This window comes from Hyposmocoma kahamanoa, unplaced genomic scaffold, assembly GCF_003589595.1.
Source record: "Hyposmocoma kahamanoa isolate Upper Pololo Valley unplaced genomic scaffold, ASM358959v1 100021, whole genome shotgun sequence".
Lineage (NCBI taxonomy): Eukaryota > Metazoa > Arthropoda > Insecta > Lepidoptera > Cosmopterigidae > Hyposmocoma > Hyposmocoma kahamanoa.
The window spans coordinates 3,337,208-3,400,623 of record NW_020653200.1 but is presented as its reverse complement, the minus strand read 5'-3'; the positions used below and the strand labels follow the sequence as shown (position 1 = coordinate 3,400,623).

Below are 63,416 nucleotides of genomic sequence, written 5' to 3'. Positions count from 1 at the left end.
CACTTCGACTCTGCGCCAGTATGAGTTGAGTCTTTGAGGTGGAATATTTTCTTGAAATTTAGGACCACTTCTGATGTACGCTCTTTCCAACAAAAAAAAATATATTCACATATACCTACACTTCGACTCTGCGCCAGTATGAGTTGAGTATTTGAGGTGGAATATTTTCTTGAAATTTAGGACCACTTCTGATGTACCCTCTTTCCAACAAAAAAAAAAATATTTAAAATCGATTCACAAATCGTCATCGAAGTTATCGCGTAACATACAAAAAAAACATGCAGTCGCATTGAGAACCTTCTCCATTTTTGAAGTTGGCTAAAAATGAAAACTTTTGTTGTTGTCACATTAGGTATGATGAATTGTTGTTATGTATTAATATAATTCCCCAACAACAACAAGCAAAGATTTTGATTTGAAGTACATTTTAGAATGAACTATCAAAAACAACGAGAATATCTTGAAGTGCCATTTTGGCGAAAGTATATGATCATGTCGATTGACACGTAAATTACTTATCATTATCAGTATCCACTTTTTTGTAGTGTAACCCAAAACTTGTAAGTCGTAGCTAAAGTTAACAAAACGGCGATTCAGATTTTGCAAAGTTTACTTGATCAATACTTACTTTACCACTACAGTGTGAATACTAAAAATTTGCTCTGTGCGAAGTTTTTGCTTAATCATTTTGTTTTATAAATCCCAATATAGTGCGATGCGTTAGTCAATGTCAGTCAATTTACTTCACATAATCATGTAGTTTACATATTCCCCACTATTTTTATATTTTATTACTTATTTTATATAATTCAAGTATTTAGAAGTGATTAGTGCTTTTGAGAATAATACTTTATATACGGTATCCTTATTAGGACATAGCTTTCCTTAGTTTTATTTCCGGAAATTAGCTAAAAAATAAGTTTCCCTTATCATACATTCATGTTCAAAGGGTTTAAAGTTGCACGTTCTTATTTTGATTTTCCAATCACCAAACACTTTGCCACAAGTTACTATTAAGTAATCTATGCCACTACTGTACATAGCCTCGCTTTTTTAACTTTATACGTGACCACTATGTGATTAGGGTAAGGTTCAATTTACAACATAAAATTTTGACATTTTTTATCTTATATGTTTAGTTTTATAGAGAATTTACCTATTGGTTATATTTTAAAAACTGTTTTCTATAATATAAGGTATATATAATTACTTATATTAATCCAGACGAGTTTTATTAAAATCGGTTCAGTATATTTTAGTGTAAAGCAAGAGCAAACCAAACAAATACTTTTGGTGTTCTATTAATATAATAGTTTCCAATTCTATCACTTCTCGTCACATCATTAGGTATGCATATATGTATTGGAAATTTATTGTAAAATATGATAATGGCACAAACAAAAGATTTACCTATTCAAAACTAATGTTGATATTAACTTTTAGGTGTGGTAATTTGGACTCGTTGATGTCGTCTTGATGGTGGGTGTTCAGATTTTCGTAAGAGTTGCTGGGTTTCTCAGTATTGGTTTCCTGTGGCAATAACAATAGTGTGCTTGTAATACAGTCTTGCAATACTGATCTTTTGCTCAGTCATGATTTTGAAATATCTACCGGTTCAGGAAACATCCTGAAGTACCTTGATTTACGTAAAGCCTTTTACTTATGTAGTCAATTCGCGTTCGCTGGTCTACAATTCATAGTGATAATATTGGTAACTTGATAAGTTATTTGTTAATATAAATATATTATATTTTGTACTAGAATTAAGTTTTTTTTAATAAATAATAAGTGCGCATTTGACCTCCATCTCACCCGATGGAAAGTGAAGATGGGGTTGACGACGTAGCATGCACACTTAAATAATGCCTATTAATAATAATATGTTATTGGTTTTACAATATACTTGTATAATTATATACATACATACATTGAAAGGTCGTATATATGCAGAGTTATTTGTAAAATACTAACAATCTCCCAGGTCTGTATCACTAACAACAATTTTTATTCCATGACTTTTAATAAGTCATTAGATTTCTTTTGTACAAAAATGAAGTATTTCAATAGATCGCTCTAAAATTATTTTTATGAATGACAGCACGCAGAAGGCGTTGTTAGAAATGGCGGCCCACACACGATGTCAAGGTAATGAAGTTTTGCCTGCAAATTTTATAACATACTCATGACGGTCTTTATTATATGATTTTGATCTTGCCTGGAAACAGAAAGTTTATGAAGTCGATTCTTCTTCTTCTTCCTATCCTATCGATGGCATACACCTGCTGTAATCTTGCCATCATGGTGAAAGGTGCGGTAAAAGTTTATTTTTGGTAAATTTAGTATGTTTTGTAAAAAATATCCACTGAAAGATACCAAAAAACCTTTTTTGGATAATACTACTCGTATTCTCAGCTGTTAATTAATTGTTAGATTTGGCATGTTTGGAATTCTATTTCGTCTTTGTCACTAATAAAGGTTTTGTCACAAAAAAATTGTTTATTGTGTTTTCCTTAAGTTCCAGTAAGTTGTGTACCATTACGCGACTGGGTGTTTACCAATAAGTATAAATCAGTTTTTGTACAAAAATTAAAGTATTTAAAAATATCGCTACGATTGTGTTGTAGGAAAAGAAAATACCCACCGCCCACATGATTTTTATGAATGACAGCACGCGGAAGGTGTTAGAAACGTAAAAGTTTAGTATGTTTTGTAAAAAGTCCTGGAACAAAATTCGTTATTTATGGTATTACCTAGTAATATAGACCTGCCAGATGTTAGTATTTTACAAATAACGCTGTATACGTTGAATAGTTGATAAATGAAAACTATTCATACGACAATAATGATAATTTCATATCTTATTATATGAATAAAATATAGAAGAATAAAAACACCTATCTATGTACGGACGACGGCACACCAGACTACACATTTTCGTTCGAAAATCTCCTCCAGTGCAACGGAACCAGATACGTCAACGTGTGGCTTGATGTGCTGGCGTGGTACAAAGTCTCGTAAGTTTTTTGGTATCGGAGTGGAATATGCATTCAATAGCTTGGGAACGTATCTACTTCACTTTTTGTATAAATATAATTGTAATGTTCTGTACCTACTGCCTTAGTTTTACTTAATAAGTAAACAGATATTATACTTACCTTAGTTATATTATTATACAGATAAGACGCCACTGAAAAATGCCAGAAAGCCTTTTTCGGATACACTACTCGTATTCTCAGCTGTTAATTAATTGATAGATTTGTCATGTTTGAAATTCTATTTCGTGTTTGTCACTAATAAAGGTTTAGTCATAAAAAATGTTTACTGTATTTTCCTTAGTTCCAGTAAGTTTAGTACCGCGCGACAGGGTGTTTTGCAATATAAATTACTTTACAGATCCATGTTCACTTTATGTATGCATATCTATAGGTTGTGTTTTGCCATTCTTCTCGTTATCAATGAATTGGCGACAGGGGTTGTTAATTGTTCGACGTTCGGCCGAAGAATTTCTTCGGCTATTTTGCACGATTTAACCTCCACTGTAGCGGAGCATCTACCAATAATAATCAATCTACCTCCATTTTTCACACATACAGTTACTCAATTCGACTGTATGTTTTTTATGTTACGCGATATCTGCCTTTGTGAACCGATTTTGATGATTCTTTTTGTGTTGGAAAGACGATACCTCAGAAGTGGTCCCATTTAAATTTATAATAAATAAAATTAAAATATTCCGCCTCTAAGGGTGGCACACCAGTGACACATGAATTCGGAGTCGCGCACTTTCCGGTAACTGTAAAATAAAACTTGGCAAATGGATATAATTCCGCGAACTTTTGAGGTAAATTTTTTGTACTATGTATACTGAGATTATATTATTGTTAACATGGACTTCCACCAAGTGACGCCTGAATATTTTTTTTATTAGCCTGCTGTGTCCCACTGTGTATTAATTACTAAATAGGGATACAAGGATAGAACATCAAGTTCTTTGGTTTTGTTACACTACTGTGAAACAATTTTTTTTCGGATCATATTGCGTACCTATATTTGCTTTTTCAAACTGAAAGTTTCGGGCCCTTTATAGGCTCACGGCCCATTGGTCACGGCTGACTTGATAAGTGAGCTTAAGGATGGAGTGTTCCAGTTTTTCTTGTAGTCCGAAGAAGCTGGGACTAATTTTTTGTAATATCAAGTGACTGGACGAACAAGTTTGGTTTCGCGCTTGGTTGTAAGTGATACGCCTGTCCATAATGGTTGCAGAGCCACTCAGAGTTTTAAATCGCAAAGATCTGAGGGGCACTGCCACTGCGCCCGTCATCCTGAGACAAACGTTGACAAGTCCCACGCGCCTGTAATTTCACCTACATCCGTACCGTTCAAAATCGGAGGCAGTAATGCTAACATTACTGTTTGGCGGCAGATATAGGTAAGGTAAGAGTACATCCCTGGACTCTTTTACAAGGAGCTTTAGTGCTGCTAAATTCTAAAATTACTTGGATTTGTGAATCCACGGACCAAATAAATACTAATGTGAATCTTTAGCAGCAATATCTTCTCGTTTACGTGAAGAAGAGAATCGTGATGAAACGTGTGAAATGGAAGAATAACAAAAACTTGCTTTGTATACATATGATTTAATTTAACTACATTTTGACAAGAATTCAATTTTTTCCAGATTAAATCCGAATGGTTTCTTAAAGTACTTATACGTATAGGTATATATATTTATATATAACTTAAATATACGATGAATACACTGCTCCAAATTGGCTTCATAAAATATTAATTATTAGATACGTACCTAACACATAATATATCTAAAAATAATAATGTAATACTTAATAACAAACTGGCCTGTGACAGTCGGAGAAACATAACAATATGCTTATTTAAGAAAGTAGCATGTAAAGTAACGTATTTAGCGTGATCCCCGCTCTAAGGCAAAAAATAACTGTTATTTGTTGTTATGAGTAGTAACAAAATATACCGGAATTCCGGGCCAACCGCAATCCCCTTTAAAATAAATTATATCTTTAAGGGCGCTGAACAATGATGATTGGCGATTACTTCACGGACATGAGCCCAGCTCTTAGCGAGAAGCGAATATTTATAATAGACATCATAATAATTATAAATATATTATTGACAGGTATATTTATCAAAGTCATAACATTTACTAAAATATTATGAAATAGACATAAAGGTTAAATGTAAAGTTAGCGATAGTTAATAACTAATATATAATTATTTTCAAATAAGCAAAGATAATTTGTTTTATAATGGCACGAAGAGTCAGTCAATAACAATTGACAGAGAAAAGACGCGTGATTGGTTCACTATATACCGACAAGGAGTACATGGCATCAAGTCCATCTTGTATTCGTTGCTGATGGACCTGTCAACAGAATATTCTAATGAGAATCGTTCTCGTTCATACTTGGTCCGAATGTAGGTTGAAGATCAAAGATAACATATCCTTTTGTCCAATCTCTAATTTCTAATTTTGGATCTAAATTTGCATGAATATAGTTAACCACTCCCGTTTAGGGGAAACGCATAAATGTTTCAAAAAATAAATCACTACATATCATATCAGGTTAGACCCGAACATAGTAATATTTTTTATATATAAATAAATGATATATATATATATATATATATATATATATATATGATAATGATATATATACACATAGAGACAGGTAATTAGTTTTGATTAAAGTACGTAATACATCAATATATATAATTCTTATGTCTTGGTAGTTATATGTATTTTTGAGAGAGAGAGAGTGACTATGCTACAGCAAAATGTTTTAAAGTTTCATCGATTGTTATAGGTACCTACATTACCAATGGACCCCCCCGGATATTTTAAATGAAAATACTGAGAAGTAAAAACGGAACTGTTTCTCATATTGTGGAGCGCAAAACGTTTTTACCTTAAAATTATTTTGATGCTGACATGCTACTCTATGATATTTTTTGAGATGTGACGACTTTCAGCACCGCGCAGTTTAGATATTATATCATCACTTTGTGGTTTTTGTGTACACTTCGACACAAACGTGCTATCCACATAATATGTATACTTTTACGTTTGATCACTATTAACACCGTGTATTATTGGTGTACTACGCATATATTTTCTATTAGATGGACGTACATTTTTTCTGTATTACCATTAAATAACAATTTTGTATGGCATTGAAATGAAGCCTGGTCTTCTTTGAATAATGGCCTTTATGTATGAAGATACTGCGGCGCTTTGCGACTTCAAAAACTGAGCTAGCTATAAGTAATGCTGCTATGATTAATAAATACGCCGCCGCGATACCACTACCGTATGTTTGTTTAGGTAAGTCTCTCTGAGCCTAACTCATGGATTCCGCAGAATGCACGAAACGAAAGGTACTAAACAATCGAATTGTAGGCATATCAGTGTTCTGTATTTTTGATTAATAATCTCATCCGGACGTGCAAAGGATAGGTAGGTAAGTATACATCGGACTTGACAGGGTAAGCACCGTAGGTATAAATCTATCTATTACATGTACCTTCATACAATCATCGTTTTTTTCTAAGATGTTATAGTTATCTGTATTTAAATTTAAATATGCAATTATAAATATTGAGCCATTTAATAGACAGGACATTTTAAATAGATAATCAATAGATTTTTTTTCTATAAAATTGTACAGTTATAAATTGTGTAGAAGATATGTTTTTGTAAATTATAATTAGGGTTAAAATATTCATTAAATGCAGTTCAGTATATAACAGTACGTTACCTTAAAGTTTACCTAATAATTTTATGGCCAATTCGAATTTTGAGTAGAGGCCAGGTGCAAATTCACTGCTTATAATAATAGCTGCCGCCGTGATTAGTTGTCGCCTCTCCAAATTAGTCGTTGGTTCTTAGGCCGATAACATAAAGGTTTAATATATATTTACGATACAAGTAACACTTCTAAAATAACAAATGTGGATTACATGCTAATATCTTCTATCAAGGAATTATGCATAGACATTACACATATAGGATCATGCAATAACTATAATGTAATATTATGTACTACCCTAATTACCGGATACTGTTCCAGTTCGACCTGACACTTCGCTTGCATTGACGTTTAGTTTTAATTATGACAACTTTTCCCTGTACTTTACAATAAGGTACATAGGTTTGAAGAATTTTAGAGAATATTTTGTCCGTGTTACCTATGCCTTTCTAACTAGCTTCAGAAAACCAAGCGGAGACAAACATATCCACTTATTTCATATTCAAAGATTGTATAGACATCGCCAATACACGTCTGTTGTACAAAACAAAAGGAATGTCACAGGAAGAGACCATTGGAAGAGACAAAGTAATAAAGATGTAGTAATTATCTTCCATCTTTTTACAACACACGATTGACTTGTCTAGAATATTTCGACATTAGTAATTAATACTACACTAACTCGCATATGTCGTTTTTGCGTTTTTAATGCCAAATTATTCAGTAAATTTAAATTAAATTCAAAATAAAGAAAATTATACAGTATATAATATAATAAGTGTTAATCTTCTTCTTCTCAGCATGTCGATTCTGACGTTTATATTTGTGAGAACCAGTACCTAACGAGCGATACAGCATTAGCGAGCTTTACACAGACACTTTACCGCAAGTGATAGAGCGTGTAAAGACTCTGAAAGGAAAAGGGAAAGACCGCGCGGTTGCGCTTAACAGTCACGCGCTTTCGCGCATTTCAACACGCGCCAGTTTCACGCGGTCTATCCAGCGCTATTAGCCTTTACGGATTCTCTTTTTCTTGTAACACAAACGAACACGAGCCACCGCGCGCAAAGGAACGTTAGCTTAAAAAAATGAAACAAGTAATCGCGCACGATTGCGAGTGCAGGCTTTCCGGGCACAAACCTGTATGCTCCTGATCACACGCGATAGAGGGACTGTGTAAAGGGGGCTAATTGTCAGTGGCGTTGTACAGGTCCTTGCGTGTAGGGACAAAATATGTGCCATTGTTTGGGGAGAACACCACACTCACATGCGCTTCCGAGCTATAACCCCGCCTCTGCATGCTCTCCTTGCTTCGGGTGACTTGGGTCTTCAACCTATTTAGAGACTTCCAAGTTTGCCGAAGTAGATTATGCCTAAGCGGGAGGTGCTCCGGCAGCGGAATGAGTGATGACGTGTGGTAGCTCTTCTTCTAGAGACTTATTTGGACTTGGTTAGTTCCCCGTCCATATATGATGTAAGTATAATCTATGATGAATAACTTGTAGTTAAAATATTATTAATATATGTTTATAAATGAAAAATCTTGCAATTTGCGTAGTGTTAATTTCAAAATGACGACAAAGTAAAAATTGCATTTTTTGCAAGTAAATATGTTTTCGAAAAACCACACTTCTATTTAAAAGCCAAAAATGGCTTAGAAATCGAAAACGATTATCATCAAAAAAATCGAAAATGGGTTAGCTTATAATAGACTGTGTAATGATCGATTGCGCATCAGCGAGTTAGTTTTTGGGCTGCGGCTTCACCACCTCGCATTGACCGGGAGTGGCTGGAGTTGGATCCTCCGAGAAGAGAGGGTTCTTCACTTCCATGTCACCCGTCTAAAACAGAAAAACGCTAAATTATTGTAAAAATTATATATTTTCTTTTTGATATATAGTGACGGGACGAACAAGTCGTGCGCTGGTGATAAGTGACACGCCTTCCCATAGCAGTTGCTATCAAAATTATTGTTTATCAAAGCTTTAAATCGCAAGTATCTGAGGAGCACTGTCACCCTGAGACATAAGTTGACAAGTCCCATGTGCCTGCAATTTCACCAGCACCCTTACCCTTCAAAACCGGAAAGGATCAATTACTGCTTGGCGGCAGAAATAGGTAAGGTGGGAGTACCACCTGGACGAACTCTTTCACAAGGATATATTTCGTCTTTCTTTAATTACGACATCAAAATTATTATGATTGTATGATATGTATGATATGATGTATAGAATGTTATTAAATTACTTACAGTAGCGAAACCAGGGCATTCGTAGACGGTGTAATCACCTTCCTCGTTCTCTTCTTCAGACTCCGGATCAGATACTGAGCCGGTCCGTTGTTCAAGTCCGTTCCTGTTAAATGAAATAGTTTGAGTTGTGAATATAAAATTAAGTGTTCACTATGGTTTTTACAACTACTTTATGCTATATGAGAACGAGGACCAACTGCTGTCACCTTAGCTAGGAACTAGTGAGTACTAAATTGCTTTATTCTAAGTTAAAATTGTAAATTGTCGTATTGCTGCCACGTAGTCACTTTTAATTTCGCTGACGTAACGCATTTTAAGCCTCTCCAAGGATTTTAATGTCTTATTAACTATACAAATAAATATTAGACAACTAATAATAATATAATAAATAATTGTCCCGATCTCAAGCTAGGTAACTAAGGCGCATGTATTATGGAAATCGAAAACAACGACGCCGACGGTACTATACACGTGATAAACACTCAGAGATAATAATAGGAAAGTTTTCTACATTGGCTCGGCCGGGATCGAGATGCGCCACCATTGATGGTGGCCCAACCGGTGTGCAAGCAACTCGATCACGGAGGTCGTCGAACTGTTAACCCCTATTTATTATAATAAATAAATAGTTACGAAAATTGAATAAATTTCTTTAATTTAATTTTCTTTATATTGTAACTATTAATAATATTATTAATACAAAAATCGAACACACAGAAAAAATTCCTTGGGTCCGGCCCGATTCGAACCGACGTCTTCTGGCATACCGTGCCAAACGTTATACCAACTACGCCACTGAACGAACCAGCGGACCTCACAAATGTTTCTATGTGTTTGTTGTCGTGTCTTTGTATTTGCTTTTTCAACGACTTTTTTTATATAAAATATAGGTGCGCATTTGACCTCCATCTCACCTGATGGAAAGTGACGATGAGAAGGAAGGAGCATGCACACCTAAATAATGCCTATTTACTCTCGCCTTGACCCAAGTTATAACGCTCAGGGAACAAGTCTGCAGGCAGGGAATTCCACTCGATAGCCGTTCGCCATATAAAGATATTCCATTCCAAGGATATTTCAAAGATTCGCAGGAAGCGTTACGCTTCCACGAACGTTTGGAATATCCACAACATAGGGGTGGAACCCAAGCCTTTTTTTTGACGGGGGGGAAATCTTTATGGATACCCCTGAGCCCAGGGAGACTCAGGGGTTATGTGGGGACTCTCCCTTCAGACTGGAGGGCCTACCCCACTAAAACCCCCCCGGGTTTCTCTCTCGCCGGTTGAGTCGGCGCCGTGGGATCAGTGAACATTCACCACGACACCCCTAGTCCTCCGGTGATGGAAAGGGGAAGGCGGAATTAAATCGTGTAATTCAATCGCACACTCTCCGTGATATATCCTATAAAATACCGTTAAGCAGGTAACTTTACGGCGGTGTCTGCAGCTTCGCCTCCACTAATGCCTAGTCACCTATAAGCCTTTGGGCATGGTTGTCAATTGAATCCAAAGTGGCCAGTTCATATGTCGTAGAGCCATCCCAGAGGTGGCAGCAGTACTACATGCACGATCGGACTTGTGCTTGGTACAGCTGAAGCAACTGTCCCGATGTAAAGTAACGCCTCACCCTGGAAAGGATCCCAAGCTTCCTTGCTGCATTTTTGGCCATGGATTCAATGTATCTGCCGAAGTTCAAATTGGACGATAGGTCCATTCCAAGTAGCTGGAGACAATCGGCTATCGGTATGGATATATCACGAAAAGTTGGAGTCAACTCAAAGGGACTCCGTTTTGTGGAGAATAGACACGCCTGCGTTTTGGTAGCGTTAAATTTGACAAGATTGGCATTGCCCCAATCGAAGATTGCCTGGAGTGTCAAATCTAAACGACTTTTTAGCCGCAGCGCCATCTATGAGAAATCTTAAGTATTTCATCACCCAGTTAAATACATTTACAGCTACCAGCTCTGGCTAGAGATGTCGTTGTAGTTATTGTTTAGATAATGGTGTTAGAAAAGTATGATTCTGTGTTGCATGTTTGGAATAAGGAACTTAAACCTACGGTACTCTGTGATTCGAGTACTAATTAATCAATACGATTAAATCTATCAACTGTATTTTATTATCATATCCATTTTAGACTCTTGCCTCTCCCATGGCATAAAAGATCAGTTTAGAATTTTTGAATGGGAGAAGTGGTATGGTGGTGGTGTGGTCGTGTTATATGAAGCGCATTTATTTATTTATTGAGCATTGGCTACAGAGCTTACATCATACAAACTGGTAACATATAATTAAGAAACTCAAAACGTGATAATACTTAAAATAATAATTTATTTGTATAAAAACTGTAACTACAAAATCCTGCCTCTTTTTAGAAAATTGTATAATCTTTTGTGAGACATACCTTTCCATAGCAATTATTTGTTGTTTCTGATGTTGGTAGTGGTACATGTGGGCAGAGTGCGCGAGCTTGCGATCGCCGGAAGTGTCGATGGTAGGCCCAGTCACGCCATAAGCGGGATAGTCTACGTCGGCAGCTGCTTTTGCCTTTTTAGACAATCTAATAAGAAAACATAATTCATATTTTACAACAGCAGTAGAGTTCTACATGGAAAAAAAAACTGAAAAATGTTTTTTGAAGGTCATTTCTAGTCTAGAGAAATAGCTCTACGACAAGCGTTCATGCTACGTGTGCTACGTGATTTCACGCGTAGCTTATACTTATGCATGTCAGCCTGATTTATTACGAATTTAATTCCAGATGTTACATACGGTATTTTGTCTTTGAAATTTTTAAATCTACCTACGTTATTTTCAAAGCATCGAACCTCAGAAGGAACAATGAAATCTTTATAAATTGCCCACGTGTTCTGCGTGTCACACTCAGGCGTTCGTTTATCTGTCACAAACATTTTTCTCAGAATGTATTTGATATAGAAACTTGAATCTTTGCATAGTGGTACATGTTGTTGACCTACTTTTTACTTTAAGCTTAGCTCTAAAGGGGAAACGTTAGCAGCCTCCAAGGCACGACGACACAGGAAGCGGCTCTCGATATAATTTAACGAAAAAATGGTTATTTTATTAAATATAAAAACCATTTGCACTGTAATCAACACAAAAAATATTTTATCCAGACAAATTATGATGGTCCTTATTTTGTTTTGGTGAGTATAGACTATTTATACGAATTAAACCTTAAACGAATTATTTTTTAAATTTTATTTATTTACCTTACTACTAATAAGCACAAAAAACAGAATTACTAAAAATAATTATAAAACAATCTATGGTTACCTTTACTTTATAACTAAAAAAGGTGTACAGGTTATGTTTCAACATTAATTGCCCGTTATTGCGTTTAAAGAGTAAAAAAAGCGATTTCATACAAAAACGCAGTTACGCGGTTTTCTAATTCAGTCGACGAATATATTATGTATAACGTATAAGTATACTTTAAAGTTCTACAATCGAAATTGTATAGTATCCCCCTATATGTGAATTCGAATGTCTGAATTTTTTTTTTCGTAAATGAATATGTGATATAAATCCCATTTGTCATATGAAAAGGTCTTTGAAACTCATAAGTCTTACAAAATGAAGAAGTTATATGTACATACGTTTCATTGTAGTTACTTACGTGTACCATCCGAAAGCAAATCCCAAAATAGCCATGGATAGAGCTGCACCTACCGCTGCGACGAGAGCTACTCCATATAGAGAGTCTGCAGGATCCATATTTGAGTCACCTACTTGAATGACCAGAGGTCTAATTGTGACGTCGCCATCCTCATGCGAGCTGTCAACGAAGTAACAGGGTCGCAATAAACATGATTGTAAAAAAGATCCTATATCGACTCAAAGCAATTAGCATTTAGTCATCATTTAGTGCTCTTTTTATTCTAGACGACTCGAAAGTTTATTAGCAAACTTGAAGGAAGTTTAGTGCTGTAAGTCCAATATTTCAACTTATAGACGCGTTTTGGAAATATGAGCTTCAGCTATTCCAGTAAAGTTTCGCATGTGACAAAAATTGGCTAATATTTTGGTGTAATTATAGTTTTAGCTTGTTAAACGGATCGGGATTTATTTAAATTTCTATCAAAAATCGTTACTTGAAACGGCGCGTTTTGGAAAAAAGGCCGCGGACACGGCCGTGGGAACGCACTATTAGACTGTCCAAGCATAAAATTATTGAAATTTATTGAAAGGTCATTACAGTAAACTTCCTTCCGTGGATGTATCTAACAATGAAGTATAATGTGTTTCTAAATCCTATGCGAATATGATGAATATAATATATAATTAAGTTTATGAACTACAAGTATGAGTAATGCATTTTTTGGACAGTGCATTGCCGACGAGAGAGTGCTCACGTCTTTTAAGATTTGGTTTGAAAACATTTTAATTTTTTGTTTAGGTTCTTTGAAATGGGTACTAGTCCCGAGAGGTGAAAACTCGATGAACGTTTTGTGGCAACAAAAATAAATAATAATAATTTAATAATAAAGATACGGGACATCAATGTCGTAGATTGAGACGTTCGATTTCGAACTAGAAATTGGCGAAGACAAAAATTGTTCCTGAATGGCAAAGGGTTAGTTAGACATTTAAGGATAACAGGTGTATATTTAAAAAAGTTTCTTCGGGAGTCAAGGGCTCTAAGTGCTTCTTAATTAATTAATTTCACCTCTCCTCATCGAGTTGATTGCTTTTCAACCAGCGCAGTTTGGTAGGCACGGGCAGTAATGAGACGGGCATACGGTAGTCCTTATTTGCCCTGGAATTTATTAACTCTTTCTACAGTGTTATTACGCACTCTACAAGCGCAGTCTACTGACAAATGGGTTTTAGGCTTGTCAAATATTCATTCCATAATTCCTCGAAATAAAATTGGTACTCAGTAAGTTTCATTAAAAATTCTTGTTTTATAAGGAATTGTGGAAAAATATTAAAATAGACGGGTAGAAGAAACGGACACTTGTAAAGGCAAACGCATTTACACTATAAGTTTTTTCATACCAAAGTGATGGTATATTTGAGACCAAACTTAAGTGTTTAAGGACTATTAAAATGTTTTTGTATATCAATCGTAGGGCTTCGTTTACGGTAATATAAAAACACACGCAATATAACTTAACACTAAAGGACTTCGTTTTAATATTTAATACGATTTGTTCAAACGTCTTAAATTTTTAATTGCCGCAAATAAAACTCTTGGATTACTTATTAATATAAAATAAAAGTAGAAAACGAATGTGCAAAATCTTTTACGTCTCATACCACGTTTAGTAAAATTTACGATACGTAAATATATAATATTATGGTCGAATACAAAAAAGTAAATTTTGAAATGAGAATTGACCTAACGTTAATTCAATTTTATTAAAAAATTGCCAACACGACGTCACAAAGGCTTGCTGTTGTTGACAGAAGATTTTCACAGAGGCAGAAATTACTAGACACATAAACATATAATTTCTCCATGTTCACTGTCTCTTTTATTTATAATTTAAAAAAATCTATTAGATTATTGTCCGCTTTGTAGTGAACAACACCATAACGAGGTCGCTGATTGCCCCCGCTGAGTCAAAGATAAATTGCCATTAAGAACGATAGCTTCAGAGCACATTTAGCTTAAAACGAAAACGAATGTAAGGGAATCTAAGCAAGAATAAAAATAATGATTAGATGTGCATCAACCTAGCTATCAACGATCTGTCATAGAAGCTTCTTACATAGTACAAGCCCAGGAATTATTTATTATACTAATTCTAAATATACATAGGTATCCATACCCTATCATACAATGGTTTCCACTGAGGGGTGACCTCGATAAATGATCATATTACTAATTTTAGTTATAAAATAAAATGGAGTTGAATTAATTTTTAATTACTTTATATGTATGTAAGACTCACAGTCCAGCTTTCAGTTTGCCAATATCAGGTTCAACCAGATGTTTCTGCTTGCTCAACGTGGGATTTTGCCGAGTTTGTCGCGGAGGCTCGAAAATTAAAGAAGGTACTTTTGGTGCGGTGCCTTCGTGGTGCATCACAGGTATCATGGACATGCCTAAGCCAAAGTAATTTGAAGATTATTATACATATTATTTTTAGATAGTTACGACAAAATGGCACTTGCTTCCTATTACAATGATTACCTAATTAGGTATTTGGGACTTTTCAAGGCGAGAGTGAGTAGGCATATTTACGTGTGTATTCCACTCCATTGTCGATCTCATCGTCATTTCCCACCTATTTAGTTATGGAAGTCAAACCCATTAGTTTTAAAAACCCATGACTTACCTGAGGATTTACTATCATGATCAGTTTTGTCCTCAGCACTTTCAAAGAACTCCTTGTCCTCTGGTGTCAATGCAAACTTTTTCCAATTCTTATCGGTATATTTAGTGCCATTGTCCTCTTCATGTTTTACTGATTGAGCTTTCGAATCCCTCAGAGTTTGTTGCAATGTTGTTATCTCTGAATCCAAAAAATCAGGGCCGCCCGACATAGGCTCAGATTGTGGGAAATATCTAAATCCTGAGGCATGGGAATCCAAATTCAATGGTCTAGCACTATTCTGAATTTCAGGATTATACATATAATACTTATTAATGTTATCATCAATTATAATGTCGCGCAGAGATAACGGTTTTTCTGGAGGCGGATCTGGCCCGACCCATTTTAAAAAATATCCTTTGACTAGTTCTAACATATTTTCATCGTACATGTTGTCTATCTCCTGCATACAAAAAAAAAAAGATTTTATGACCGAAGTAAAATTGAAATGAACCACATTGTTATTATTATTGACACAAAGATCGAAAGAAAAATTCACATTCACTATCATAAAGAGAAATACTTTCGATTTGGCTGGAGTCAAACCATTATATGAATACAACTGTAGTAAAAACATCATGATTTTCAATAAAAGCAATGTGAACTACCTTTTTCTTTCGTTAGCTCATCAACATTACTATTAATCACTTTCTTAAATCTGACATCTTAGAACGTTAAATAACTTTTTAGCCGGTGCCCGCGACTTCGTCAGCTCAGGATAAGTATTTTGCGTAGCCTACTGTAATGCACTCATTTTTATAGTTTTAATGGTCCTCCTTACAAATTTTCATCCTCTATTTCACCTCCTTTAAGATTTATTTTTGTGACAAAAAGTAGCCTATGTCCTTCTCTTAGGTTCTCACCTATCTCTATACCAAAATTTATCATTATTAATTCAGCGGTTCAAGCATGAAAATGTAACAGAGTTACTTTAGCATGTATGACATTACTTTGGATAAGGTCTAGTTTTTAACCGACTTCAAAAAAGGAGGAGGTTCTCAATTCGACTGTATGTTCTTTTTTTAGTACGTATGTTACGCGATAACTCCGGTATTTGTGAACCAATTTTCATGATTCTTTTTTTGTTGGAAAGAAGGTGCCTTGATAGTGGTCCCATTCAATTTTGAAGAAAATCATCCACCTATAAGGGTGGCTGTTCACGCATAAAGATTCATTTTTATAAATAGCGCCTAAATTTTAGTGTAATGAGTAATTATTTTAATGGTTGATTTTGCTATTTTTTAATTCAAGGCGTTTTTCTCTCCCAATATACTTTGAGTAGTGAGAACCGATTTTTATTATCTCCTGTGTCAAGACTCGTATAGTGGCGAACTAGGGGATGAATCCGCGTTTGCGCACTTTCCGGTAACCGATTTCAATAAAACTTGGTAATTATATGTAATTCCACGTACTTTTGAGGTCGGTTTTTTTAGTACACTGTACTGAGATTATTATTAACATAGTATTATTGTCAACGATATATCTATGTATAGTAATATAATATAAAACTATTTGTTTTTTCAAACAAACCAACGTTTTGTGATCTTTACAGATCATATGGTCACGGTTAACTGGGTGGTAAAGTACAGTTCAATTCCAGTACACTAGAACTTTCTAAATGAGTGAAATGAATACAAAGCAAACAAAAAAAATATTGTCAAGTGGTCTGTCCCGGCGTGGTGTAGTCCCAAATTATTATTGACCAGCTTTTGATTGTACAGGGTTTGCAAAAATGAACTGTGATTTATTGTCCTTGTGCTGTTTTCGCAATTATGATAAGAATAACTTACCTATATAGAATAATACTGTACAACTAAATCGGCAAACGCTATACTAAAGCGGAAGTGGTTTATGATTAATACAATGAAGTATGGGAAAACCAGAAAATCAGAGGCACTGCCAAATTTGGAACATACATTATTAAAACTAACCATTTTTTCAACTTGTTATCTATTACACAAAAGCCTATTAATATTTGTAATGGTTTGCGTAAAACACAGCAGGCCTGTAGATAAATAAGCACTCGTTAAGGTTTGAGGTCGAAATCAGCCTCGACATGCTTTGCGTCATGAAAAACGGTAACAGGTTTCGATATAACCGGTGCAATTGTTGCTATAATTATTTTTTTCTTTTTTGTTTTACCAAACATCATACAACCATTCAGCGTTTACTACTTTATAGCTAAATCCTCTATATTTCGTACCTATTATAGTAAAATTAAAACATAAAAAAGTTGAAATTTATAAGCGATAAATAAACACATTATCTATTAATCTACATTTGAAATTTTATTAGGTTAATGACCAATCGCTAATTCGTTTTAAAATATTCGAGACTTTATATTTTTTTGCTGTTTTTTTTTACCATAATACTATGGCATTTCGATGCCTTACTTTCTCAAACTCGTATCTTATAAAGAGTGATTATTCAGGAGGTGATAAAACGTTCTATTTATTTTAAATTTCTTATCAAGGGGTTAATTTGGATGCATTACTCTAAGAATAGGTAAAAGCCAGTGTGTGAATATGAAGTAAATGTGATGTCAAATCAGCCGTCAACATTTGTATATACAACCCGTGTTTTGCATTTCAGTAACTTTGTGTTTTAAGATACGAGTTTGAGAAAGTAAGGCGACGATTTGCATTTATAAAGCAACATTATGAATTGTTTAAGAAGCACGTTGACTAAGAAGTAGTAAAAATGACATGGAATTGTCGTTTAAGTACAGTTGATTTGTAAAGGTGGGTATCCATTAGGTTCGCTCACCAACTCTACTACGCGCGTCTATAACCGCTCAAAAGGAGTCGTTAAGCGAATCACTACAAAAAACTAAGTTCTCCATCGCATCGACTTGCGCTCCGCGCATCTGCGATTGCTCCGCAGTTTTCATTTGAACGTTGAGCGAACACGAATGTTGTTTTGCTCGCGTCCACGAACATTCTGCGCTTCGCTTTGAGTTCGTGCAAAAACTGCCAACGCGCGGAGAGTGTAACGTTGCCTGCGAAATGAACCACTAATGGAGTAGTTGTAGGTGCGCGAACCTGCATACGCACCTTAAGAAATACAATATCTAAGTATTTTTACTTACACCGTTCATTAAATCCCTTGTAAAGTCGCCTCTATATCCGTATTTGTAGGGTGCAGTAAGCAGGCGCAACATGAAACGCTGTGCGTTCTCCTTCAACTCTTTCACAGGATATAATCCATCTCGATAACGGCGATCCCTAGGTACTCGGTCGTCATTGAACCCTGGTTTTAAAACACTTAATTGTTATTTTTCAGTTGAGTAGCATTTGTCTACATGAAAACAGGGACAGGTAAAGCTGTGACCTTATTCCCACTAGTCGTACTGACAATTCTACTGATATAACCAGTTGAATAACCAGCTTCAAATTGTTATATATTAGTGTACGTGGTTTCTTACACCCAATTAGTTAAAAAAATCCAAGTGGTTCTACATTAAAACACTGTTATGATATTAGTACAATGATTTTTATGCAAATGTAAAGACAATAGCCAGCAGTATGACAGCTTAAAAGTATTTATTTAATATATTCTACCACACAGACTTCCGTGTTTTACCATAATTATTGGTACAGTAGTTTGGAGCTTTGATTCAAACAGTTCTACCGGCAGAGCAATCAGTAGAAAAATCAGTAAAATTTATAGGAATAGAGGCTATAACAGACTCATTAAAAGTTAATACTTGTTTCGAAATTTCATAAAGTACCAACGAAGATATAGACATACTCGTATATATAGTACGAATAATAAATATATATATATATATATAATATTCTTGTAAACTAGAGTTGAGACCGGCGGTAAAATTTAAACACTATTGTCTTTGACACTTGTAAAATGCTTGTAAATAAGCAAAAGAATAATTTTATGATTATTTTTCTTTAAATCATTGACATTCGCCATTTGTAAACAAGCACAATTTATTAATGTATGGTATCAAAGGGTCGCGGAATCGATAAAGCCAAGTAAGACAATTGAAGACAGTTTTCTTATTAGCGGCTTCCTGTCCGATAGATGATTTCCTGCAATTTGAATCATAGAGTGCGAATTGTTCCTAGATTCAAGTGGTGCATATGCAGTTGTTCAATCAGTGTAAATCATAAATAGCAGGGTAACTAACTATCTCCTTTTGGTGCGATATTTGCATAGGTAATTACGACACGAATATAATATACTTATGTTGGTGTCTTGAGGATAATAGATGAAATATGATATGCTAGATACGAGACAACAATGTTTATTTATTTACTCTTACCAACAGCTTCAAACGCTGAATGAAAACAGGTTTAGAAACATACAGCCTTTTGCAGATTTGTTTCAAAATTCAGTTCATTGTGTCCTTAAATTTATTATCGTTCTTGTTTTAGCTTTAGGTCCCTAACAGTGATTAAGTATTTATTCTAATAAGTATTTCCTCTTGTTTGTCTATATTTTCGTATAAATTAAACTCCCAACCCTCTACTTTTAGCCTCAGCATCACTAACCGTAAATGCTGGAAGTGGCTCTATCGTCTATCATCACATATATTACCTACATGTATCCAGGTGCGGACGGATTGTACGATCAATAGCGATGAAATTCTAACAAATAGATGAAACAGGATTCGCTATGCATACGCATTTGCTATCCAATGTCCCAGTACCCCATTTTCGCTGTTTCTATTCGGATTTGGCCTTAGTTTGAAGTTGAGAAGGTAAGTTAATGTTCATGTGAAACATTTTCGACGTGTGTTGTACTTTGAAAGGATTATTCTATGCAATAGCGAACAAAATTACCAAACAAAAATTCGTTTTTTGTAATAACTTAAAATCAGTCAATTGTAACAGACAGTCCTCGGTCTGCCTCATACACGGAGCCAGGCCGAGGACATGTTCATTAAACATGAACTGCAAATGGGTAGTTATTTGCCTGGTTACATCAGATTTGAACATTTTATAAGAAACATTTCGCTAATTTGCAGTGCACTCTAAACTTGAATCGTGACAAAGTAAAAAATATATTCAAATTGTTTCGCAATACCTATTAATAATTATTTAGCTTTTTCAGGGAGACACCACAAGGGTGAATCGTGAGAAATATCGGTATATGCAGTCAACCAGATAGATACTTATTCGATAGCAGCGCGTAACAGGTGTCGGTGTGATTGCTGATCCTGTCGATAAGGCGAACAATAACGCCTTTGTCTTTTAATAAGGTACATTGCAGCAGACGCGTCGCACTTCATGAAATAACCATAGTAATGAACTGACTAGATAATAAAATTCGCTTTGACGAGGGAGGAAACGCGTTATCTATAGTTGACGATAAGTAGACAAGTGTGAGAATGGTTCAACGTTGTTCAACTTAATTGAAAAATGAATGAAGAACTTACCAGGGGGGCGAGCGATGGTGCACGCTGCTGCAGCGGCGAGGAGCAGCGCGATCAGCGTGTGCATCCTGTGGCGATTCGTCCACAGTACGCGTGTTTTGTTTTTACTGCCCGCACTGAAAGCGCGCCTCTGTCGCCGCCGCCGTCATCGGGCGCATCGTTACGCGTCGATCGATACCCCGCCCACATCTAAATTTACTGCTCCGGCACAGAAGGGTCTATATTCACGCCGATGAACTCTATCGCTCACTAAAGTAGTATTAGAATTGTACTTAAGTCAGTTCAAATGAGTTTCAGGATAATGCACTCAGTTGTCATACTTTCAATTATCATTCTTGGAACATAGCAATAAGGATCGTTTTCAGTAATAGTTATCAGTTTTACTTAACGATGGTAGTGTGGTAGTACATGAAATATTTGTCGATGGTTTAAATGAAATCAGAGACTTGTGGGATGCACTTTATAATTTACATCGATTTGAGTAGGTACATTCTGGATACATTCTACGACATTACGAATTTAGTAATATTTTTATAAGAATTGACATTCTATTGTTTAAGTAGATCAATGTTTGTCATTCTTTACTTGTTTAGGGGAAGAACGTATTTGCATTAAAAGTTTAAATAGGTACTAGATTCGGGGTTATATACAAATGGGTGAAATTGGGTCCCCGTAGCTGATACCCAACACGCTGTAAGCGTACTCACTGTAGTCCTACAGCATCGAGTATAGGTATAACCAGAAATATATACTCGATGTCCTACATTCACGAAGAAAAGTGGTGCCTATAAAATTAACAAATGAAATAAAGTGAACAAAATCCATGCGTCTGCTTCCACTTTTCAGATCGTTTATATCCCTTTTTCAGAATTATGGAAAATTTTCCGCATTTACTTAAAAAGTTATCGATGTATTAAATGAAACAGAAAAAAACATTTTAATTCAATTTTTTTAATAATGATGACATGAACATTTTTAAAGTAATTTAAAAACGACAAAGTCGTTAAAAATAGAATCAAATATCTAATAATCTTCAAATTAATGTTGTCAGTTAATATTGTTATTGAACAATATAAACTGATACCATTAATCGAAACTGACACTGGCCCTTAGGCCGCCATTAAGGAAATAGAATAGAATAGAATAGAATAGAATAGAATAGAACATTAATTTATCTGACGTCTGTCACAGCGCCGACGATAAATGGACTAAAATAGCTAGAAATGATCTTATTAACTGCCTCCTTGGTCGAACGGTTACCATGCCGGACTGCCACGCAGAGGTCTCAGGGTCGATTACCCGTGCCGGGAGAAATATTTGAATGGCCTACATTTATTTCTCTCGTGAGTTTGGGTTTCATTTGTGGTTGTCTATGTGTGTGTCCATAGCACCCGCGACACAAGGTCTCCCCAGTGCGGGTCTATGTTGAGAGTGTGCGTTATTATTATTATAAAATACTAGAGCAATTATTAACAAGTTATTTGTTATCCGATTCCAATTTCCCCAACATTCCGTTTGACTAAAATAACGAATAGAATATTATGTTTATGTTTATAAACCGATATCCTTTTGCGGTGTTTTGTTTTACCTCAGACTTAATTTAATGCGTTTCACACAAAGCGCACTACTTACCACGCATGCAAGCAAGCATGCACGCTTTGTACTATACATGTAGATATACCTAATAGGCAGGTAAGCTCTTGTCTTTACCGTAGCACAATCAGACAGTCCCGTTGATGGTGCTGTAGTATTTTTTTGCCATTGTCCCATAGCTATGTTTACCTTTGTTCGTTTCGTAATTCGCAATGTTAATAAGTCTTTTTGATTATGCTCGGAATATTTTATGAAAACAAAATGGCGCCAAGTAAGAAAACGTGGAATGAACGTGACAATGTGAGGTTTTAAAAGTGTTTTCATCTTTCTCTTCCACTTTTCGAATAAAATTTAAATAATTTATGCACTAAGTTGATCAGGTCTTAAAATCCATTTATGGTCCAATTTTTCTCCAACTTTGTTTTTTCCCTACCATGATTTTATACTTCAGCCGTTAAGTTGTAGCAGATACGACTGTCACTCGTTTTAAATTGTGGCGTCATTTTAGAAATTGAATTAACTCGTGAAAATTTTCGTAGTATGATTTTGTACGACTTTAAGTGTAATTCTAATTTAACACCTCAGCGCAGCTTCGCTCGGCTTCAAACTGCTTTTGGCGATGAAGCATCATGCAAGACGACTATTTATAGTTGGTTTGCGGAATTCAAACGCGGCCGTGTGAATCTCAGTGATCAATTTCGTGCTGGTTGCCCGTCCACTGCTGTGAACAACAACAACAACAGAAACATCGATGCTGTGCGCCGTATTATCAAAACAGACAGGCATGTGACATACCATGAGTACAATCATGAATACAATCAATACTATACAAACATTTGGGTGTGAAAAAGCTGTGCTCTCGGTGGATCCTACACAATTTGAGCTTACCAGATTCAACGAAGGGGCGTCAAATTTGGTGTGGTACATAGGAACAGGTGACGAAACATGGATTTACAGATACGATCCCAAAACAAAGCAGCTATCGAGCGTATGGGTCTTTCGAGTTGAGTCGAAACCAATCAAAGTGGCGCGCGTGCAAAGTGCCTCTAAGAGGATGATTGCTTCTTTTTTAATAAAACTGGACACGTGGCTACTGTTGCTTTGGAGAATCGTTGTACCGTGAATAGTTATTGTTACACGACCATTTGTTTGCCGGAAGTTATTGACAAACTCCGCAAAAATAATCGTAAACGCCGTTATTTATTTCCAAAAATTAAGAACCAGTTACGCGGTCAACGGTTTTCATCACCTGAAGAGGCTGTCGAATAGTATGAAAAATATGTTTCAGAGATTGTCACAGAGGAGTGGCATAAGTGCTTTCAAAATTGGTGAATTCGTATGAAAAAGTGCATTAACACTAACAGAAAATATTTTGAGAAACAAATTCATTTCTGACCACAGACAATGTCTGTGTTTCCGACCATTTACAGTATTTTTTTCTTATTCATTCCCGAAACTTATAGTGCGCCTCACGTATCATGCAAGGAGAATAATGCTACGTGGACACTGATGAACTCGTAAGATGTGAACCAAAATCCGAGTGGACTCCTATATACGAACTAACTCGTACGAGCGAACTCGGTCCAAAAGCACACGTATATAGTAAATGCCCTGGCTCAAACCAATTTTTACAACGTGTAAAAGAATTTTGAAACACAAACTGGCAGTAACTCTACTTCAAAATAAATAAGATTTCAATGAGGCACTATTTACTCAACTTCGTTCTCGGTTATTTTGTTATACGTCATGCGTAATGTAATATACGGTATACTATTTCTTTCAATACTTACAAAAAATATTATACAATTACAAAAAGGAGTGCTGCATTACTTTTAGACGCATTTAACCGTTATCAAAATAATATAATTGAATCATTGAATTGAATGATCTTTTTATACGGTGTAAGATCAATGCTTAATATCATAGTGAATGCTTAATATATTTAAAAAAACTCTCTTTTCGCACCTGTGCCATAGCCCTTAACAAAAAAACGTAATGTCAAATTTGTCAATGTTGCCTATCGAGCACGCATAGCGTAGCCCGTTTCAGATTTCTTGAACATAAGATCAAAGAGTACCTTGTTGTATACTGTAACGTAAGATTTTGAGGCTCGCTTTCGTCTGGCTTTTTCTCACGAGTTCTAAAAATAATCTACATGATATAAAACGAGTTTCTGCTTAGTTTAAGTTACCTTTTATTTTACAATCATTTAAGGTTTATTCACAATGCAACGTTCAATTTATAATCGTACAGATTGACTTTTAAATTAATTAACCACTTATATGGTAGCTGAATTTTGTAATGGCTGTGTAAATAATGTTAATAATGAGGTGTGAAAACAAGATTTTGATAATGACAATGTGTATTAACAATTACTGAGCTTTTGAATCGTGAATGTAATGGTATACAGAACAATGAGGTTCCATAGGAGGTGTGGTGACAGAGTCACTTTGTTAAACGACAATTCCACTGCCGTGCGTAATTTTGTTGAATTTAATCATGGCTTAATATTGAGCGCGGAACCTCTCAAAGATGATGTTATGTTTGAAGTGTGTATTGATAGGAAGGTATGTAAAACTCTTGGGTATTTTTTCTCAAAAGTGCGAAACAATTCTATGAATATTTTCTTTTTTTTTTATACTTTATAATGTGCGCTATATGACCGAAAAATGTACATTTAAAATATGATAAATAAAAAAGAATTAAATAATGTTCTTTTGGCTTTCTTGGTGATATAAAAGTGCTTCTTCTATAGGTAAATGTTTGGAATGGATCCCTTGAAATTGGAGTCACAACATTGGATCCGGAATATATGGAACTACCGGCAACTGCCACCAAGCTACGGAACACTGCTTGGGTAAGCAAGAAAATGTTTATGTTGTCATTTTATTATGTAAAACGGCTGATTGGAAGTTTTGATTGGTGAAATGTTTTGTTGTATAATTTTTGTAATGTTACATTTAACATGCTTAATTGCACAGTACAATTATTTGTCTGTGTAATTTCAATCTGTATTGCCTTTAGTATCCCTTCTAGAAGCTCACAAGTTTACCTCTGTCTTAGAGCTTGAACTCCCAGCACGATCAAGATGTACTCCCTGTGGTCTACAATTTTCATACGCTCTACATTATGCCATCCACTGACTAAAATGCGGCTAAGTGACAAAATAATTTTGTGAGATATCATAAAAAACCATAACCCAGTTTTAGATAATTGAAATGGTTTAATGTTCATATTTCAGCTAATGTTTCAGCTAAGCATCGTTAGGGTAAGGTCCGATACGTCGAAAGTTTTTGCTATTTAAAATGGATATTTGACCATTTGTTACTCAGCCGTTTTAGTTAATGGATGGCAGATATAAAATAAAATAAATAACACATTTATTCTAAAAAAAAATACATTTGGCTATAAACTCAAAGCCCATCAAACTGCAGTTTATTGACAGAGACACACTCTCATCATAAGCAATAAATATATAAATAATATATATATATATATATATATATATATATGCCCATATTGCCTATCGTAAAATACATAAACACTCACATATTTATAACGTCATAAAATACAGTCACATATTTATGTGAGTGTATTTTATGACGTATAAATATATCACAATCAATGGTACAAAGCTTAGTCATCTGAGACTTGTGATGACAATTTCATAAATTATTTTCGTCAACATTCAGATCATTATATATGACTGGTATTAAATAATTTGTAGGTGACCAAAGTAATTTACAGTTCTAGGTACAACCTTTATTGTTAATAGATCTCGTGGTATAAGAATATTCAGCACAATTCTTAAACTCATCCCTTCTGTTTTCCTCCAAAACTAATTATAGTTTGAATTTTTCTTGTACTGGCAATACAAATATATATATATAATAATTTCACATAGTTTTTCTCACATTTTTCTTTTACACTTACATTATATACATTTGTGGGTGACTGTGTCCTTTATCTACTGCTTGTGACCCTTTAATTGGTGTTGTTTACGCTTCATGAAGCTGAGGTGCCTGTTGCAGCAGGGTTGCTGTGATAACAGTTACAAAAGTGGACAATTTCCCATTTAATGTACACAGGTTTGTCAATTGTTGATAGGGCAAAGTAATCTTTGCTTGAAATAGCTTTTACTTATCTAGATATCAAACCAACACTAGTTGATTAAAAGTAAGCGAGGTCATAAACTTTAATTCTCTCATTGTGGCAAATTACAAAATATAATCAGGGTGTGATTATATTTTGTAATTTGTTACAATGGAAGAATGGCACAAGTGGAGTTATATCAAAAACATTTATTGCTCTATTAGATACAGAAAAATATAACCCACATTCTCTCCAATACTTGTAACTCTATCGACTAATATTGTAGATACATGAATCAGAGAGGATGTGGGTTGTGGACGTGTGGATTTTTCTGTATCTAATGGAGCAATAAACATGTTTGACATAAGTCCACTTATGTCATTCTTCCATGAGGAGTGCGTATGTTCTTATGATTATTACTGTAAAAGATTTTGTTCATGTTTTCTTTTGTTTCTTTTTAGATAATGTCAGGAAGTTCAGTTGTAAAAGATGGGTCAACTTTAGTCAATTCATATGGTCCAGAGCTTGATACATTACGAGAAGGCGAGTGTTTAGGTGTTATGCGAACCAGTAAGGTAAGTAAAAAAAAAATTCGACCTAAACATATCATGTATTATATTGAAATGTTTCATCATGACTTGACTTATTCTCATGTAATATGTATTTCTTTTCAGGGTGAATTAGTATTCTACATAAATGGTAGATGTCTTGGGATAGCAGCTCGAGATTTACCTCCAAGACTGTTTGCTGTTATAGATCTGTATGGTCAATGTGTACAGGTTTCTATTATGCATTGTAGCAGCAGTGGCATGAGACCAATTATGGAGGGCAGCTTAGATCAGGTGTGTTGAAATGAAACTACAATAATGAACATTTCTTAAAGACTAATGCTCGTATTCCAGAACTCTACTCAATGCTCAAGTCAGGATTGAGCAGATTTGAATAGGATTTCAAGCACTGGAAATTCGAGGCCTTGAGTATGATTTTCAGTGCTCACTGCAATACTCAAGTCCTAACTTAAGTATTGAGAGTTCTGGAATACGACCCCAAGGGTTGTATTCTAGAACTGTACTCAATGCTCAAGTCAGGATTTGAGCAGACTTGAGAATGATTTCAAGCACTGGAGATACTACCCTAATGGCAAGAACTTGAGTATGATTTTCAGTGCTCACTGCAATGCTCAAGTTCTGACTTGAGTATTGAGTAGAGTTCTGGAATACGACCCTTAAAACTTTTGTAGATAAACACATATTTAGTGTCAATATCAAAATAGAATTAAAAGAAAATACATGCTTTAATAACTAGTTGGTCTAGGTCTATTTTGAAAAATACTATTACAACTACTAATGAACTTTCATGTGCTCTGTTGAAAGTAGAAAATTGTTACTGAGCTATAGTGACAGAAATTTAAGTTAAAACTATAGTGAAACAAAAACTTTGTACTAAAGGTTATTACACAACTTCTGCGTACTTGGATGACAAAAATCCGCGGTAGTAAGCCATTTAGCTCATGGCGATAGTCTCGATCTCTGATGTTTGAAAACAAAAAATATATTGTAAATTTTGAATGTGTTTTTTATGTGATTTACAAATGTTATTTACAAAGAGCAACCCCTATAGTTTCTTGCTCATTCTTTTCAGGGGAATCTGAGTTTAATCAACGTGATGGTTTGAAGTGTAAGCGTACTTATGAAATAAAGATTATTTTGATTTCTAAATTCTGACATGTTATAGAATTGCCTCGTGAACACACTGTTATTTTGATTATTGTCTTTTGATACAACTGCATGAGGTTGTTTTTGTAATTGATCTACTAAACTCTTTGTAGATTGAGGAAGACCCAAATAATGATGACACACTGATATCCAGCGACATTGAAGGCGCTGGTATGCCACCTGAGAGTAACCCCTATCCCAAAGAGACAAGAGAGGTTTACATTCCTATGTCCTCAGATGCTGCTTGTGCTCTCGGTAATAGTCACTTTTATTTAGTGGAACATCTATTATAAAGTTAAAAATGTCACTTGAACTAAATAAAATTTATCTTATTTTATTTATTATTGCAGTGGCTCAAGATCGTTTGCGGTTTCACCCACGATGTGGCATATTAGTTAAGCTGTCAGCAAATAACAAGTAATAATATTATAAGGGTTTCATATACCTAAATTAAATAGAAGATTATTTTACAAGGGAGTAAAATAGTGTATTTACTGCACATGCGATGTATTGAACTTAAAAAACAGAATCGAAAAAAGTATTTTTTTCTGAGTGTTCAATCTTTGTATTAAGTAATAATTATAACAAACTAGTGGAGTAATTTCACAAAATAGAATGGAATATCAATTCAATAAAAATTTAATTAATACAGTGAATAGCGACATCTCTCGCCAGGACTGGTAGCTGTAAAGGTACTAACTGGGTGATAAATCTTTCATAGATTTCTCATAGATGGCGCTACGACTAAAAAGTCGTTGAAAAACCAAATACAAAGACACGACTCAAGCACATAGAAAAACTCGTGAGGACCGTTGGTTCGTTCCGTGGCTTAGTTGGTATAGCGTCTGCCACGGTATGCAAGAAGACGTCGGTTCGAATCCGACCGGATCGAAGGAATTTTTTCTGAGTGTTCGATCTTTGTATTAATAATTATAACCAACTAGTGGAGTAATTTCACAAAATAGAATTGAATATCAATTCAATAAAAATTTAATTAAAAAACAGAATTCTGAATCAGTTCATAAAGAAGAATTCCGAGCTTAGTTTAGAATTCAATCTATGTCACCCAAGATCAAAACAATTTCCCTAATAAATTAAACATTACCTAGTAGGCAAAAATAAAGATTTTACTCTCTCACTGGAGATGGATAGTGTCTGAGGATGTGGCATGAAAAATAGGTTAAGATATTGTAGAAACATTGCGAAGACACTATACTCGCTATACTCGCGGGATCATCAAATGACATGTAATGTAGTTGATTAAATGCCGTATAATGTTATTTGTCAGGTCTGCAGAGAGAGCGAGGCCGTTAGATGATTACAACAACGGAGTGGTGATGACGCATCGCCCTTTGTACGACAACGAGCTATTTGAGATACGTATCGATAGACTGGTGGACAAATGGAGTGGCAGCATAGAGGTTTGCTTTGTCAGACGTGTTTGTGGTTCGCTTATTGCAAAGTAACAATCCAATAACATGAGACCCAGAGATTAAATTGCTATGAGCTATTTTGCTATTTATTCTTTTTGTCATGGTAATTCAAGAGTTTTTATGTGCATATAGTGCAATATCTGTGATTAATCACCACTAACTAGAGTGGTATTTCAGGTGGGAGTAACAACACATAACCCTGCAACAATCCGATTCCCTTCTACAATGACTAACATGGATTCGGGTACTATTATGATGTCTGGTTGTAAAGTGCTACTCAATGGACACGGGACTTGTATGGAGTATGGAAACTTTAATTTGGATGAGTTAAGGGTATGCTAAATTATTAGATTTAATTGTTACTTTGAATCGGTTATGTGTGGTTTTTCCACACTTTTATGTACCTTGTAAATACAAGCAGAAATCAAAAATAAAAGCTTTGCTTTTAGGAAGGTGACACTGTTGGATTAATGAGGAAAGGTAATGGGAAGTTACATTACTTTATCAATGGTGTGGATCAAGGTGTCGCCACTGACAAGGTGGATCAAACTGTGTGGGCTGTTGTGGATTTATATGGGATGACTGTTAAAGTAAGCTTTATTTATTTACATCGTTCTTACAGGAATAAATGTAAGTCGTTGAGAAAACCACACCGTTCAAGTCGTAAATTGATGGTTTTTACTTACTCAAGTTAAAATATGAATATAATTGATAGAACTAACACGCATACAATTATTTGTTATCAATATCATATTAGTATCAATAGTTTAAAAACTCTTGTATACAATAATCAATAGAGCCCCCATTAGTAACAATAGTTTAAAAACTCTTGTATACAATACTACATGCAGTGTTTTCACTCTCTTTTTTTTTTTGAAATTTGAAATTACTTCAGTGTTTACTAAGCGACTATAAATAGATATTCTTTTCAACTTAAGTAGCGGCAGAGCTCCCTGTGAAAGAGTTCGTCCAGGGAAGTACTGCCACCTTACCTATTTCTGCCGCCAAGCAGTAATGTCATCATTACTGTGTTCCGGTTTTGAAGGGTAAGATTACTGGTGGAAATACAGGCACATGGGATTTGTAAACTTATGTCTCAGGATGACGGGTGCAGTGGCAGTGCCCCTCAGATCATTGCGATTTAAAGCTTTGAGTAGCACTGCAACGGTTATGGACAGGCGTGTAGCGTACCACCAGGCGCACGTCTATTATTCGTCCTCGTCGTCACTTGACGTTATAAAATAACTATATTTACCTTTTTGAGGGTAAAATGTAACTGCATTTTGAATCTAAAATTGAATTAGTAGCAGCCGAGCTCCTTGTGAAAGAGCAAACATTGCCACCTTGTATATTTCTGCCGCCAAGCAGTAGGTTGTAATTACAGGCACATGAGCTTTGTCAACATATGTCTCAGCTTATGACGACCAATTGTTATGGAAAGACGTGTTTACAACCAGGCGTTAGACTTGTTCGTCCCGTCTTGCTACCGTTGAAAAATATATTAAAGTGTCTGACTCATTTTGGTTTCTGTAGCACTTATAATTACTTTTCACTTCTCATGCTCTTAAAGTTCGCATTTATGCTGTGTGTAGGCTGCATAAAATAGGATTTTATGCTCTAGTGCATAAAATAAAATCGTCGTTTAGGATCGAAGCCATCGCCTGAACCAACAGCCACGCAACAGCAACTTTATAAAATAAAGTTATGCTTTTATTTTTGTAATCCCTGTTGTATTACAAAATTTAAAAAGTAGGCAATTGTAGTTCTAATAAGTTATAAAAAATAGAAATGCATAAAAAATAAAAACTTGTAAAATATAATAGAGCATTATGTAGTCCGACCTGAGTCACGGGTAGAAAATAATCTTTTATTTGTAATATTGCTGTTTAATTTTCTCCCAATCGTAGTGATAAGCAGAGTGTATAACTCGTTCATAAAACCCGTTTTACCCTCGACTTAAGTATCCACCATATACTCGTCTTGGGGAAAATGACGCGTTTTATGCACTTGTTGTACAATCTACTATATACGCCTCCCATACAACCATTTAATGTAAAAAGTAGTGGTTGCATTCCTCTTTTGTAATGTATGACACCACTTTTTTTCTTTTGTTTGACTTAAAACGGTTTTTCCTTAAGGTTTCAATAGTGGATCCCTGTGAGGATATGGATAGCAACATCAACAACCTGCCATTGCCAGTAGAAACGCCTGATCTTCCTGCTCCAAGTGAGTTTTGTGTAATGCTCATCATTATTATTACACGAAGGGTCCTTGCATAGCTTGCGCGAGCCGATTTTGCTTTTCCATTGTTATTATATATTGTTTAATCCTCTTTTACAGGCCGGTTTAGACCTAGAATAGATGAGGATAGCCTTTTATTTCATACGCTGCGTGATTCGAATGTTATTATTATTAATGATGGTAAGACTGCTCATAGGCCTAAGTAAGTATCATTGTTTGTTTATTTTCTATATTTACAAACATACACACACCGGGATATATATATAGAAGTGAGAATATATATGTATATATCATATAAATATTAACGTTTGTTTTTAAATATTTATTTAAGTATTGGACATAAAGTAGCAATTAAATTAACACCTCTTAACATCGAGTACAGCTATACTCAATCTTTATTGGAAAAAAATAAATTAAAGAATTAAAAAAATATATGGCAAAGTAAAAACGGTCAGAAAAAAAAACTAAATTTACAAGAACGCAAAATGGAATGGAACTATTCAACAGACCTTTATTAGTAGGAAATCAAAACAAATAAATTAAAAAAGACAGTATATGTTTTTTTCAAATTAGAACTAAAATTAAAAAAGTAAATAACTAAAAACAAGCATTATTTTGACGTTTTTAATACGGAATGCCGCTAAATGTGCTGGTGTGTGTAATATATTTGTATACCGTCACGACAGTTACCCAATGGTGTACGAAGAACCTATAGACCTTTCGCCTGATGCACTCTTGACATGCATGCTTCTATCGCTTACTCCATTTGTATCAATGTCTTCCTACACACACATTCATCGTGGTTACTTTCGGCCGGGCCTTTTTTAATGTAGCCCTTAATCAGGCTGAGCGTGACCTTTAAATTTACTTTTACACTTTATAGTGCAAGTCCATATCTGATCTTCTTTTTCATCCACACGTGTTCTATAGGTATTGTGCTTTTACTTTGCTGTATTGTCCATTCCTTCCTTGTGATCCAACGAGATATTTTACACCACAACGTACTAAAAGATATACCGTATATTAATCATACTATCATGATTGTTCCGCTATATTCAACATTAACTACCTTAAGGTTGGGATCAGAATGCCTCGATGAATAGCCAGCCACACGCGCGTTACTGACTCCATTGACCGCCTACTGAGATACATATTACAAAAAATAATAATTTTGTTAGGCTATTTTACATACTTCAGAAATAGATAAAAGGTAGGTACAGTCAGTGTCAAAATGATATTGGAGTAGTTTAAAAATGTGTTATTCAGATAACATTTTCTAAAAATTTAACTCGTCTCAAAAATGTTAATAAGACGAATTTCAGTTTCAGTAAAAAGAGCATCTTAAATATTTTTCGTGTAAGGTGAATTCATAAAATAATTGTCATTTTCGTGTCCTTATCCCAATGTTGATTTTTAGTAAGTGTTCAGATAATTAAGATTATGAACGCAATCCTGATTTCGATGCTGCCTGTACATATCATGTGGATAAAAGATTTATTGTGGTAACAATTGGCTTTTGGTTGTCAATAAAAAACAATTGATAATCAGCTATTACAAACAACCACTGTTAGTTAGAAAACGATTCTCTTCACCTGTACCTGCATACAACACGGTAGAATTTGTTCTAGTGCTTTCGAATACTTCAACAACGGCATAGTGATGACGAACCGCACTCTAAGAACGAACGAGTTGTTCCAAGTGCGTCTAGATCTCGTCATTCCCAAGTGGGCCGGAAGCATTGAAATTGGGGTCACGCAGCACTCCTCCTCAGACATACAGTTTCCATTCAAAATGAGCAATGCGAAGTTAGTATACTTACTTTATTCCTTATTGTTCTGCGGCTAAAAAGCCTGCCCGATTTTTGAAATGTTTAATTGCAATGTTTGTTTATTGAATTTTTATAATGTTTTACTACCATGATGTTCATATATTTCTTGTGAAAGTACGTCACTAGTTTGTTATTATTATGATACGAAGACGGAACAAAACTGAGAAATTTCTTTGATCTGACTGAACAGAACCAGGGTTTACATGCCATGTAGTCAGTCACCGGAGGAGAAGCGGGAAAAATTGTTTCGCTAGTTCAAAATGTTTAGAATTTACTATTAAGTAACGATCTTACAAAAAATATACGAGACACCTAAGGATTTTGTTTAAATAATGTAGTAATTTGTTTTACGATACGATGTACGTTATCCGATCATATAAAATCCAGAAACCATTCTAAAAAAGTCTAATTTAAGAATAAAATATGTAACTTTGTATGGAGATATTTTTATACGGAGATATTTCTCTTTGAGTACTACATAGAGCCTGTTAAATTTATTAAATTCACATTTAGCCCAAAATTTCTCTATAAATCTTGCTTATTTAAAATATCTTATCATCAGGTCGGTCGAATTAAATTTGACGCGCGAACTTTAAGTAGCGTGATTTGGTTATTATGAATATGTATAGTGGGAATGTCAAATCTTAAAATGTTGTTTTCCCTTTTAGATCCGGCACTTGGGCAATGACCGGTGAAGACATAATCAGAGATGGGACGATAATCATCCCACAATATGTTAGAAATCTTAACAGACTTATGGTAAGACTGAAAATTACAATTTCATTGCTGAATTTGACGTAAAGTTTGCAGATGGTAGGTTGCTAAAAAATCTGGGAGATTTGTTCTGAATATAATAACGCACATATTTATGGCCCCGCACTAGGGAAATCCTGTGTTGCGGGTGCCGTGGATACACATATAGGGTCGTATTCCAGAACTCTACTCAATGCTCAAGTCAGGATTTGAGTATGATTTAAAGCACTGGAAATATGACCCTAATGGCAAGGACTTGAATATGATTTCTGGAATACGACCCATAGACAACTACAAATTACACCCAAACTCACGAGAGATGTAAACTTAGGCCACACAAATATTTCTCCCGGCCCGGGAATCGAACCCGGGAGCTCTGTGTGGCAGACCAGCAGTTCAGTAGGAGTAGAGCTCCTTGTGAAAGAGTTCGTCCAGTGAAGTACTGCCACCTTTCTTATTTCTGCCGCCAAGCAGTAATGTGAGCATTACTGCGTTCCGGTTTAAAGGGCTAAGGGTGCTGGTGAAATTAAAGGCACATGAGACTTGTCAACTTATGTCTCAGGGTGACGGGCGCAGTGCCCATAGGATCTTTGCGATTTAATGCTCTGAATGGCACTGCTACGTTAAGGATAGACGAGTCGCTTACCAACAGGAGCATGACTTGTTCGTCCCGCCACTCGACTGATAACACATTGGTGAGATTGCACTGATGACAATGATTTTTTTATATTTTTTAAATTATTTAGTTAGGTTAAACTCGACATCATTGTCATTTATATAGATTATCAGCATTCTATATTTATTCCTTCAAACATTTGGTACTAAGGATAAATTGTATCTCTATGTGAGCTCTTTTTATAAAGAGCTCAATACACTACTCATTGTATATTATATAATTATATCCACTGTCTAGACATGAGAGTATGTAATCTCAAAGAGTCGTCTAAGTATAAAACCTATTGATTCTGAACACTGTTTATCAAGAACTATACCTGAAATTATTGCCTCAATAGGTAATACTAGTTTCTGTCCGCCATCTCGTTCTTATTTAATAAAATTTCAAACAAACCTGTCAAGTAATTAATTCTTTATGCTACAATATATGAAATGATTGTTATAGTATATTTCACAGATATACATCTATAGTATTTTTTAATATAAGATACTTATCGTTTGCTCAAGTACATTGGCGTAATTGAGTAACAAATACGATATCAAACTGCAATAAACGTTAATTTCGTTTTGACTGGCAATAAAGTTTCGGTAATTGATTCTTTATTCTACAATCTTTGAACTATCATATAAAATTATGATTATAATATTTTTTTAATATAAAATTCTTATCGTTTGCTCATGTTATTGTTTTTTTTCTTTTAGCTTTATTATTGGTAATTAATTTTGATTGGCTTTCTATTGATATAAACAGACTATTGATATATATTTCACATGTGATATGATGTGGGTGTTATGATGACAGGAGGGCGACACTGTGGGCGTGATGCGCAAAGAAATGGGCATTCTACACTTCTTTGTGAACGGAGTTGATCAGGGGCCGGCCGCGTTCAACATTCCTGAACACGTTTTTGGAATTATTGGTGAGTAATAATTTCGTATCATGAATAAACATTTACATTAGTCACGAACGAGGGTGTATACGTGATTGTAGATAAATTATAATAAAATGTATATTAAATTTAAATTTTCAAGTAATTTACACGAATTTTGGAAAGTTATGGTCGATTTTAATGGCTGTTTTAGTACTGTGTGCGTTTGATATAGAGTATCTTATGATCTGTTCTGGGTAACGTACACATGTATATTATTTTCATAAACTTACTTCTTTCATAATCTTGCTTTTTACTTGGTAATTTAATTTATGTATCTGTCTGAATAATAAATCGGTTGCACAGATCTGTACGGGCGTGTAGCCCAAGCAACCATCGTGGATTCGTACTCTCCACCACCAGTGTACTCTCCGGAGTCGCCGCTATCTACTGAGTCCAACGCGACCATTTACCCGTGAGTCTGAAGATTATTGTGATTTTGAGATACTATTACGCGGATAATTGAGCATATGGGGTCCCAAGCTATTTAACTAACTTTCCTTAAGTTCCAAATAATAACATTTTTTCTATGCAAAGCAGTTGTTTGATTTAGATTACATAAATTAAAGGTGTGCCTCGATCCAAAGCGGAATGTTCAAAAGTGCGCTTTAAGTGTTGTTTCGTACGTACGACATCGCATCATGCTTCGCTTATTCTCAGTGTTTTAAGCCCACGCGTTGAGAAGCCGCAATATATATTCTCCTAACAGAGGTTACACATGGCGGCTTTCAGCAGCGATACAAGCGCGCGTTTGTGAACTTACGACTTATATAGGCGGTTGCATCGATGCTAACGCGCGACTGCATCGATGCTAGCGCTTATGTTGAATCGCGCTTGTATCGCATTTGCATCGCGATTGTGTCGCAGCAAGGCAGACCATTAGCGACAGCATCGCTACTGTATCGCGACTGAATTGCTGCAGACGCGCTACTAAAAGTCACCGATTGTAACTGCTCTTAGACCAGAGTACTACAATGGGAGAAGCGCTAAACGTGAAGCCCTATAGATGTTAGTCAGGATTTTAGCATCACGGAGGTACGAAATGTGTGATAATATCTTATAAATGTTTCATACAGAGACATGTGTTTCCATCGGGTGCATGGTCGTAACGCGCGACTCAGTCGTAACCGGCTGACGGCGTCACGCGCCACCGTCTATTCGGAGTTCAACGACGCTGTACTCTTCAGCTCGCGGCCTCTACGCGAGTGTGACATGTTCGAACTTCGCATCGACAAAATGGTTGACTGCTGGATCGGCAGCCTTGAAATCGGTTTGTAAAAATGTTCTTGCAGTTACGACCTATTTAAACGTAAATACTTAACTTAAAGTAATAAAAATACAAAACACAAATGTAGATTTTAAGGCTATCGTGGATGGTCGAGTTCTTTTTATTTTCTATATATTTCGGAACGGTTACACGTTCCATGATGACGGGTTGACTGGTCAGCGACAGATCACAGCTTTAAGAGCTATCCCTAGAGTTTATTCTCAGGGGAATCATCCTTACGAATGAACGGTAGAGTTTAACCAATTTGACGATTTCAAGTATAATAATGCTTACGTATGAAATAAAGATTATTTCGGTTTTATTTGTTAAAAACAGACATATCTGTCTACCCTTTTTCGCTGTCGACGACCACCTTCATTTTTATTGCTTGTGGAGTTACCATTGTCACTCACTTTTATCCGACAAACCACACGCACTGACCTTGGAGCGTGTGACCTGTTTCAACATACTATATCAGGTTCAATTGTACAATTTGTTATGTGGCTTAAAAGTTCAGTTGCAGTTTTAAAGTGAAGTGTTGAAGTTTTGATATATAAAGGTAATATTTATCTATCGATTATAGTTCTGTACGAAATCATTTATGTTATAAAAATTATGATATATCAGGGGTAACTGCAATTCGCCCTGACGACCTGGAAGCTAACGGCGGGGTGGGCGCAGTGGCTGGGACGGCCACAGATCTAAACTGGGACACATACATCTTGAGCGGAGCCGCCATGATGAAAGACGGCGAGTGTGTCCGTAGCGGCTACCCCCTCGATCTCGACACGCTTACTGTTGGCAGTCGCGTCGGTAAGTTCAATTATCTCGTTAGCTTTAGGCCTGAAGATTTACTCAGAGTACAGTACAATAATCCGTTTCTTGTTATCCTGCGCCTACGTTGGCGATGTAGTGCATCTGTTATATTTGGTGTGAATAGAGAAGAAGACTTTAACCATATGCGAGTGAGCGAATCAGCCAATATTATAATAAATACAGTATACATATACTATATATTCTGTGAACTGGCAACCGGTACTACGTAAATTTTTACTACTTTTACGGGGTAAAGCAAAAACTCATTTATCTGATTTATGAAATAAAAATACGTAGTGTACAGACATACATGTGTAATAAAAATATTTAAAAACTACGTATTTTTATTTAATAAACCAGATGCTGTATAAATGATGCAAACAATTTTTTTCTTCCTCCTGTAAAGTATTTTAAGAGATACGTAAAATATATGTAAGGCATTGTAAATATTTGTTTTGGAACATAACACGATTTACCTTTTGATATTTTATTTTAAGGCTCGTTTACACTTGTCATGATTTCTTTAGCAACTAATTTCAACTTGGAGTACTTATGTACGAAAGCTACAATAATTATGACAACGATAAGTGTTCCTTAACTTGAACTTGACTCTCAACTTCAAATGGTCAGAAAGTTGAAGATGTGATGTCAAAATCAGAGTTGTGCTGCGTTCTAAAATAAATGCTAACAACATATTCAATTTTTAAAGTATTTTTAAAAAATCGTGTCCTTTTTTATCTCATTCGTCTGTCGAAGTGAATCTAAGCATAACTTTTCATGTGGACCCAATATAATTGTCTTAAAATAATATTTAACTCTGTACTACAAAGTAACATATTAACGTTTGTAGCCGCCAGACCCAAGTAGAAGATGATGAGGATCTCGACGAGCTTGTAAAATTAAAAGACGATTTAAGTTGACTGTAATATATTGGCAATAGGTAGCTGGTTTACAGGAGTAGTGCCATTAATCGCTAAACAGTGGTGGTTTCTTATAGAAGTACAGTCCAAAAGTGAACGTCTTTTTTAACCACACAAAAAGTTTGATAAATTGTGGTAGGGTGAAATAACATGTATGTGGTGTTAGTTGATTGGTTCATATTAGATGCCTACGGAATGTGCCCTTGGCGAGCATTTAGTTAGTGCATTGAAAGTTATATTAAATTTTATAACAAAAATTCTGTTGCGTTCGCAACAATGTTCATTATAAAGATAACCATAAAAAGAAAATGTTGCTTGAATGAACTTTCCCTGGTTAAAAAATATAAATCCCTGTATAATTAGAAACTGTCAAATCGAAGTAATAATGTATAAAGTAGAAATAAAATAGAAGCTTCATACTTGACAATGGCTTCTTATTAGGTCTTAGAGGATGGAAAAAAAACTAAAAGAAAGGAGCAGCCCTAACTACGGAATAAACGTGCATACCTAACAGAAATTAAACGAACAAATATGGCGTATTTCTTTAGTGTCGTACCATAATCTATCGATAAGTCATTATCGACAAGCAAAGTCATTATCGACAAGCAAAGTCATTATCGACATGCAAACATTTTATTAAAGTAGATCAATATCCATTTGGGAATATGTTAGGCTATATGGGAATATCCGGGAATGTCACATAAAATTTTGAATTTATTGTTTTCCGTTAATATTAAAAAAAATTGAATTTGAAAAGAAAAAAATTAATATTTGTAATTTGAGAGTATATATAAAAAAGAGAAAACTTTGAAATACAAATCTTATACATTTCCAACCTCAAGATTCATATTTTCATAGAGAAATTTTTAAACTGATTCCAAATAGTGTAAGCTTTTTGTATTTATGCATTGGTATACAATTAATATAATTGACTGATTTAAGTGAATATTTAATACTTCATTTAATTTTGGAAATAAATGAAAGTAGTAATATTATCAATAATAATATTATTAACATACGTTTATTTGCTTAAAACATGGTATAGCAGGAGATGTAACAAGAGACAGTGTTAGTATAAACATGTTTCGCATATATTAAATAGCATGCAAATGTCTGATTGTACAATGTCAATTGACTACTATTGGCCGAGCGCCGTTGATTTGTGCAGAAAAATGGACACTTCTCCGAAGTAAGACGTAGTCACGAGCGACTGCGAGTTGTGACAAGCTACATCAAACGAGCTCTATACACGTTAGTGCTCTCCTTCACTCGGTCAGCTAGGCGAGTGACGCCGAACGATGGCAAGTCAAGGCAAGGCAAGGCTAGGCAAGGATAGGCTGTCTATACGTTGGTATTGGCCTTCACCCGGCAGCGTTGAGACCAACATTGTCTTTGTATTGCTGGCTTTAAAAAATAGTAAAGTTTAGTATTAGAATTCCCGTGTTTGACACAGACCAATGTAATGCTATCTCTTTTGGCTTAAGACGGCACGCAAGAGTTAAACAAATACAATAACATGTTTATGTTTTCAATGTCGAAATGCATCATAACGTCTGATTTATATATGTCAACATAACATGTCTTTTAGTTTCCATAGTCTAAGAATTAGGTCGAGTATTACTTATTTTGACAGTAATTGTTTCTGACGGAGAACGTTAGTAGTGTATGGAACTTGGGCATTGTTGTTTATGTCACTTTTATAATAAATAATCTAATGGATTGCAATAATATTAATAATAATAATAATAAAATTGTTTATTGAATAACGTATTCTACAAATGAAAAACGAAAGACTAATTATACGAATAAATGTAAAATATAACACATATACCTGAACTAGGAGAATCCTGTATTTCAGGTAAAAAATACTAATTATACAGGTGATTATATGATATATACATATGATGATTAAATTATAAACAGAAAAATGTGTAAAATATAAAATAAAAATTAAACAATCAAATGCAAATCATATGCCTATTACGCTTAAATTAGACAACATTTATTTTGGGATAATTAATAAATTCTCTGTATCATCGTAGGACATATTTTGAAGGAATTCTTGGAGAATTTTCTTAACCTTTATGTAACAAAAATGATATATGGTCAGTTTGGCAATGGTAATGGTAAACTATTAATGGATTTATACCTAAATAAAAAAAAATTACTTGTTTATTTACAATGTACATACTATATAGGTCGTATATCGATAACCAAAAGAGTAACCCGTTATTTGTAAAATCAAGACTACAGTAGAACGTTTTCAAAGTAAAAACTTGATTTTCTGACGTAACATCTAAAATTTTCAGTAATAAGATAATATAAAAAGCTAATATCTGAAGGATATTAAGCATATTATACGTGTTATTCTCTCAAGTTTTTACTTTCAAAACCCTCTACTGTAAATTGTCGTGATTTTTACATATAACCGGTTATTCTTAGCTGTCGTCGATAAATGTATCTTCTGAACGCCCTTGTGTCTACAAGGGATTTCAGAAGATGTATGATTAACATTACGTCTTTATATTTCTAAAGAAAAACTAGTCCCTCAAAGGCTCGTCCTCTGAAGGGCCTTCATGTACTGAAGTTTTACATTTGTAGGCATGATGTGGCACGCGGATCGAAGTCTACACTACTACCTGGACGGTATGGACATGGGCAAGGCGTGGTACGTTCCACATCTCAACATATATGCCGTTGTTGATCTCTACGGGCAATGCACTCAGGTATTAAAAAAAACCGGTCTGGTACTCTTGGAAACACCCTCCCTGCATTAGATATCAAAAGTACACTTATTTACAAAGATACATCGTTCCTGTGAACCAAGTCAATAGCTTTCGAGTAAAATTTATAATTATTATGTGGATGGAAAACGCTATTGACTGACAAGCTCTTTTGAATGGGAAATTTTATTTAAGTTCCTATTTAGATTTTCGTGTTTGAATCAATCACCTGTTCCAGTCTTTTCGCAAAATGATTAAATTTTTATTTTAGGTAACGATATTGCAAAACGAAGAGAGGGCATTCAACTATAATGGTTGCACAAACTCTGACAACTCTCTGTTGAGCAATTCTCGTGCTATCGCATCGCCGCCACCTCCATATTGGTAAGCGAATCCTATACTCGAGTCTTTGACTGTCATTTTCATTGTAGGTCCCATTGCTGGACATGGGTCTGCTCTAAAGAGAAAGAGAAAGTGTTTTAGGCCATGCACTTCACACATTTTCCAAGGTCGTTTATGAATCTCCTTGGACATGCAATCATCTTAATATTTTCCTTCCTCTTTAGCCTCAGGCTAATTGCATTGATATCAAACGTTCAAATGTCATAGGCGCATGCTGCCACAGGGATTCTCTGTCGAATTCACAATTCGACAACTAAAGAAGAAGCATTTATTCTCTCGTTGAGCGATCACCATTTGATGCTCACCACAACAAATCTTGCGAATTTCTTACATTAGACAAATAAATAATTCAGGATTTTAATTTCAATTTATATTATTTATTTCTTGCTAGATTTTAATTTTAATTTATAAATAAAGCCTGCAATAAACTGTTTCCAACTTTAAATTTATAGGAGTTTCTCCGAGTATTGTGGTGACAACATTTGTCTGATGCACGATTACTCCTACGCGCGACGATTGACTTGTGACCCAATGGGTGCAATTTGCTTCAGTTCCGCTCATCTTGCCGTTGGAGAAATATTTGAGGTTAGTTCGTCCAAAATGCCTTTAGTTATGATCTTAAATTAAATAACTGGGATCAACCCAAGTATTACTATAATAAATATTTCAAATGTCAAATATCTTGAAGTTTTCTGAAACGTATCCAGTTATGTAGCAGCCATTTCACTCGTGTTGGCACAGGTAAAGATAACGGAGTGCAAGTACGGCTACTCGGGCAGTTTCCGCATGGGTGTGACGGACATAAACATTCTGAACGCGCATGTGAACCGAAGTTTTCCACCTTCAGTAGCCTGCCTGCCGCATTACACAGCGTACATCGATGGTATTACAAGCAATTTTTTACTGGCTAATATTGGTCCCACATACATGTTTACTTACATTTAAAAGGGGTAAAGACAATCGATTATTTAAAAAAAAATGCAAACATGTAATCGTCAATGGAAGTATGGTTAGAACTTTTCGTTACTCCCAATGACAGGGCAGAGGGTGCGTTCAATCAAAAGTCAATCCGAAGCTTTGTCCCTGACATGTTGTCCTCTCACCTAGTAGATGTCTAATTATTTTAAAACTAACGCTTTTAGTAGTAGAAGAGCTCCTCGCGAAAGAGCTCGTCCAGGAAAGTGTTGCCACCTTACATACATATTTCCGTCGCCAAGCAGTAATGTGAGCAATAATGCGTTCTGAGTTTGACGGGTAAGAGTGCCATTGATATTACAGGCACATGGGACTTGTGTCTCAGGGTGACTGGCGCAGGGACAGTGCCCCTCAGATCTTTGTGATTTAATGCTCTGAGTGGCATTGCAACTGATAGGGACTGGCGTGTCGCTTACTTGTTTGTCATTTGTATGATAAAAAGAAAACTAGCTTAAGTACGTTCTTTACTAACAAATATGGGCTGTGAATGTCTCAAATAAGTGGGAACCAAGTAAAATCAGTGTGGTACGCATCTATGTTGACGGTGTGCTGCAATGAGAACCGGCCTTACCATAAACTCTTATTACAGTTCAGTATAGGTTCGTAACGACAAAAAAGCGGGATGGTGATATACACTTCATGTAGCGGTGTCTCACTACGATTCATTTTAGGCCCTAAACTGAATCGTAATAAGAGTTCATGTTAAAGCCCCATTTTGTTTTCTTTTAGTTTCGCTTTATTTGAAAGTTCTTAAAATTACAGCTTTTAGTAAGGTAATGTAGGGAATTTGTTATTATTATTTCGCGCGCTTAAATTATTTTCATGTCTTTCCCACGACCTAAATTTTATATCGCGATTTATTATACATATATTTAGAGATTTCAGTTTTATATATTGTAATCTTCATTAGCATTCGTTATAAATGAATATTTTTCAACAGGAAAGTACATAAAATATTCGAAGCCGGGTGCTCGCGAGCAGGAGTTGCGTTCTTTCGTGCCGTCGTTCGAGTGGCTAAGGCCCGGCGACCGCATTGGTCTCAAAAAGACCAATGATTCTCGCGTACTTGTCTATTTTAACTCTGAGTGCCTAGACGTCAGCTTTGAAAACGTGCCTGATGTGAGTATATATAGCTTATTGATATTATTATTCCGTTGTAGGTTTTGTAACACAATGTGTAAGTTCAGGTGACCTACGGGTTCGCTTAATTGTTTATGCCTAATAGTTGCGTCATTGTCGAATGCATTACATTGTGTCTTATCCTGACTAGTTAGTAGTAGTATTTGACATTTTTGTAGTAGCCAAATAAAGATTGTGATTTTACTTTTAACTTCCCTAAAGCCCCACATAGGAAGAGACTTGTGCGTGGTATTGCAGACGCGTTCATAGTGCATGGATTCAATGCATAGCGAAAAATGGATAGGGCCGGTTTGTGGCGATGGGTTGACATTCTGTAACTGGTTAAATATCAATATGAAAAGAGCGGGGTCGTGTATGGCTATCCGTGGCCATCGGCTTTGCGAGGAAATCCATAAAATCACAGATTGTGTGAGGCCGCCGTCTCGTTATCTTACTTGGCTTTCAAAAGCGAACGTTTTACATTAGTCATAATATGTCTACCTTTTTTATATATAACTCACTTATAAAACGAGATTGACATGAGCTACATCGACGCTGCTAGTACCTGATAACTACGTTATCCTAAAAAAATGCCTAATGTAATTTATGACTGGGTAGGAGAAGGCATGATATGCGTACGAGTAATTTTATCAAAAGCTGCTCGTGGTCTGATCATAATTCACTTGATTGTATTTTTTATTGCAGAAAGTGTATGTCGTCATGGAAATATTTGGCCATGTTACGAAAATACAATCTGTATCGAGGGGAACCAATGTCGGTGCTGCCTTGCCCCAGACAACAAGTAACAATATTTTTGTAGAACATATTGTTACTTTAACATATGTTATAAAACACTGATTAATTTTGATTTTTATGTTTTAGTTCCCAATGATGAATACCAGAAACTATCATCGAACACTTTGAGCAATAATGGGTCAAATGGCGTTGTTTTGTGCAATGGTCAAACGCATGGTGTTGAGTCGTCTAATGGAGAGTCTCTGGAGGCAGCCGACGCGCCTACGGCACCTGAGGCGCCGCTGGCGGATGGTGAACCAGTCACGGTGATTAATGAGAACGCTGATGCAGCCGCCGATAGCAACATTGAGCCTGGTGCTACCGTGACGGCCGAAACGCCAAGACGCCGCTCTCGCTCTCTGCCTTACACTTTCCATTGCGTTCATGGAGCTAACATCAAACTATGCAGCTCAGGTACTTAAACCTATGTACAGAAATACAACACGCACACATACATTCGCATTTTTGCATACTTAAGACCATTGAATGACAGCTATTAAAATAGTTGAGAAGTTGGCATTCAATTGCCATAAAATTAAAATATTCAATATTTTTAATTTGTAGTTATAAATCGATATGGACAGACAATCTGTATAAAACTTAGTGAGCGCCATCTATACTGTACAACTAGTACTAAAATTAAGTAAACATTTAAGGCAATATTTAATATATTATATTCTCTATTGTAGTCAGTGGCTGTTTTTTTTACTACAATCTGACTGTTGCTTCAGCAAAGTGACGCAATGAAATTGTTCCAGCGAACATGTTGCTGCTGTATATGAACAGATTTGTCAATACACGCTAACTTACAGTTGCGATCTTCGCTAACTTTACGTGACGAGGCCTGTACCTCTACGATGAGCTTAATATGGCAGTTGTCGCTAGCGATCGTGTGAAGTATTTGACAATTTTATATGCCAAATTCTACAGTGCCCTCTACTGGTCCCAAGAAGAAGTAACATTTTCACATAAAATGTTCTACCCGGTCGCTAGCGATGAATGTGACTATAAACTCATGGTAAAGGTACTGTACTTCTAATATATTATTGCTAACTTTTAAACAAAGACATTGCAAAAGATGTAACTTCTAATAGTCATAATCTATTTCATTTGCATGTATACATTTATATGTGCAATTTTTTCAGACACCGTGGCATGTAGGGTCAAGGAACATCATCACGGTATCGCCATAGTGAGTCAGCCACTCCGCAGAGGGTACAACTTTAGGGTAAGTTGTTCAGGAATTATTGTTTGAAGCTAAATCACAAAGATACGCGTCATAGCGATATAATTTAAAAACTAAAAAATTCCTGTCAATATGTCTTCCATTTAAATGTGTTACTGTATTATTTTGCGAGTGAATGTATCTGTAATTGAATTTAATTAAATTTTATCCATTTGCACAAATGAATTATGGAGATATGATGTGACGTTTTTAATTAGTGTTGTTTAAGTTCACTAAGGTGTACATTAAGTACATAGTTCAATATTGCGCGAAGAGATGACGTTTCAAAAATTCCGCAAGTATTTGTACGTAAGAGTCAGTTTTTAAAGTTTAGTAAGCGCCATATGTTGAAGTTACTTTCTATAATATTTTCTGTGTAAATATGTTTTAGACAAACTTATTTATTAAAATAAAAAGTAACTACTTTAAAATGATATAGTTTTATTATTTTAATTGTTTTTAGTTATTATATTCAGACGAGATAATTGTCACGCAGTCCAAAAATATTGGCAGTTATTGACACTGCCAATATTTTTAGTTAGCATGATCACTTTTATAATGTTGATGCCTTACGGTAGGGACACCACATATTTTTTATTTTCCAAAAAGTTTTATCAAACTTTTCTAATTAGATGTTTTATTTCGCTGTCGAAAGTATAACATTTAGCACAGCGAATCTTGTGAAAATGTTCATTTTCTTACATGCAAATTCTTGTATTACTGTTGTGCGATTGTTTGATCCAATGTCAATGCTTCCGTCAACTGTCTAGTCTGCTACGCAGAGGTCCCGGGTTCGACTCCTGGGCCGGGAGAAATATATGTATGGCCTACATTTATTTCTGTTATTTGTTTCGCAGTAATTTGTGATTGTCTTTGTGTGTGTCCATGGTACCCGCGATACGGGGCTACCCTACTGCGAAGTTACGAGTGTGTGCTTTAAGAAATATGTTATGTATGACTTTTGTATTATAGATTATGATAATTTGAACACAAATAAAGAAAGAAAATATATAAAAAAATATAATCAAAATTTTGTTTTGAATTGTTTTGTTTTTTAACCAGAATTAACACATGATCTTAAATAATTTATGTTACATTTTTCCATTTGTCTTGTTTATTGTGGATATAATGCGATCGGTAATGTTGTATTTAGCCGTTGTATTAGCCGAATGACAAACACATTGCGCTGTATTCTTTTCGCTGGAGGCGAAGTGCGAGGTGGAAATAGGGAAATTACTTGAAGCGCCTCGATACAGTAAAATAGAGATTTTTCTTATACGATTATCGTCTGTGTTTCGCATGTCTATTGTTGTAAATTATTGTGGTATCAAACGAAATTTAAGATGGGATATACCATTATCACGAGATATAATAATAGCGCCATATAAGCACACCAACTGCCTGGTCTCAAACTAACAAATTCCAGGTACTATGAGTACCAGAGCAACGAAATTACCTCTGGGGCCCTGATCAGAACACCCAGGCAAGGAATAATAAAACCGACCTCAAAAGTTCGTGAAATTACATCTATTCATAATTCCCGGGTTCGATTCCCGGGCCGGGAGAAATATTTGTATGGCCTACATTTATTTCTCTCGTGAGTATGGGTGTATTTTGTGGTTGTCTATGTGTGTGTCCATGGCACCTGCAACGTAGGTTTTCCCTAGTGTGGGGCTAGGTTGAGTGTGTGCGAGTGTGCGTTATCATTTGCCAAGTTTGGTTGAAATCGGTTGCCGGAAAGTGCGGGATACCGGATTCATCTCCTGGTTTGCCATCCTTAGAGGTAGAATATTTTACTTTGAATTGAAATGCGACCATCACTGAGGTACCCTCTTTCCAAAAAAAAAGATTCATCAAAATCGGTCAGAAACCCCGGAGTTATCGTGTAACATACATACAAAAAATACAGATGAATTAAGAACCTCCTCCTTTTTTGAAGTCGGTTAAAAACAATTAAGAGAGGTTCATGTCCCTAATTGGCCGTATAGGAAATCGAACCCCAGACTTACCTATCTTGTGCCAATCACAGTCTTAACCATTACACCACTGAGGACTATTCTGAGGAACCTTCAGCTTAACAACATCAACTTATTCGGATTTACCTATTTATTTTATTGTACTGAATTGTTATTTTAATTTTTGGAGTGCGTTGTGGAATATTTTATTTACATTTCATGCATTCGTTGGTTACTCAACTTGTATACAGTATATTTAATGGTAAAACGATTTTGTAAGAGTCAGAAATATAAATAATCTTTTGTGAGTTGGTCAGTTTTTGTAACTTGTTGTAAGTAGGATATGAGTTTAGAAAAATATATTTTGTTATAGTTTCGTGTGGACAAATTGGTTATGGAATGGTACGGCAGCGTCTCAATCGGTGCGGTGGGTACGCTTCCAGCGGGGCCAGAGTCTCTCCCGTTCTGTGCCAGCCTACTCGAACCGCCTGGCGTATGGGTCGTCAACGCGGAAATTTTGCGAGATAACGGAAACATTGTTAGTGTTTTACCAATTAATTTTTGCAGTTTACTTTGTACAATTTCAAGTTAAACTAAACGTGTACTTGTTGTATATATTCTAGAGATATCCTGAAATGAAGTTTGCAGCGGCGTTGAATGAAGTGGTCGAAAATTCGGTGCTGACGCTGCACTTCAGATTGAATAGTGAGCTTGTTGTTGAGCTAGACGGTCGTGTGCTTGGTGCCATTGCCACCATCTCTCGCATCCACAACCATGTCTTCCCGCTCATAGACCTTTATGGGAAAGTGTCACAGGTAAGTTTTCCTAACTTCCTCTTAAGATTGTAAAAGCTCGGATCATTTCCGAAGCGCCACCACGTCTGAAAGGAGCATCGGTAACGTGTATGTAGCGCTATAAAGTAAACAATGTTGAACATTATTTAAACTATTTTCAGTGAAAATTAGTATATTATTTTATCTACTTGCGATTATGTAATCATGTCTTCATGTGAGCATAATAATTACATGTTTAAGTTTGAATCATTCAGAATATACCATATAACATGTGTTTTTAATCTTCAAAGATTAAAAACACATGTTAACTCGCCGTATATTCAAATATACGGCGAGTTAAACAATTGTTGTTTCAGTGCCATAACTATAGAAGTCAGAACATAGTGAATGTTCATTATTAATTTTTTGAATATCTTATAGATTCTGAGATATAAAGACGGCGTTGACACTAGTACAGCAGCGGTACCAAATCACTTAAATTTACGTCGCTTTCTTAATACGAATATTTGTCGATACAGTTCTCCGACGTGGTTGCTCTGCAACAAAAGTTACGGACGGTCGCATATCAAGCTAAACATTGACAGATTGTTCCGTTGCTCTGGAGACGATATTCGAACAAAAGTAAATAGCTACATGTGCTGTTGACTGTACATAATCAAACAAAATTTCAAATATAAGCCTTAATTCATTTCATTTCAATTTCCAAATTTCCAAAAAATTTAACCTTGGTTTCAGGTTTCGATACTACTCCACCCCTACGTGGTCGGCAATGGTGCGTCTTTAGATCTACCGATCATTACAGAAAATCTTCACGAAGAATCACTGGCGGAGCTTGAGCTGGATGACGACGACAGTGCACGGTTCACTTTGAGTCTACCACCTTCTCAAGAAGCTCGCTCCAGGCGCAAAACTAAAGCTTACAGCCAAGACAGTCTAGTTAATGATATAACAGAACCCTTCGTGGTGCTAGCCGGACCCAGCACTTCTGAACCACTTCCTATGTGTCTTCCAAATGACAATGAATTTATAAATAATGAAAACAATCCCAGAAACTTTCCGAATCTACTTTCGTTGCATCATAGCTTATTATTGGCTGAGAGGGCCACTTTTTGCGCCCCCCCGGCTTACCCTCTTGGCCAGGTGAACAATGATGCTGTTAACCGGTGTATTCCAAAAAGTCACTCTACTCAAAGTTTCTGCCAAACGACTGATGAGCTGACATTAGAAACGGAAATAAAAGAAGCACTGAAGCATTCAATGAGCTTGGACTCGCGCCTTGGCGATACTGGCGATTTCTTCGACGTGCAAGAGAACTTCGACACCAACATCCAGCATAACGATCGCTACCCCGAGGCGAATGATGTCGATAGTTTGGATAATGAAATCATGGACGCTTTGACTTTGGAGACGGGAAATCTACCTGATTTAACAGAAGAGCAGTCGTCTTCGCTCGACGAATCAACTCGCCGCGACGATTTTTGGTCGGAGACGTTGTCCGTGGAAAATTTAAATTATTTGAATCGTATACTATGTTTGGATCAAGACGGAACAGAGGGGCAAAGTCTGGAAGCGGAATGGGAGGCTTCAGGGGAAAGCTGCGAACATTTGCACCTAGTTCTCAAGTATTGGCATTTTCTGGTGCTACCCTTTCCGGAGCTTCGACAAGCGGTATGTTGGGGACAAGTGCGGTGTTACTGCAGTAGTTGCCAGCCCGATGCGCAGCCACCACTGGCTGGTAAATATCAAATGCAGTACATAAACGGCACATATATATATGTACAGGGTGACCTGAAACTCGATACATTCCTTCTAAGGGCTGAAAGTAGACTTAATTTGAAATAAATTTAGTCATGTGATACCCTGTCCAAAAAATGAGTACTTTCGAAGATATTAAAAATTTTAGGTTTTTAGTTAAAAATCCAGATTTTCGATGTAATTTTTTTCTTCTTTAAAGTTTATGTCTATTTCTTGTTTATTTTTGCTTTATCTTGTATATATTGAATCAAAATCAAAGTTATTGTTTAATAACAAGATGGCACGAAATAACTGTTACATTAATTATGGTATTTCAAAAATGATAGAGAGATACTTAAAAATAATAATTTTTACTTACTTTTTTACTTACACGCAAAATAGGCGCCTTGACGTCGAGTTGCGGACGCCAGCCCGTTACACCAAGTACCAAGTACTTACTAAATGGGGTTCATTGTAAAAAAAATGTATGTAACGAAGTGTACAAATTGCTTAAACTACTTTCTTGTATTCTTACCTATTTAAAAAGGTACAAATGTTAATTACAATGTTAAAGTTTCTAATACAACAGTGCAGAAAATCGCGAACAGAGTGTGAGTTTATTACACCTGATTTTACGGTAACGTAATTATTAGAGAGAAAATGATAAAGACATGTTTACATATAACAATCAATAACGCTCAATTTCAAAATCATTCCTGCTCAAAATGCGAACCTCGATTCCTAATACATTCCTAGTAATGTTTTGCGCACTTCAGTTTTTGTCACCCGCGAGGTTATTGTTGCCTTGATTTCTCCAGCTGCGTCAATTATCCTCTGCCTAAGCTCGTCTATTGAATTTATGGGCGTTTCATACACTAAACCTTTCATATACCCCCATAAGTAAAAATCGCACGACGTTAAATCTGGAAATCGTGCTGGCCAAGGAATCGGCCCGCTCGACCGATCCAACATCCAAATCAGTTCACTTTCAAAAAAGGCATTAAACGCAGCTGCTTGTCGACCCCTCCTACGTAAAGTATCGTATGTCGAAATTGCCAAGTTTACAAGAGAGCGTTTTAAAGTTCTGAATTCACTGAAATAAGCATAACACGTGACTTTAGCATTTCTCAGTTTTATTCGGCAAAGCTTTTTTAACGTTACTCACATAGAGTATTATAAAATTCTAGGTATCGGTTAGATGATCTATGATGATGATCACTTTAATTGAGTAACGAGTGAATTCAGAACTTTAAAACGCTCCCCTGTAAACTTGGCAATTTCGACATACGATCCTTTACGTAGGAGGGGTCGATGTAACAGTTAATTTTTCGATCTAGAATCTCATTTAAGGCTATGTTAAGTATTAAGTTGACAATGGTCTCGTCATTGAAAGTGGTAGATGGAACGTGACCCACAGTCGGACGTCGCGGAAGTAATTCTTAAGGATCATATCAACTTTAGTTTTAAGAATGTTCTTATTATAAAGAGCATATATATTTGCGAAGGTTGGGTGCGTATCGAGCGTATCGACGGTGTGGGCGCGTGTCGCAAGGCATTCTGGCATGTGGCGCGGCACACACTTAGTTCGGCGCAGGAGCAGACTGGTCCCGTGCGCCGCCCGCGCTCACTCGCGGCGGCGCCATGCACCTCGCCGCCGTTTGCAGATATGTTAGTCATTACTTTCTTAACGAATTTCGAAAGCTATCGATAGCTTATTAATATATCTTAGTTGTATCGAAGAATATTTTTAGTATATTATATTTCGTGCCACAACTTCATTATGTCATGATATGAAATGGGTCCAAGATAATGAATATGGCGTACGAGGTTTGGTAGTCTATTAATATAGTTAGAGAATGCGCCGTAACGAATAGACAAAATGATTCCAATTTTCAATGCATATCAGCGTCAGGAATAGTTACAGTACACTAAATATAAGTCCAAAAAAAATCCCACCTAATGTGATATGTCTTTGCCAGTGGTTGATGATCTTTTTTAATTCTCTTCGTATTTTTGGGACACCTACTTTGTCACACCAGACTAAATTGGTCCCATCTTTGTACTTCCATCTACTCCCCAATAGGACACACGGGATTGTGTGTGCTGTGGTTTCTTCAATATTGCGCTATTCACATTTTTTAAAATCAATATTAAACAATTATTGAATAAAAGTGTGACGATACTGACCTCCTTCATCGTCATCACACCTTTTTGTCACACCCTTCGCTGTTTCCTGGCTACTTTTACAATTATTCTTACGTTGGTTCGATTCGTCGTCGCCCATTAAAATTGTGAAAATGGGAGGACGTGCCCATAAATCAACACCTTCATTTATTTCTAAACTTTATTGTTAAAATAATATAGGCGCTTTTGCGGTGAGTATTGGTGAACTGTATTTGGTCTTGTATAGAAGCGTAGAGTGTTTTGTATTTATTAGTAGAATGTTTTATATTAATTGTATTTTTTTTATTTTATAATTTTATTTTGTTACAATATATTATGTGGAACTGAGCCTTCTGCAATCTAATTTCGCTAAGGCTGGGCTACAATATTTGCCATAAACAACGCAACTTTCGAGATATTGACACTTAAAGATTATTTCTTTGAAATTTTATTTAATTTCAAGTTCGCTTTAGGGAACATTTGTGTAATTTACAGGTGAGTTTCCTCTACTTAATTTCGGTGGCAATTTATGTATATTATTTAAATATTCTAGAATATTATCATGAAGTATTACTTAATATTCGAGTGTAGTATCTTGGAATATTTTATAATATTTCACGATTATGTACTCGAATACTTAAATAATTAAAATTGCCACCGAAATTAGGTAGAGAAAACTAACCTGAAAATTATTTATCAGTAGAGATCAAAACAAATGCCATTGAACTCCATATAGTAACCAGGGTTGTTGCTGATGCAGTTTTTTTTACACATCAGCGAATGCTGATTTATTGATCTTAGCATCCCCTGAAAATACATAAAATATATTAAAATCAGAATCCGCATCTGCTGCGGATGCTGATTTTATGCATTTAAAAAAGTCGAGAAAAATGTACATCCTTGCTAAATCTATCAGCGATCCATCCTACATGAAAAAGCTTTCTATTTTTTTGGGTATTGTAATAAAATATTATTATATTATTAATATTATTTCAATGATTTTGAGACATCTATAACAAAATAATCAATTCTTCATGAAAACAATCGATCTGTCTAACTCAGTCGTTGTGGAATTTTATCGAAGTTAACAACAGCTGAGTTGCGTTTTCTAGTTTGTAAATTATTCCAGCGTGCCTTTCAGGTCACGTCACGACTCGAACATCACATATCCAGATAACCCAGATTTGATATTATAAAAAAATCCATGGGAGCGGGGATAGTATCATGAAATTGGCAGTATTTTATGCGGGTTTGCTTTTAGAGAATGTAATATAGCACGAAAACCGGCTTACGTCAGTAGAGATTATTTTGTAATTCATATCAGTCGACAGTGGCATAATTATTTGTTTTGATTTGCAGTTGGTTCGACGAGGAAGGCAAACCGCACCATACTGTCCTAGCTATTGAAATTGATGTTGAGTAAGTTACATTTATAAGACAGTAATGATAGTAACGTTGTAGCAGTAACTGGGCACACTGAATAATATTTGTTCAATACTATACTATATAATAAACTGTACCCGGCTTATGTCCAGCAGTGGATGCGTGTAATCTGATGTTGATGCCTTGACTTATCAAAGTAGGTGGCCTAACGTTTTACACTGTGGTCGCTGGATGCGGAGGTGTCTCGGGTTCGATTCCCTGTAAGACCAATTCCGGAAATGAACTTTTCTAAATTGGTCTTGATCTGGGTGTTTTGGTAATTGCTCCAGGGTGAATTCTGTTGCTGGGTACTCGTAGTAAAGGGAATGCCCTAGTTTGCGACAATTGATATCAGGCAATTAAGTGTCTGCTACGCTATTGTTATTATTATGGTATTGCATATTCCAATCCAAAGTCCAGTCAGATCATCGAGTATATTATTATAACCAGAAATAGAGATGAAAAGTCATTTAATTTGTTTAGAAAACTATTCTACCATATCATTACGGCGACAACTGCGCTCCGATTGGCCAGCCCGAATTCGAAACAATTGACGAGTGTCTCTCAATTGTCTCACTTCAAATCGACCAGTTTAACTTGAGCTTTGCTATAATAGACGAAAACTGAAAAATTACATATTTAATGTTTAATTACCGATAAAATGTGATTCCGTTTGTTTTGTAATTAGATGTTTTGCTGTTTTTCCCACACCACCGAATGGAACAGCCCCCATAGTTAGAGATATTATGTTTTTTACAAAAACTACAGCATATTTTTGGAATATACGAAGTCGTACACAAGGTCAGTTGTTGGCGCTATACTATTTTAGTTTTCGAATTTGTGATTTCAGTGCAAATGAGAGTTGATATTTAAAAGTGATATAAGGCCCATTTACCTGATGAGTTGCCGGGCCTTTATTTCGTCTCCATTTCTGGTTATATACTCGATGAGTCAGATAGGATTTCTATTCTGTATCTATTTCTATCTACTCTATTTTATAGTCATAAATAAAACTTCCTAGGAGGGATTAAGTACCTGTGTTGTTGCAGGGGCTCTGAAGCGAACAATGATCGACTGTTAGCGTTCCTTATATATCTGAAATCTCATGTGGTGTTCATAGATGACAACCCGCCGAGTTTAGAGGAGTAAGCGAGTAAGCGTCCAATATACTAAGAGTACATATGGGGCAGCTAATAGAGTAGGGTTAGAGAAATTTGAAATAATTTGTTTAAGACTAAAGCATGCTTCAATGTTTGTTGTAAAGAATTTACTAATTCACCTAACTTTACGGCATAAATTTAGTTTTTCCGAGCAAAATTAAAAGATAAACACACATAAAATTTTGTTAGCTGCCCTATTTTGTTGCTTTCAAGTTTCAACAGGGTGACACTCTGTCTAGACTTAGATTATAGTAATAACTACAATAACTTGAAATATGTAACTTTTAGTCCACGAACAGTTCATTATAAAATAACCGTTTTGTTTTCAAGTTTGTATTTATATATTTTGTCTCGATTTATATAATGTTTTATTGTTCCGAACAATACTTAAAACGAACTCATAACCAGATTTATAGCTGATGCAAGTTTTTTACACATCAGCAGATGCTGATGATGCGGATGCTGATTTTATCTATTTAAAAAAAAACTGAAAAATGTACGTCCTTACTGAACCTACGAAAAACTTTTCTATTTTTCTGTTTGGTATTGTAATAAAATAATGTTTCAATGATTTTATGACATTTGTTGATAAAAGAATCAATCTGCATAAAAACAGTCAATCTTGCTAACTTAACCGTAGAGGAATTTTATCAAAGTTATATTTTAAAAACAACATTTCAGTTGCTTTTTCGGCTTGCAGTCTGTTTCTGAAAGGTTTGTAAATTATTTCAGCGTACCTTTTAAATCATATCACGATTCGAATATCCGCAAGGAATATCAGCATCAATCAATGCTGATGCGGACGTTTTAATTTATGCAGATTATCGGATCAATCAAAATAAAATAAAAGAAGAAAGTTTGACTAAAGCTTGTAAATTACAAAATAATATTGCTACGCTGTCGAAGCCACAGTCGCTGACTTAAAAATTCTATATCATGCTTTGGTCGAGTCTTATTTAAGATAAAGTTTCAGGTTTTGGGATAGTAGCTGTAACAATGTTAGGCCATCATTGCAAAACGTGATTAAACGCGATTAAACAATTTAATAGGTATTTACACACCTACGTGTTTTGTCAGTCAAAGAAATGTATAGATAATAGGTAGGTATGCAACGTTTTAGATTGTTTAATTCCCGTTTTGAAGTGTTAGTTAGTATAATGCAACGCAAAAGTTTCAAAGTGAATTTCTTGAGAAATTCCACTCTGGGAGTGGTTTAAACGTTATTTTGGGCAATTGTCTGTATTAACAGTCCATTGTCATTATAATATTCTAGAAAACTTAAATAATAAAAATTGCCGTCGAAATCAGGTAGTGAAAACTAATATAAAAATTACCCACACTTGGTGTAAAAGCACCAAAGTTAAATATTGTAATACATGGCTCTAGATACCAAGCCACAAAAATGTTTGTCTTCCTACTGAACTCAAAATAGCAGAGGGTAAAAGTCTTTGAAACATTTCTTGTCGCAAAAGTCCCATTTGGACAGAGGTACCTACTTTCCCTTGAAATGTTATTCAAACACAGTTCAAAAAATGTAATTTGACATTGTGTGCTCAGTGTTATTATTATTCTTTTTGTTTTCATTGGTGACAATATTATATAATCTTTAGTGCGGCTTCAAATTAGACGCTGATAGAAACGCTGTGTAGTGGCGTGGAGGCATCCACGCCACTACTAATTTTCAACCTCTAGTCTGTAAAACTGGCGTGTCTAATTTGCAGGCGTCTAAGGCTCAACTCACACTGGCGCAGAGTCGAAGCGTCGGGACGCGTCATGTCTTTCGCCTATAGCATAGTCATCTCTATTTTCCCATTAGTAAGGTTCAAATTTGTGTTATATACATATGGGGTCACGCGTCGACGCTTAGTTGCAGTCGAGAGGCGCCGCGCGTTACTTGAGCGCAGTGAGGCGTCAGACGCCGACCACACCGTAACCGACGCGCGTCGCCAGGCGTTGTAGTTGAAGAACAGGACGCGACGCGACGATTCGACTCTGCGCCAGTGTGAGTTTAGCTTTAGAGTGAAAACCTCGTATGTGATTTCTGTGTAATTTTTCAGGACGAAGATAAAATAGTGGTGTGGCATTTTACCTCTTTCAGCTACTATATTACTTTAATAATATATTTGATCAAGAAGTTTATACGATTTTATTTAACAAAAATCTGTAAAAACGAACTATGTGTTTATGATTAAGCGAGGTTTCCACTCTAAGGTGACGATGTGTCTCATTTGTATTTGGTTTATATATTTTTTCGACACAATCGCAATTGAGGACCTCCGAAACCAATACTAATATAAATTTGAACTCCAATTTCGTCTAGTCTCATTGAAAGGATTTGTCACATTGTGTTCAGATCCGTGCGTTTGAAATTCATTTATAAAGCGGATTTAGTGGTTAATGCTCAGGTTGGATCAGTTACTCGTAGAGACCATTGACCTTCCAAAGAGACGAACAAAAACTACTGTTTGGCATTAAAAGAGAAGAACAAGTCGAAATGTGACATATCGATGCCTTACTTTCAAACTTAAACTTTAAACTCGTATCTTATAAAGAGTGATTATTAAGGAGATAGCAAAACTTTCTATTTATTTTAAATTTCTTATCAAGGTTATTATTTTGGATGCATTACTTTAAGAATAGCTAAAAGCCAGTGTGTGAATATGAAGGAAATGTGCAAAATTTGTATATACAATCCAGTTTTGCATTTCAGAACCTTTGTGCTTTAAGATACGAGTTTGAGAAAGCAAGTCAACGATATTGGTTATTGTTGTGACGCTCCTCAATTGTTATGGAAATAAATCGACCCCTCCTACGTAAAATATCGTATGTCGAAATTGGCAAGTTCACAGGAAAGCGTTTTAAAGTTCTGAATTCGCAAACATGAGCGTAACACGTGACTTTAGCATTTCTCAGTTTTATTCGGCAAATCTCATTACTCACATAGCGTATTATAAAATCCTAAATATCGGTTAAATGAACGACCACAATATTGTGAAATGATAAAGTCACGTGTTACGCTCATTTCAGTCAATTAAAAACTTTAAAACTCTCCCCAGTAAACATGGCAATTTCGACATACGATAGTTTACGTAGGAAGGGTCGAAATAAAAGTCACCTTGCATATTCTGGCGTCCGCTAACTAAAATGCGGTTAAATGACAAAACAAAATTGTGAGATATAATTTAAAACCATAACCCAGTTTTAGAAAATTTAAATTGTTTAATGATATTTCAGCTGTGCATCGTCAGGGTAAGTTGAACACGTTAACTAATTTTAACTGTTTTTAAATGAGAATTTTGTGCTTTATTTTTTTCTAATTAAAACGTATATTCGACCATTTGTCACTTAACCGCGTTTTAGTTAGTGGACGCCAGTATTAATGCTACAAATATACGTATAAACCATTGACTTACAATTATATGGACGTCGGGGCCGCGCTAAAAAGTGTCCGCACTTGTAAGGCGCTAAAATCGTATACAGAGCGCGACACTCCGCTTTAGTCTTCATTTGTTCTACTGACAGCGCGATACTGCGATGACATTACAATTTAAATTTCGAATAGGTTGACTTGGGACATTTTTTTCGTGGTTTTTGTATTAGACCCGTCGTCCATTTATTTGTAAGTCAATGGTATAAACATTATTTTGTATAAGGGGCACAAAGAGGTTGTCTTGTAAGTATTAAAATTATATTTATCTGAATATATATTAATACGTAAACAGCTATTTTTTGCAATCAGTCACTTAATGCAACGTTATCTATTTCGATATAAATTTAACTGCTATTAGACATTAGTTTAGCACATTGCTTTGTGATCTCAGATGTTTAAGGTTTGTGTTTATTTATTTGAGAAAAGTATTACGAAACTCATTTTGATTATTTAGTATTTTGCGCTGTAAGAAAAACTTCCTGAGAATTATTGTTTGTTATGTTTTTTTTTTGTCATATTCAATATACATGACAGAAATATTGTTTGGCTAAACGTAAGCCGGTTTTAATATGTTATCTGGACATAGATGTAAAGTTTATTCTAAATAGTAGTACCAAGGACAATTTTAGGCGTTTACTCGTAGTTTATCTAAACTGTTGGGGTGCAGGAAGCAAAGCGATGTAAAGCTTCTAAAAGGGCGGAGAGTAGACTAATTATGTTTATATTTAGCTGCCTTGAATAGAAAAAATAAAAGATTACTTCCACAGTGTACCAGCAATGCAGAGAAAAACATAAATTGGCGCTTGGAAAAATCGACGAGATACGATTTGAACATCGCTAAATCTCTTATAAATCTAGATCATTTATTCGATGTGAATCTCAAAGCTTATATTAAGATATCAAATCAGTATTAATCAGTAGAGGATCTAAGAAATTTTCGTACTTCTGCGCCCCAAAAAATGAAATAGCGCTTAAAGCGAAACGAAAAGTTTTATTTTTCTTCTCAATCCGCTTTGTCACCGCACAGTGATTTGACCGTCTACAATAGGATCTTTAAAATCAAAGTACAATATTACAAAAAACTTTAATATATACCATCGTGTTCTTTAATATATACCATTGTAGTGTAATAATATTTTTTTCGATTGGAGTCATATATTTGAAGCAATTAAATAAAAATGAGTTATTGAGTATAAAAACAATATAAAAAATCCCTAACGCACATTCTTATCCTTCTTTCGGCTTTAGCGTGAAAAATCGCCGAGCAATGTATTGGTAGTATTTGTGTTACCTTGCTTCATTACGTCCATATCCCATATCTTCTATTCAGTTTTGATTGTCGTGCCCTCCCTACCCAACTTTTTGGTTACATGGGAACGGCAGTATTACCTGTGCAAGCAAGCCTGCACAGGCATCAGTGATGTCCTGATCCCAGGTGAGGCTGTTGACACAGACTTCATCCGGTTCTCAAAAGGCTAGTGTCCTCCCTATTGTTGAAATAGGTACCGGAATTGTTGCTCCCTTCTCGTTGTGCATTGCAACTAGAGTTGAGCCGTTAACGTCAACTACCAATTTTCCTCTTTGGTCGCGGAGTTGTCGGCGCGTTTACCTCCAGAGCGTCTCTTCAATTCCAAAAATTCCTAAGCGACTGGGGTTGAACATGGACTAGTTATCCGGACCAGTACATGAGATGTCAGTCGCAATGTCCAGTGAAAGCCTGACATAGCTTCCAACTTAAAGCGCATCTTTTCGCATTTAGCCATCGTTCAGTCAGCTATTAAGTTGCGCTAGCTGCGCGCGGGACAGACGCCCCGGACACGTTTCCGGGTCAGACGAACGAGTCCATCCCTTCCATTAATTTTTTTTCACAACACAACACAATGACTGGAATGTAGGTATACGTTCATGACCTTCGCTCTGTTCTTTATGCCGTCGCCCTTTGCTTACCTCGACACCATGTCCATTTTATAAGTAACGTGGTGTGTACACCCCACGAACCATGCTGACATGTATGTATTAGGCCATGTTTTTATAAGTTTGCATTTGCGTATTTAGCTATAACTTCTTTTAAACCGTTCATTTGAACCAGACAAGCTTTGTACTATCACAAACATCACTCGATGTATCACAAACGAACGAACTCTGCCTTATAATTGTCAACATCAGGTTATGGCTGACCTTGTTATTTCCGTAATTTGGTAGTCATTTTAGCAATTTCTGCTTCTCGAATGAATACGAAAGACGAGGTCGGCAGTTTGTGATGGGTGTTGGTCGGTCGTTCTGTTACACTCCATTACCGCTCACAGATGTCAGTTTTAAAGGTCAGACCATAACACCGTGGACAGATTATTATTTGTTGAAATTCTTTGATGATACACACTTTTGGTAGCCACGCATGCTATGCAGATAATTTAAGTTAAAATGGATTAACTGATTAATAAACTGAGCATTTACTTGAGTTAGTTACTACAACAACCAATCATAGAGCGGCAATGTAGTGATATACTTTGTTATGTAATCGTAGTGGTGGCGATAGGTTAATGAGTTGCGTCATCTCTTAAATCTGACATATCTCTTAATTGCATTCATCTTAATTATATTGTTGTTAAAAAAAATACCAACATAATACTTAGTATAACTAGCTGTTTATGTCCAAATGATATTGAATTTGTATTGATATGTCGTACCTTCGAAGGAGTGCTTTTGGGGCAACACATGTCAATAAACCAAATAATAAGCCGGATACTAATTTTAAAAACATCTTATTTAAAGAATTAATCAGTTGCTCTTCACACTGAAGAAACCCTTTCGGTCTGTTAAAAAGGTTATTTTTTTCTAAGTTTAACTATTTGTTTACGTGGAGTCTTGTTACTTATAACATTTTAATAATAAAACAATTTAAAAAAATAACTAGGTCAAAAAAAATAAAATTCGATTATACGAAATTATTCATTAAAAAACGTTTAAAATTTAATTAACTTAATTCATAATTATGTATACATTGAATTAGCAGACTCTGATACGCTTGCGTTGTCGTCTTCGCCTACATGTATGATTAAATTCTTGTCAACTACTTTGTTGATACAATATTTTGACTTAATTACAATACCAATGTTTAGGTTGACTAATTATATTGAATTTGTAATACGTCGTCATTTCAAATAGTTCTTTTTGTTCTAAAGTATAACGATACTATTGGTTATCATATTACTACAAAAATAAACAGCTTAGGTAACCTAAATTCTACATAGTACCGATCCAAAAATATTGTGATTTCTTTTGCATTACAGATTAAATTTAGCGCTAAATAAACTATTTTAGTGTTAATATAGAGTTTATTGAAGGTAAATATGAAATTTAATTAAATTTTGCATATGCAGTGCCTATTAACGATAAACATTTTTTTATCATAAATTGTTTGCCAGTTCAAAGTTCCATCGGCCTTTGAATCATGAAATGTAAGGAACGCATTTTCTCGGCGCCCAAAGTGTAATCTGCCTTACGAATGAGTAGTAATGCTTACTCAATGTGACGACTTCAATTTTAATTTTCTTACGCATGACATAAGATATTTTGATTTTGAAGCGTGCTCAATTCAATGTATGCATGCATATTTTACTAATGAATAGTATGCATAATTAATTACCAATCAAAGCTGTTTGACAATGTCCATCGTCCATTGTCATTTACTTTTAATTAAAGAGGTTTATGCCACGGGCCTAAAAAGTTATTCGCTAAAACTGAGATCATTAGCTCCACCATCTAAGTGGGAAAATACTCCTGGAGCCACCAGGGCAATTAACAGTCCGAAAGGGAAAAAACTATGACTCCAATAGAAAAAAATGTTACATAAATTTTATGTCCAACAATAAAATCGACGGTTACTTCTGTTTTACATATTGTATTTTGATTATTTTAAGATCCTATGTTCTCTTTTGGTTCTAACCGCTGTGGATCGGTGCTTCCTGTTGCTTAAGGGAGTCGTGTTTAACCACACTTGTCGCATTAAGCCGATTGACGCGGTCGTTTGCGCGCAATCGCAGCCGTTTGCGCGTCTTCGCGATCGTACGTCGCGGCTGTTCGTGCACCGATGTGGCAGTTCGCGCGCCGCCGCGAAAAGTTTTTGAGAATAATAATTTGTGAAAGTCGTAAAAATTTGTATACAACAAAAATTATTTAAATTAGTTGTAATAAATTGTATAGTTTACGAATCAAAACATTTCGAAACATCACAGATCGAAAGACACAGAGAGTTCCTCCGTCTTTTCGCTCTTACGTTCATGACTAGACGTACAGTTTTTTATGACCAGCTTAATGCGATTCTGCGTTTAACAAGAGTGGTGACTCCCTAAGACGGTAGCACTGTGTATGCTATACCTGAGGCTTAGGCTACATTTGTAAGAGCACTTTGGCACCGCGTTCACTGTCGGAGTTATGTGATACATCGTTTATTATAACGTGGATTGCGTTGCTAAAGAATCCAAATA

General features: G+C 35.5%; 2 protein-coding genes across 3 annotated transcripts; one reads left to right on the top strand and one right to left on the bottom strand.

The window, feature by feature from the left end:
* Window positions 1–5,784: 5,784 nt before the first annotated feature.
* On the bottom strand, window positions 5,785–20,920 carry LOC113240301. 2 transcript variants are annotated; one of them, XM_026477573.1, is made up of 9 exons: window positions 20,774–20,920; window positions 18,467–18,627; window positions 15,343–15,781; window positions 14,956–15,109; window positions 13,725–13,814; window positions 12,675–12,833; window positions 11,439–11,594; window positions 9,034–9,136; window positions 5,785–8,623 (listed from the first exon to the last, which is right to left on the bottom strand). In XM_026477573.1, exons 1-9 carry the CDS (start codon window positions 20,835–20,837, stop codon window positions 8,525–8,527), a joined length of 1,425 nt encoding a protein of 474 aa, XP_026333358.1. In that variant the 5' UTR covers window positions 20,838–20,920; the 3' UTR covers window positions 5,785–8,524. The 2 variants fall into 2 exon arrangements, with proteins under 2 accessions (XP_026333358.1, XP_026333366.1); XM_026477581.1 differs by lacking the exon at window positions 13,725–13,814.
* A 3,752-nt stretch (window positions 20,921–24,672) lies between these two features.
* On the top strand, window positions 24,673–57,506 carry LOC113227460 (neuralized-like protein 4). The gene is made up of 32 exons (XM_026460400.1): window positions 24,673–24,930; window positions 25,119–25,220; window positions 26,917–27,030; window positions 27,130–27,297; window positions 28,284–28,425; window positions 28,521–28,587; window positions 29,459–29,591; window positions 29,781–29,936; window positions 30,053–30,193; window positions 31,742–31,829; window positions 31,944–32,046; window positions 33,473–33,649; window positions 34,341–34,431; window positions 35,903–36,020; window positions 36,336–36,444; window positions 37,106–37,299; window positions 37,924–38,109; window positions 41,634–41,758; window positions 42,027–42,139; window positions 42,610–42,742; window positions 42,899–43,040; window positions 44,073–44,251; window positions 44,957–45,053; window positions 45,134–45,460; window positions 46,192–46,274; window positions 48,600–48,764; window positions 48,850–49,041; window positions 49,756–50,755; window positions 52,260–52,422; window positions 54,277–54,336; window positions 55,389–55,492; window positions 57,367–57,506. The coding sequence occupies exons 1-31, from the start codon at window positions 24,763–24,765 to the stop codon at window positions 55,486–55,488; spliced, it is 5,136 nt and encodes a 1,711-aa protein (XP_026316185.1). The 5' UTR covers window positions 24,673–24,762; the 3' UTR covers window positions 55,489–55,492; window positions 57,367–57,506.
* Window positions 57,507–63,416: the final 5,910 nt, after the last annotated feature.

Excerpts from the sequence above, each read along its gene's own strand:
- LOC113240301 (XM_026477573.1), bottom strand. The coding sequence starts at position 20,837 with ATGCACACGCTGATCGCGCTGCTCCTCGCCGCTGCAGCAGCGTGCACC. Across the intron at positions 18,628-20,773 it reads CACCATCGCTCGCCCCCCTG|GGTTCAATGACGACCGAGTA; the intron begins GTAAGTTCTTCA and ends TTTTAAAACCAG. Across the intron at positions 15,782-18,466 it reads CAAGGGATTTAATGAACGGT|GAGATAGACAACATGTACGA; the intron begins GTAAGTAAAAAT and ends TTTTGTATGCAG.
- LOC113227460 (XM_026460400.1), top strand. The coding sequence starts at position 24,763 with ATGGTATACAGAACAATGAGGTTCCATAGGAGGTGTGGTGACAGAGTC. Across the intron at positions 27,031-27,129 it reads GTGTTATGCGAACCAGTAAG|GGTGAATTAGTATTCTACAT; the intron begins GTAAGTAAAAAA and ends ATTTCTTTTCAG. Across the intron at positions 48,765-48,849 it reads TGCGAGATAACGGAAACATT|AGATATCCTGAAATGAAGTT; the intron begins GTTAGTGTTTTA and ends TATATATTCTAG.